The 71,103-nt window shown below is 39.7% G+C and overlaps 5 protein-coding genes across 10 annotated transcripts; 3 read left to right on the top strand and 2 right to left on the bottom strand.

Annotated features, from left to right (window-relative positions):
• Window positions 1–2,975: 2,975 nt before the first annotated feature.
• rpl27a (ribosomal protein L27a) lies at window positions 2,976–6,150 on the bottom strand. The gene is made up of 5 exons (XM_051104749.1): window positions 6,065–6,150; window positions 5,700–5,763; window positions 5,517–5,592; window positions 3,652–3,826; window positions 2,976–3,144 (listed from the first exon to the last, which is right to left on the bottom strand). Exons 1-5 carry the CDS (start codon window positions 6,065–6,067, stop codon window positions 3,016–3,018), a joined length of 447 nt encoding a protein of 148 aa, XP_050960706.1. The 5' UTR covers window positions 6,068–6,150; the 3' UTR covers window positions 2,976–3,015.
• Window positions 6,151–7,798: 1,648 nt separating this feature from the next.
• On the top strand, window positions 7,799–10,351 carry ric3b (RIC3 acetylcholine receptor chaperone b). Its single transcript, XM_051104748.1, has 6 exons — window positions 7,799–8,209; window positions 8,599–8,822; window positions 8,905–8,986; window positions 9,062–9,155; window positions 9,239–9,378; window positions 9,462–10,351. Exons 1-6 carry the CDS (start codon window positions 8,092–8,094, stop codon window positions 9,761–9,763), a joined length of 960 nt encoding a protein of 319 aa, XP_050960705.1. The 5' UTR covers window positions 7,799–8,091; the 3' UTR covers window positions 9,764–10,351.
• A 2,173-nt stretch (window positions 10,352–12,524) lies between these two features.
• psma1 (proteasome 20S subunit alpha 1) lies at window positions 12,525–16,748 on the bottom strand. The gene is made up of 10 exons (XM_051104766.1): window positions 16,630–16,748; window positions 15,367–15,411; window positions 15,177–15,278; window positions 14,903–15,006; window positions 14,640–14,728; window positions 14,442–14,512; window positions 14,229–14,358; window positions 13,009–13,088; window positions 12,826–12,930; window positions 12,525–12,750 (listed from the first exon to the last, which is right to left on the bottom strand). Exons 1-10 carry the CDS (start codon window positions 16,630–16,632, stop codon window positions 12,691–12,693), a joined length of 789 nt encoding a protein of 262 aa, XP_050960723.1. The 5' UTR covers window positions 16,633–16,748; the 3' UTR covers window positions 12,525–12,690.
• Window positions 16,749–21,824: 5,076 nt separating this feature from the next.
• Window positions 21,825–23,848, top strand: LOC127161966 (calcitonin gene-related peptide). 3 transcript variants are annotated; one of them, XM_051104745.1, is made up of 4 exons: window positions 21,825–21,960; window positions 22,153–22,243; window positions 22,347–22,478; window positions 23,689–23,848. In XM_051104745.1, the coding sequence occupies exons 2-4, from the start codon at window positions 22,158–22,160 to the stop codon at window positions 23,846–23,848; spliced, it is 378 nt and encodes a 125-aa protein (XP_050960702.1). In that variant the 5' UTR covers window positions 21,825–21,960; window positions 22,153–22,157. The 3 variants fall into 3 exon arrangements, with proteins under 3 accessions (XP_050960702.1, XP_050960701.1, XP_050960700.1); XM_051104744.1 differs by having other exon boundaries at window positions 23,686–23,848; XM_051104743.1 differs by lacking the exon at window positions 23,689–23,848 and adding an exon at window positions 22,921–23,674.
• A 2,644-nt stretch (window positions 23,849–26,492) lies between these two features.
• Window positions 26,493–69,231, top strand: LOC127161972 (protein inscuteable homolog). Of its 4 annotated transcripts, XM_051104752.1 has the most exons (14): window positions 26,494–26,827; window positions 30,726–30,787; window positions 41,253–41,341; window positions 52,964–53,324; window positions 53,579–53,631; window positions 53,741–53,864; window positions 54,598–54,711; window positions 59,941–60,066; window positions 61,668–61,839; window positions 62,994–63,172; window positions 64,271–64,337; window positions 64,479–64,634; window positions 65,064–65,140; window positions 67,873–69,230. In XM_051104752.1, the coding sequence occupies exons 3-14, from the start codon at window positions 41,286–41,288 to the stop codon at window positions 67,999–68,001; spliced, it is 1,614 nt and encodes a 537-aa protein (XP_050960709.1). In that variant the 5' UTR covers window positions 26,494–26,827; window positions 30,726–30,787; window positions 41,253–41,285; the 3' UTR covers window positions 68,002–69,230. The 4 variants fall into 4 exon arrangements, with proteins under 4 accessions (XP_050960711.1, XP_050960709.1, XP_050960708.1 ...); XM_051104754.1 differs by lacking the exon at window positions 30,726–30,787 and having other exon boundaries at window positions 26,493–26,827; window positions 52,967–53,324; window positions 67,873–69,231; XM_051104751.1 differs by lacking the exon at window positions 30,726–30,787 and having other exon boundaries at window positions 26,496–26,827; window positions 67,873–69,229.
• Window positions 69,232–71,103: the final 1,872 nt, after the last annotated feature.

The following is a 71,103-nucleotide window of genomic DNA, read 5'->3' as shown; positions in this document are numbered from 1 at the left end:
AAGTTTCCATCCTTAAGATTATTTCTGTTTGCTTCAGGCTTTAGAACCACGTGTCTGTGTCAAGAGTTGTGGATTCATTGGAGGGGTTAAGAGGAGACAAGTTTCCGTCCAGGGATGTCGTATTTCATGCCTATTGCCACTTTGCGGCTTTGACTGACACGGAGCACACTCACTGCTGTATCAGTCGTGGATTTTACACACCTGTGCTATAGTCATGGATTAACACAGGAAAGAGTGTTTCGAGGTGACAGGTGAGTGACATTGTGATTTTGTTGTTGTTTGTTTTGTATACAGTCCAGAGGTTTTACTTTCCCCTTATGGTGTGGTTCATTAGAGTCAGTGCGCTCAGAGCAGCCCCTGATGACTTCAACGGTGAACATAACATTTAGAGTTTTTGGAATTCTGTTCATCTTGCAGTAAGTCATGTTTTTTTCCACATTGTAAACACAATTTGGATTACAAATAATGCATCATTTTCATTCACTGTCAGTCCAAGCTATGAACGCTGGGCACCCTGGATTGGGAGTGAAACGTGTCGAAGCGGCACTGTTCTTAACACAGAGTTCAAAAAAAGTGAGAACGTGTGAGAAAGTGAGAGCTCTTCGACACAGCTGAGCAGCGTTACTGAGGACCATCTGATTGATGAGCTGGCAAAACAAAAGGTGATGTTGCCTGGTGATGAAGGGGTAAGAAAGTGTCCAGGAAATGGTCTGTTTACTGATTGTCATAAATATTATCAGGTTGAAATTTGTGCAGAGCCTGCAACATCGACACCAAGAGCTCTTGCCTTGATCTCATGACAAGAACATGAAGAGCAGACAAACATATGACAAGGTCTTCCAAAGCATATGGGGTGCACCTGGTAAGTCACAGTGTCGCTCTGCAAACCATGGTGTCCAGTTGTTGTAAGCTAGACATTTAACAGTATATTGAATCTTTAATCTCGGGTCTGTAATATTTCGCCCACGTGGCATTGTATACGCCATCAAATTTAATCTACGTGCTGAAAGTCCCAGGGACTTTGCAGACCTTCTGCTCTCCTGGAAGTACTTCCCAAATGTCTGTGTTTATGATTTTGCAAGAGGTTTGGCAACACACATCAATTTCACCGCTTTTCCAGCCTTATGAGGGCAGACTCATGAATGTGAAGGCAGCCGGGGATGTAAAATTGTAGGTGTCACTGCTATGGCTACATGAAAGTGTGCACTGTGGGAAAGAAAATGCTCATCCGGTCACTGGATCTTCAGAACATTATGTCTTATATGACTGCTTCCACGAGAAGAACGCCACAAAACCAAAGGACGTACTGCACAGGATCCAACTTGTCCCTGAGCCGAACAGGTGGTTAAATAGTCGAGCGGCCAAACAGTTCTTTGCCAAAATGCATAAAAGTAAGTGCTTCTTCAACAACACGGCTCCATCAACTCATGTATTTCTTATGAGGTGTTATCCATCATCATAACACCTCCACAAATAGAGCACTTCTGGAGAGGAAGTTAAACTCGCTGGAACTTCGTCTGTATCGAGACAAGCTGTCACAGGTAAAAATGATGCAGCACTTTTCTGTCTTGAATTTACATAACATCAGTACACAGACATAGTTTTTCTTTTGTCAGTTTTGCTGTTCACGTCTTTGTGTTGCTTAGTTGGGGACACTTAACTTCCAGTCATATCGCCAACTTGAACTGAACTGAGCTGGATGATGACTTAATTAAATCAATGTTGAACTGACTTTAACTGAAAATTGAGTGTTTCATTTTGCATTATTGGTGCACGATTTTTCTATTTAATACTGTAAAGCTGCTTTGACACAGTCTGCATCGTTAAAAGCGCCGTATAAATAAACTTTACAATGGACTCTTTACTGTAACAATAATGGTTACTTGCAGTTAATGTCTGTCAGTATAGTTTTTTTAACTCAAAAACAATTAAAAATGTTTAATTGTGGAAATTATTCTTAATTATTTTACTGTGGTTGACTTGTATATTTTGTTATTTTGCTTTAAATACAAAATTCTGATTAAGTCCTGAATTATATTTATGCTTATATTATAATATAAACTAATTTATCCAATGTTTCATTTAATGTTCATTGCTAAATATCACAAACAGATTTGCTTTCTAAAATGCATGGAATGTTACGCTGGTAGTTGAACTGTATGGTCCAAAAACAAACGTTCAGCTCCAACCCTGAAAACAAAAAATATGACAGTAAACGGGGTTCACCTACATTAACCATAAATGTTTTTGCCCCGATATCATCATCTGAGAACTCGAAACCATTAAAAAAAATACTTAGAAACTGTCAATTCCCTTATAAGCCAGTATCAGTGATGTTAATTCTGCATTTGTTGAATCTAAGTGGTTTAAAAATACACTTTTTGGAGGAAAATTTCATTTTACTCATCCATGTGCTTATGGAATATTGTGTAAGGGTCTGCTTTATTTAAACCGGCTGAGGATGATGTAAGAGAAGGGTATCTGGTCTCTAAATATAAAGATTTGATTTTTGGGAGTATGACTGACTGTGTGGAAAGTTACCAGTTAGGAGATGGTAACTGAGGAAGGAGGCTGGGGAAGAGATTTACGTTGGAGTGAGCCCTTCCTTCTTGGTCACACTCTGCAGTAACCCGCGTTTCTGTACGACCGTCTGAGCTTCTTTGCGAAGAATAAATTTATAAAAGACATTTGAATGAGTTTGTCTCTCACTTTAGTGAGTCGGTTTGATTTTGCCACAACAACTTCAATGTTCAATTTAAAGATACACAAAACTGTTACTGTGTTGAGCGTCAAATCAACATCCAAGTAAAACATGGAAGCAAAACCAGCCAAAAACCAATTATAAGAAACAAAGCTCAAGACACCTTCAGACGACCTCAAAGTCAGGTTTATAAGACAGAACACAGATTATCACGTGCCAGGTTTCGATCAGGACAAAATAACTTGAATGCGTGGAAAAAAAAACCCCAAGACAACAAAAACTTTTTTTAATCTATTTTATTTAGCAAAAGGAGTTTAGGCGGTCAGCACACACGCTCCTCCAACATCCTTGATCTTCTCCTCAGCCCGTCTGCTGAAGTACTTGGCCTTCACGATGACCGGCTGCTTGGGCAGTTTGCCTTTACCCAACACTTTGAAGTAGCCCTGAAAAACAACACGACATCAGCACATTCATCTAGGACAAGAAACACACATGCAGCTGTGATGAACACTTCACACTAGTTACTCAAAACACACTGCACATGCTTACCAAATAGTTATTAAAAAATATATTCCAATTACAAAAAAAAAGCATGCCTTTCCTGATGTGAAACTGGGTACGACCATCTTTAAGTTCAAAGCAATAAACTGAGTCTCAAAAGCACATAATTGGACTGAATGCACTGAAATGCAATTAAATTGTGTAAGGATGTGTGACAAATCATACACATGAATTCTGTGTGCAGCAGTGGTTTTCAGTCCTGCTCCTGGTGACCCACTGCACACGTGTCTCTCATCTGACACGCAAACAAGCTGCAGTGGGTCCTCATGAGCAGGAAGCAGCACCGCTGTATGAAGATGCATTTCAAAACACGTGTGATTCCAGAGCGAACGCTGTGGATCTCATTTAAAGCAGAAGCAGCAGCTAAAGCACAGAGTTACGGCACTCACAGCGCGCACGACATCGATGATGGGGGCCGGGCCGTCGGGTTTCTTGCCGTAGTTGACTCTCGTCTGCTCGCTGACCAGCGTCCACAGCTTATCCAGGTTAATGGTGGGGCAGAAGAGAGTGTTCCTCTTCAAGTGGTAATGTCTCATGCCCACCTTACCGAAATAACCAGGATGACTGCAGGAAACAAACACCAATCAACACTCACGAACAAGACCAAAAAAAAATAAATTTCACAAAGCTAACAGGGTTTCTGTTAATTTTATGAAGGTAGATTCAAGACTTTAAAACCAATGTGGTGTTAACGTAAACGCAAAAGTAAAGTTGCATTTGCAAACAAAGTTTAAAAATACACTGCCCTCCAAAAGTTTGGAAACACCCTAGAAAAGTGGGGTTTTGGACAATATTGGCATGAATGCTTTTTAATTTGTGATCGTTTTGCACGGATAAGGGACAACACAAACTACGAAAACATTACATAAACAGTTTATACATACAAGAAACTTAAATTTTCGATCAAAATATCCAGCATTAGCAGCGATTACAGCTCTGTATAATCTGGGCCTAAATTCATTGTATTCTAAACTTAATTGTCAATCAGTTGTTGAAGCTATTAAGGTGTGCTGACCCAAACATCTTTTAAAAACCTGGGGCAAGTTTAAACCAGTAACCAGACATCACAGCTGACAAAGGGGCATGTCTGACTCTGACATGTATATATTACCATCATTATGTAATCAAAATGAAAATTATTATTGCTGATCTTCAATGATAATGTCAAGTTGCTTTAATGTATTTGCACCAAAAAATGATTTATGGCGATATTATGAAAAGATAATATAAAAGGATTTATGCTGATATCATCCAAAACCACACTTTGCCAGGGGTGTTTCCAAACTTTGAGAGCAGTATACATCTTTTGTTTAAAAAAAAAAAAAAAAAAAAAAAAAAAAAAAAAAAAAAAAAAAGAGCTTCAATGCTGGTCCTGGAGACCCACCAATCTGTGTATTTTGCACGTCTCCCTTATTTAACACACCTGATTCAGATCAGTTCATTAGGAGAGAGACACATACAAAATGTGCAGAGCAGTGGATCCCCACGACCAGCATTGAAAACCACCGGCTTTAACCACTTGTACCAACAAACAGCATATGGAAATAAATAACCTTATCTTTCACTATACTTTCATCACAGTGCAAAAACATGATGTTCCTCCTAAATTGCCGTCTTGTTTTCCATTCTGGATTTCTAAAGAGTTTTGACTCAAGATACATTTACTTCAGAAGCAAAGTGACAAAACACATCTTGTTTTCTGTGGAATTGTTCAAAATGAGTGAGTTTAATCAGAACATCATAGAAAACACTTTGTATAACAGCACTAAATTGTAGTTTTTCAGAAAACAAGACTCCACGTCTTAATTTTCTAATTCTTTTTTAATTCATTCTAAGTAAGCATCTTTATTTAAGGATGTTTACTGGTACTGGAATACACCACATTCATTTGTTTGCAGTAATGTCATGACTTCAAATATTGTTTTTTATACGTAGAAAGCCGAATTAAGACTTAAGGAGCACCAGGGACCTTTCTTAAAACCAGCAGAAACCCTGATAATTAAGAAAGCTAAATTCAAAAGGCCTAGAAATCACATGTCCTGGTATTTCCAAGTTTCCTAAGGAAACCACTTCAGTTTCAGCACAGAGTCATAATCTTTGTGGCACAGGTCTCAACGCTGAAGGATGAGCAGCATTTGAAGCTGCAGTGCAAACACACAGATCAACTCCACCGCTCAATCAAAACCAGTGTTTTTCTGGCCACTTCGTGACTGGATAAAAAGTGAATCGCCCCGAGGGACAGGTTTGTACTCACTATTTATCAAAGTTGATTCTGTGATGATGCATGCCACCGGCATTACCGCGACCTCCAGGATGCTTCCTGTGTTTGCCTACAGAAACCCGTCAAACACCACAAATTAATGTCATCAAGGGCACAAAACACTCCGGACCCACACGCTCTCGTGTGTGTTAACATCGATCACACGCGTGTACTCACCGATACGCCCGTGCCCGTGGCTGACGTGTCCGCGCAGCTTCCTAGTCTTGGTCTTTTTGGTCGGCTGTGAACAAAACACATTTACAGTTATAGTTTATTAGTTCACATGCTGCGATATTTCGGTTGATTTGTCAGACACACCACAGCGCTGTCGGAGACTGCAGCAGCCACAGCTACAGCTCCACTATTCCGCCAAAATAACTCTACATCTGGAAAAACGTCTGCACAATACTGACTGATATTCGTACTTCAACTAGTAAAGAATCACATCAACACATTACAGCGCTGTTCTGACTCTATTTAATAAAGGATTGAAAAGGATTCATGTTTTAATCACAGGCAGAGAGCTCTTCATGAGCACCTACCATGGCGGCAGAGAACGCAAAGAGGAAGTTGTCTTGTGATCTCGCGAGATAATGCGTGTCGGTCGCGTCGAGCGGGATCACAACGAGAGAGCGCCGCCTGCAGATTGGAGTCCAAAAAAAAAAAAAACCCACTATTAAAACTTCTGCACTGCAACATAATAATAAACTTTACCTCATTAACCTAACACGCCCAACTATATACAAACAGAAAAAAAACTGTAGTACTAAATCAGAACGATAGTACTGTACATAGTACTTTTTTAATTGCACTTTTTAAGAACAAAGAACATACAAGGACAATATAAATGACATCAAATACAATAATAAACAAAAACAATAAAAATTATAAAAATAATAAAAGAGGCAAAGCAATAAGAAAATCACATGTGTGTAAACAAGTACAAATAATTACAAATTATTCAAAGAATAGAATTTAAGGCATTAAATCATATTTTTTCACTTTGTTATTTCTTGTTTCTTTTAACATATAGAGGTAGTGACCTTTCTCTAAAATAGAAATAAAGAAATAGATTATAAATAAAAATAAATAAATAAATAATATTAAATAAAGTTTTTTTCACTGCCCATTTACATTTATGAATAAAGAATTTTCCATATACAATGAGTAAATTCACAATATACCAAAATGTGAAGTCAACAGTATACTCATAAAATATACATGTTCTTTTCTTTGAGATGCAATTCAATATTAGTACTTTGATTTAAAATAATAATAATAATAATAATAATAATAAAAAATCACACCAAAATAATTTTTGGTAATTATAAACATAAAATAAATGAACGAATACTTTCATTTTCCCCTTTACAGAAGACACTTCAAGTCAGTGTCTTTGTAAAACTTTGCAATTCTTAATACAATGAACAATCTTGAATGAAACCTCTCTAACTTTATTTGTAATTTTTATTTACAAAAGCGTTTGGAGATCTTAAAAGTCTCTTCCAGTTGACATCTTGAAATTGCCAGTGGCTAAAGGAACACTGGAAATTTGGCAAATTGTAATTATACAATTATAAAAAAAGATAATTATTATTACTTTTTTTTTTTCTTTTTATATTTATACCCTTCAGTTTAAAACTGAAATTTAAATTTGGTTTTTCATCTATATCATTTCCTAATTTCTTCCTAAATTCTGAGGGAATGGCATTAATTATCATCATATACTCCTCATATTTTTTCTTAAAACCTCTGCATAGGTAAGCACATGACCGTTACTATTAAAAAGTTGTCAAACCAACAAAAACATGTTTTTTTCTAAACTAATTAACTATTGTTTGTTAAAAGAGAGATTTATTTTTGGTACTGTGTATGTAATCAATCACGATATCAATGCCAGATTGTGAAGATGGGAAGTTTTTATGGGAAGCTTGCTAATATTAAAATTACAATTAAGGAGAAATTCAGTACCACCTGCTTTTTTATTTATTTATTTATTTTTTTTCAAGTCAAATAATGATGTTTATTAGTACTGTAAATAGTACTATACATACACCTTCGGGCATGCGTGGCTTTTATTTCATTTTCTAAGTTTCACACATTTGTTGTCTAATGTTACTGTTTTGCTGAGACGCTTAAATGAGACTCAGTTTGGGGAAAATTGTATACAAATATATGAATGATTCACCCAAACACTCTGTGATTGGTCTATCTTGATCGGCGCTGAGAAAAGTAACAATTGTCACGTGACCAGCGTACTTTCAGCCGCGGACCGCGCTGTACTTTACACATCAGCAGAGACGCCGCTGACGAACCGTTTTCTGACTGAACTAAAAACACGGTGTACAGTTCAGAAAGAGAGAATTAAAACGGAGCATTAGCTCGTCGTACCTGTCCCGCTAAACCGCGCCCACTTCGTCATTCGATCAGATTGCCTAATATATCCCGTTTCTATGGCAGCACTCCGGAAATGAGGAGGCTGTTTTTGTGTGGATGCGGGAGGCAGGTGCGGGTCACAGATGCAGCTACAGAGGCGCCGCGGTCGCTCTGAAGCAAGACATCAATAAAAATGACCATTTCGACATTCCAGAAGCTCACTATAGTGTCCTGCGTGGTGTTGTGCGTCGCGCTTCTGCTGCCTAAAATGCTTTTATCGCGAGGAAAGAGAGACACGCCGCACACCGAAGGTACTTCTGTTATTTTTACACACGTGATTCGTTTTATTTCCTTAGTACGCGATCTCTTTCGATCTAGATTCAGTGAAAATAAATGTGTTTTGTGCATTTGGTTATTAAAGGGCATGCGGTGATATAGTGATGCAGCCAAATGCACCCACAGCCCAAATGAAAATAAACAAGCTACATTTTGTAAATACATATAAATTCATTTTGTAAAAAAATAACAGTTGCGCATGCATACTTACTGATACACAATTTTACATGTATCTGAAATGGTTTTTAAATAGACAAAAACCTTAAATCAGCTCTATATCTGTGTGGAAAAGTATTTATATGATGCGGTGAAAGTGAGATCTAATGATGTCAGCACTGATGTCTGTATGTAAATGTCTCACAAGGGCCCGCAGGTCATTTTCCTCCCATGCCACACAGACCGCCTGCGTCCGAGGAGCAGCGGCGCTCCGGCCGGCACTTCTCCAGAGCTCACAACACCGAAGCCATCGCCCGGGCCAAAGGAGCCGGCGCTGGCGCCAGCGCCGGAGGAAAGTCCAACCTGGCGGGACAGATCATTCCCATCTACGGCTTCGGGATCTTGCTGTACATCCTCTACATCCTGTTTAAGGTGAGACGGCGCTCCTGCGTGTCAGACGTTTGAGTCAGGCTCGGCTGACGTGACGTGTTTGTTGTGTTTGTGTCTGTTAAAGATCACGTCCAAAGGCAAAACAGCGAAACCTCCGGAGAGCCGGTTCACTGCTGTCAGATCAGAGAACATGAAGAGGAAAATAAGTATGAACATGTCACACCTTTACGTTGACCTGTGTCTGTGTGCGTTGAGTAACGCGTGTCCCGTCTCTCTCTCAGCTGATTTTGAGTTGGCTCAGCTGCAGGACAGACTGAATGAGACGAAGGACGTGATCGAGAGAATCATTTCTGCGGCCAGCGCCGACTCAGACAGGTGTGGACTCGTCTGTCTGTCTGTCTGTCTGTCTGTGTTTGTGTGTGACGTGAGCGTGTGATGTGTGTGTTTGTGTGCCGCAGTGATGGAGGAGCGGTGGCTGTGGACGAGGAGCAGAAGTTACTGTACCAGCTGCAGGAGATCACACGCGTCATGCAGGAGGGACGATACGTGGACGCGGTCCCAGCAAACACAGACGACTCCTGCGGCCGCGAGTGGGACGGTGAGACGCGCAGATTACGGCAGCGAATCATTTACGCATCCTCGCGGTCTTTAATCACAAGTGCTGCATCTTATTTTTCGCAGATCTTCCTGAGAAAGAGCCGAACGAGCATTTCTGCTGTGTTCATTCGCCTCACATGAGCTCAGACGCGCAGATGAGAGAGAGAGACGCTCACGAGACGAGTCCAGACATCAGCCGTCCTGATGAAGAGTCCGTCAGCGACCACGATGAGAAGACAGATGCCAACCGAAACACAAAGATGGAGGACATTGCATGTGACTCCACCAGCCAGTCACAGCCAGAGACAGAAACTCAGACAGGAAGTGACATCACACCCAGCCCGGTGTCAGAACACAGCATCATCAGGCGGAGAAACAAACAATAACGCGTCGCGTTGCTGCGTGGATGTCTTTCACCTTATGTCGAGCTCTTCAAATGTCTGTCGGTGGACGGTGTTTGTCAGACACACAGGAAAGAGCAGCTGTGTCAACATATCACACACGATCACTTCCAAACAATGGAGGCCCTTTACAGCTCTGAACGAATGAGTATGAACGATCAATATCCTCTCTATTGTACAGGAACCTCGGCCTGTGTTCACAATGTAAACAATATGCAAACACGGAGGCATTTCAGCTGCATTTAGCACAAAACTTCTGATCATCCTGTAAACGGCATCTGACAAACTTGTATTTGAATGAGAGAAATATTCATTTGTGTTCAAATGTCTTATTATTAGATAGTCTGTATTTTCATATAATGTGCCACTTAAAGAAAACAACCCTTAATGCACCACAAACTCATTTATAAGGTCTGCAATAAAAGTTTTCCCCCACTTTTACACTCGTTTTCACATGATCACAGAAAGCTCTCTGACTGTAATTCCATGTTTTAGTTTTGTTTCTGCGCTTCTGATTTCAGTAAACATTGTGATTGATGCTTTTATTGTTTATGATTTGTCCATATGCTCTTTTCATGCTTGCATGTTTGCATGAATGTTTGTCATTGACTGCTGCATACTGTCTTAATAAAGCACCGCTAACACACATCTGATGTTTATTTCTTTGCTTCTCCATCCAGTGAATTGCGTCTTCTTTAGTTCTTCAGATGAAGAGTTCATCAGTGAGCTGATGATGAATACAGTGATGAGACCCAGGATATAAAAATACAAGAGCTGATATGAAGATCGCTGGTCTGGTCTGAACTACATCTATGAAAAACTTTTTTAAAACAAACACATTCTGAACATCTGAACTGAAGAGTGGCTTGAGGTTTTTAAAACATTCATTTCCATGAAGACCTCAGGGGTTTTTGCTGGTTTACAGGGGCTCTATTATTAAACAAAATGATCTTAATACCAGGTGCAAACATGTCCATAATGAAATAAAACTGTTTATGGTATGGAAGGGTAGATCGTGATCTAATAAAACATGTTTGACCGTCTGTCAGCTCTGGCATGATATGTGTGGATGTTCCTGTGCCAGTGACTTGATCATAAAAGGGTTACTGCAGTAGAATTGACTTCCTGTCGTTTATTAGTCACTAACCTCATTCTGTATACCACTGGCTTTTAACCTACAGTTTTGGCATCTGATGGAGACTTCAGATCTGTGGAAGTTATTATACTCAGCAACAGCATCCATGTTTTTCCGGTCTGAAGGAAGGAGCAGTGTTGGGAGTACGGCATTACGAGTTTCATAGGGGAGGTTTACATTAAGGAGTAGGCTTAATCTAGAACAGATCATCAAGGTAAAAAAAAAAAAGATCAAAAGGATTAACAGTGCAGATTTATTTTCACAAGCTTCTCTGTTCATATCTACCAAGGGTACCAATACTTTTGATATACAAAATCTGGAAACACAACATTAATCTGAAGTTAAACCTTCCTTCTGGTAGGTTTCATTTTAGTCTCCATTTAGTCTTGAAGTAGCTCTAGTCTTCCTCCAGGAAATCAGCCTATTAAAATCTGGACACTACACGACAGAGAAAGCAGATTTCTGTTAGTCTGGTTTACAGGACCATTGTAGTCTAAGACTAGGATTAATCTCTGTCTGGGAAACCGCCCCATAATCAGATTACTTTTTCAAGTAAGTAGTAAAGTAAAACATTAGTTTATTACTTTTTCAAGTAAGTAATGCCAGTTACTTTGTTTTCCCATGTCGTGACTGACAGCTCCTCTGTCCCCATGTTGAGAGAAATCAGAGGTGTCGTGTGTGCCGTGTGAACATGATGGTACCATAGATCAGACTAAATGTCAGTATGCATTTACACATCTCACTTGCACAAAAACACATTCAGCGTTCCTCAAAATGATTCAAACCTGCAATAATTAAATATCCTTTGTGTATCCTACATGAATTTACATTTACATTTATTTTGCGTTTGGTGTGAAAGGGCTTTCCCCAAAAATTGTACTTTTTTCAAAAATTAAAAACAAACAATTGAGCAAAAGTCATGCAAAAATAACATAACGCATCACTTTCCATAAGAGTGACTAACGCAATTAGTTACTTTTTTAGGGAGTAACGAGTAACATGCATTACTTTTAAAAGTAACCCCATAGACTGTAAAAAAGATGGGCGACACGTCTCCTCTTCCTTTCACTATAGGAAAGTGAAGGCAAAACATCTCCGTATGACCGCTGTCATTTTGTGTCTACTGGAGCCAGAGTGTGTGCACTACAGGTTTATTTGTCAGCCAGTCTACGCAGCAGTGTCGCTGTATCAAATAACAAGCATTAAATAACTAACTAAAAATAAACTTATTAGAAAAACGAGCACATGAACATACATCAGCATAAGAACTACATAAAATGACAGAAACCATCTTCGGAAGAAAAATGATTTGAAGTGTAATTTAATTGTTTAGGTTACATGGACAGGGTGGACCTATACTGGGACCAGCCACCTGGGGGCGATCAAAACCTCTTATTTTTGAACAGTTTATTTCTCTGATAATTTGCACTATGGCCAAAGAAGGGCTTACGTGATGAACGTGGAACATGTTGAATGAAGCATCTTCTGTCAGAATAGACTTTACCTTCGAATACAGTCAGTCTGTCTGACCACTGAATAGGTACCAGGACTTTGCCAGGGTAATAATCTCAGATTTATAATATCCACAGAGAAGGCACAAAAACACTCAGAAAGAAACAAACAGTTTTATTACTCTTAAACTCACAGACAGAAAATGAAGGTTTCACTGCGTAACGTATAACGTGTGAGGAGTTTAAATGTTACATGTTTTATTTCAGCGAGCCGGAGAAGCTCCAGTCACCTTGAAGTGACACGGACAGAACTAGAGAAGTGCAGGTCAGTGCTCCATGGGCTCATCGGGTACAGCCGGAGCCGCTTCATCTGCCGGCTGGGCCACCTGCGGTCGACAAACACCATCAATACATCACGCACGTCCTCAAACATCCGCAGAAACATCTGTAATAATGCTCACCCGTCTTTGAGGTCTCTCCTCCAGACCCTCCAGGAACGTCGCCACATCGTCGTCGTCGTAGATGGTGAACTCCATGTCCTTTCCCACAATCCCAATGGACACATTCTAGAGGAAACGAGCAGTCGGTCACATGACGTCAAAGTCGTAAAAGCGCGAGTACAGCGACAGGATGAAATATCAAACCTTAGTGGTCAGATCCTGCTCGGCAGGAAGAGTCTCCCTCAGCGCGCGCAGACCGTGCTGCACCAGGTCGTTCAGGTTACCTGAAAACGAGAGCGCGTTAATCTGCACCATCGTCCGAACTCACAGACGACGTCTTTACACGTGAGATTACACGAGATTATCTAAGTAACAAAAGTATGCTTAAGTACACGGAGTGTACTGAACTAGTGCTGAACAGAGATTGTACTGACCTGTAGCGTACTTCAAATCTTAAAAGTATACTTATACAATTATAATAAAATAAAAGATCATTTTGATTTAGAGACAGACAGACAGAAAGATGTAACTAATATTGTTTTAAATCGTTTAAATAATAAAACTTTGCTGTGCTTTGAAGTACTTATTTTGATGTGTTGACTAACATCATAAAACTCACATAAAATACTTTGTAATGTGGTATGCACTTTAGATAAGTAAAAATGTGTAATTATTATTATATTTAAAAACATGACATTCAAGTTTTGATAGAAAACATTAAACTATATTGTAGTGTACAATAAATACTTTAAAATGTAACCATATTTCAAAGAAAATGAATTACACAAAGATGAACAGAAGTCCTACTCTAGTTCAGCTCACTGCATTTAACACAAATGTCAACTATAATACATTTTCATTTATCTGTAGTTAACATGCAATTGAGTTAGGTCTAAAAAAAGATTACATTCCGTTTATACACACACTACAATTATAATATGCATTTAAAATAATATTTGCAAAAACAGATAACTCCATTTATTAAAATGTTCAAAAATCATGTTTTTATTATGTTTGTTAGTTAGCGGTATTTTTTTAGTTATTTTTACATAATCAGAATAACCCAACTGCAGTTTGACTGAGATTAACTGGAATCCACAAAGAAAAGATGTGACTTTAAAAACGAGTTCTGTTTTAGTTCTGATTAGAGTTCTGTTTTCGCAAATGAACTCTTCATATTAATCCATACTCTCTTTTAAAGTATGTTCTTCACAAGGATATGTATTTTAAACAGCCCTGCAGTGTGATAAATGTCTTTTTAAAAATACAAATACGCAGTATCGAAATTAACAAGGTCCTAAAACCTGCCTACATGACAAAGTACAAAAATAAGAAAAACACTATTTCGAGTCGTTTTAGATGGAGTTTAACATCTCTCGTCATCTACTCATTTATGTAACGTGCAGTGTTTTTTGATAACATACAGTCCAAGAAGGCCTCCATGTGTCTCTCCAGGTACGTGCGGGCCGACTGCGAGCGAGCGCCGATCGACATGGCTTTACAGTCGAAGTAATTGGCCGAGGGGCACGTCTGGAAGATGTGCGGCCCCATGTCCTAAAATTCACAAAGACAGCAAGAATTCATCATTGAACACCGCGCCGCTGACATTCAGCGTGCACGTCGATCTCTGTACTCACATCGAATCCTGCGATCAGCAGCCCCACTCCATACGGCCGTCTGCCGTACCGCTGCGTGGGAATCTGAGTTTCTGCGGGATTACGCGTTTAAGAAATACAGCAGCCAGTCTTAAGATACTTTAAATGAACAGTAAACACAGTGATGAGACACAAAAAGTGACGTTTGCAGCGCTCCAGAGCGACAAGCTAAAAGGATACTGCTTCCAATGAGCGAGACCAGTCTAGACACGGGAAGAGGTCTATCGAAGACAAACCTGGAGTCCAGACACTCCTGCCGCATGAAGTTGCTTTAAGAAAGAGAGAGAGGGGCAGTAAGATACCGATGAAAGAGCACAAGTCGCATTCAAGACACATCCAAGATCTGAATTTAACGTGGCTGAAAACGAGGCTGTGAGGGACATCAAACCCCGACTGATCGTTACAAATCTCCACAGGTGTTGAAATGCTGTCGCCTGATTTACCAGAGGAGTCTGGCGTCTGCCGTCAGTCCTGCGATGGAAATGCCCACGTGGTTGTCAACGTGCAGGATCTTCTTCTGATGGGCGGCCAGTTCAGACTGAGCTCTCTACAAACAAACACATCAACAGGGTTTTCTGAAGTTAACGAGAGCAGAGCCTGTCAACGCAAAGGCGTTTTGGGTGTTTGAGCTTTGCTAATCTGTTCAAATTAGCGCTTGCTTTATTGCTAAAGCTTTCCTCAACCACACGCACGATCTGAGAGGTCGCTGAAAAGTACCTTGAGGGCCACGAGAACGGCGTGAGTGCGTGATTTGAGTCCCACGGTGGCTGAACCCTGTTTCACTGCCTCCATCGCATACTCGATCTGATGAATGCGGCCCTGAACACAAACCCACAGATCATCATCACAACACTCACTGACCTCACAAGCATGTGCCAGACGCTTAAAGAACGAAACGTGCAATTACCTGAGGACTCCACACGGTCACATCATTGTCATACTGGTTCCGAAACTGAAAAAAAAAATAAAATAAAACAATAAATAAATAAATCATCATAATTGAAAGCATCTACACAAAATAAATAACTAACCATTCATTCATTTAGAGGAGTGAATGTCATGAGTAAATGCTCTCAACGCTTCTTGAGAAAATGAAGTGTGCTTCAGTGTACTGAACATGCATTTGTAATGTACACCAAATCTTTAAATATTTATTTAAAACAAACAAGCAAACAGTACTTAGAGAAAATTTGTTCTTGAAATAAAAGGCCATTTAAGTGTCGACTGTCATGACTACGACTAGCTTATCTACACCTGTAAAAAGTGCACATTCTGTCAGATAATGTCAAATTAAAAAAAATTACTGTAAAGGAGATTTTAAATCATCTTTTGTCATGCTTTGAAGAAATACAAATCATTTAGTTGAAATAATTTTTCATCTCAAAAATTACCTTTTTAAATGTGTTGCATATTCATGATTAAAAACATGTAATCAAAAATATTTTAAAACACATGAACTGCTCGCTGCAATAGAAATTGCATTAAAGTGAATTTTAGTTTATCATAAATACTTCTAAATACATTCAACAGTAACAGGTTTTAAAGTATACTACGGCGCACGTTTTTTTCCCCCACAAGGGCATATTTCACCTTAAAAATAAAGAGTAAAGCAATAACGTTTCATTCAAAAAGACTATTTTGGGGATAATATTTAATACTTTTTTTTTGCTAACATTTAATTTTTTTATTAACTTTTGGAATACGGACCGAACATTTCTCGCCAGTTTTCTGAGACTGATCTGAAGGCTTGTGTGAGTTTAGTATGACAGATGTGTGTGAATTAGTGTGTGTAGCTCCGCTGCTAATTTAACTTCACTTCACTTACATCAACGAAATCGAAAGTTGCGGCCTCATTCAGGAGCCACACACACAAACTATTTAATAGCCAAACAAAAAAGCGAACACTATTTTCTAGACAAAAACCAACTAAATTTACAAACACACCAGTGTGTAAAGCACAGAGACTGATGTTTATTGCTCATTGTGCGAGTTTCTGTATCATCCGGCAGCTTTCCGCTTACTCACGCTCACCATTCACTCACACACACTCACAATAACACACAGATCATCGTACTCGCACTTCATAAGCTCTGAATCTAGAAAACTGTAAGATACACTATCCACCGACGACTACGCGTAAGTTAGAACGTATTATAAGATCATTTCTCACCATGTTTGCTATAAACCAGGCGTCTGTGCACTGAGCCCGCGATGATTCAGCTCGATTTGTTTTCCTCAGTTCGGAAAGGCGGAACTAATCGAGCACAGAGCGCGTGTTCTGTCTGTTCTTTATGTCTGCAGCGCCACCCGCTGTCCAAAAAACTTACATCATGTTGGAAAAAATAAGCTTCTCAAACAAAAAAAACTGGGTTTTACCTTACCGAGCCCATTTTTTTAAGGAAGAACACAAAGATGTAAAAATGTAACATTCATGAACTTATTACAGCAGGATTCTCAACGCATCTGCTACACTTTGTGATGGACTTGAAATGAACAGTATGATCTCACAAGAAATTGTAACCACAGTTATAAAAGAGACAAATGGGGGGCCAAGATGGAACCAGAGGGTTGGGACTCTTAAAAGGCCACTCAAAAGTCCATGGAGGATCCAAGAGACCACGATCACGCCGGTGGAACCAGAGGCTGAGGATCAGGATCAGGAGGAAGACGGAGGATGAGGAAGAGTCAGAGGAGCTATTGAGGATCCCGGTGGAGTCGGTGGAGCAGGAACGGGACAGAACCAGAGAGTCACCTGTGCTGGAAGAGCTAGGACACTACAGAATCAAACCCGATCTGGCAGAATACAAAGAGCGTTTAGGCGTGGGCATAGAGATGGAGTTAATATCCAGGATGGACAGGTCAGTAAGCACTGGGTCCAGGACAGACAAAGCAGTGGGCGCTGGCTCTGGGATGGACACGTGCGCTGGCTTAGGGTCTGTGACGGCCGTGGTGAAGAGCTGGGAGGACTCAATCGACATGGCCCACGGATTCAGCTACAAAAAAAAAAAAAAGGACTGTTCTTCAGCGGAACAGCTGAAACTGCGGCCTTAGTGATTCTGAAATGTGCAAGTCAATGACTACTGTCATTTGAGGGTCAAGAGTTCTTCCGTCTGAACTGTTTCCTCAGTTCCACCATCACATACACCAGCATCACCATATACACCGCTTTTGAGTCAAAGTGGATGTCGCGTATGTCCAAAAGACAAGGCAAGTTTATTTACATAGCACATTTCACACACAGAGGTCATTTAAAGTGCTTTACAGAAAAAGGATTAATATATTTATATATATATAACAATAATAAAATAAAATAAAAAAACAAATCAGCTAAAATGAAATAAAGGTTATACAGTAAAAGGACATGAGAGGAAGAAAGACTAAAAAGTGCAGTGCAGTCAGCACACAAACATTACTTAGTCGGGAAATGCGTAGTTAAACAGATGTGTCTGGTTGTAAAGGAGGCCACTGACGGGCTGATTCCAGCTGTGGGAGGAATAACATCTAAACGCCATCTCACCATGTTATGAATGAACCCTGAGTGTTATTAGCAGCACCCTACTGGAAATGCTCAGATTCTTCGTCTTCTTCTTCTTCTTCTCCAAAATAAATCACATTTTTAAATGCCTAAACATCCTGAAATCTCATGCACACACGCCAAAAGAGGTGAAAATTTACATCTGATATTGGTTTCAGAAGTGGGCGTAACAAAACGGCTCGATAGCGCCATCTATAAAATTTCAACAAAGCGTTCTCGAGCTGGGATGTTTCACATACATGTACAAAATTCGGCAAACACATGTAACACACCAATACCTACAAAAAAGTTCACCAGTATGAAGTCCAAAACCCAACAGGAAGTCTGTTATTTTGAGTTGTAATCTAAAGCTCCTTGTGATGTTAAATTGTGAAGATCTTGAGTTTTGTCTTGAAGAGCTGTCTGTGGTGGTCTGACAAACTTCGATGTTTCGCCTTGAAAAAAAAAGGTTGTTATAATTAAGGCATACAATGTCTGATCTGCACCAAAATCCACATGTCTGATAAGAGTCCAGTCCTGAACACATGCCCATCACCATATTCAGTCATAGTCATAGCACCACCTGCTGGCAACAAGGAAGTGAGATGTTTTACACTCTACCAAACTCCTCACATCAACATTATATTTGGTCAGTCTAATCTAAAGGCCTTTGCAATGTTAAATTGTGAAGATCTTGAGTAGTTTTCGTTAAAGGACGTGTCTGTGGCGGCCTGACGAAGATCGATGTTTTTGTAACTCAGCCATACAATGTCTGATCCTGGCCTGAACACATGTAAAGGCCAATATCCTGTTATAATCATAGCGCCACCTGTTGGCAGCTGGATATGTCATGTTTTACACAAACTGAAACATACCATGTTCAATCTGCACCAGACTTCATATGTTTAGTCCTAGCTTGAAGACACCACATGTCAATATTCAGTTAAAGTCACAGCGCCACCAGCTGGCAGCAGGAAGTTTGGGACATGGGACATTCTACCAGAAACGTACATTTCCGCTTCTTGGGGGAAATCTTGGGGGGGGGAAAAAAGATCTTATTCTTAAATCTGAATGTTGAGTCATATGGAGGACATGTTAAACTATGAGAAACACATATTGTGCCATCTCAGCATGTTTTTATGATTGAATAAAACACTTTTTTACACACATTTCACCCCTAAAATGTCAGGCCCTGTCACAGACAAATTTGTATATGTTCCTAATGAATTCTTTGATACAAATAGCATTTTCTTGTTGGTCACATGTCCCTGATTGTATCTAATGTAGATTTGTTATTGCTGTAAGAAATATAAGCAACTTTTCGGTCAACTGCAGTACACAAAAATCACAGAATACTCGTACCGTTGTAAAAAAAAAAAAAAATAAAAAAATAAATATAAATGATTATTATAATTTTAATGTTAATGTAATATTAGACTATGTAATATTTCATTCAATAAACTAATTTCATTTTATTTCAATATAAAAACATGTTTATTTTAACAGACATTTAACGGACTAGCACAATGTAAAGTAACTGTGGTACCACATCATATTACAGCTCAGTAATAACAGGGTAATACAATGGTAATATCTACATTATCACTTATACATTACCTATTTCCTAGGTAATAATGTAGATATTACCACGATATCACCCTGTTGTAATATGTGATAGTAGCCTTTTCTAACCTTGAAGGCCCTGAGCTGTGGCCTTTCTCTTAAGTCTATGTTTTTCTGATGCTCTCTCCATAATTTGTGCCTATGTCTTTGTGACTGGTGAGTACTTGTCCTTCTTTCCTTTTTTCTGTTTCCATCTCTGCCTTTCTTTCTGAAGATGTTTCACCTTTCTCTCAGTGTCTGCATTGCATTTGTCTCTCAGCTGCACTAAATGGACTCGTCTAACTGCAGCCTGTCTGAATTGGAATAATCACAGTCGTCATCACTCAAAGTTAATATAAATGACAATTATATCTATATATGTCTTGAAATATCATTAATATACAAAGTGCAACCCCAAAGGCAGTGCTACATAGGGCTAGGTACAAGAGGGACACAATTAAAATGAAAATTGGTGAATGAGCATAAAAAGCTTCGAATTTACAGTTTAATGTCTATTTATTCAAATAATGTTTTAACGATGGCATAGGTTAAATACATATTATATGCAATAAAGGTAATAAAAAAAGGGGCCGTATCACACAGAGATGTGACGGGGTCTGACGGTCGGCCATTTTTAACTGCCGTTACCATTAACATGCAATCAAGGAATTTCTGTAACTCCTCAAAATAAACAAAAACAAGATTAAAATCATACAGTTCAATGACAGCACTCACCCTTGATCAATGTTAGCTTCACCTCGGTCAAATGATGTCACTTCCTCTGATTCACACCCTTAAAGGCGTATTGCACACATTTTATGTTGGGTTTTATGTAAACGTGACAGGACTGACCGAAAACATGGGGGCAGTTGTTAAATAGTATTTATTTGTAGAACTGATTTATAATTTTATGTTTTAAATCAGTTAATGTGAGTCATGACAACTTAAACTTGTTATTGATGGAGTTTGTTTTCTAAATAACAGTTTTTAGCATAACAAAACGATGAAATCTGTAGGTCCAGTTTGGCTGGGGACAAGGACAGGGACATGATTTGTAGTTTTCAAAAGTGTTTTTAATAAAGCAAAAAAAATATCTGAGAACCTAATGAATGACATATTCCTTTACAGAACAACTCGTTACCGTTTTAGACTTTTTTTGGATGAAATACTTTTTATTCCCTGTAACAAGTCAAGGACAGATCATGTATGTTTCTGGTGGAATGTCCCACACATAAATGACTTTGACAGATTTCTCCTATATTTACCACTCTAAATGCATATTGCTCACTGCTCACTGTTTTCCTGAAGCCACCGGGTGGCGGTGAGCCCGTGTGCGAGGGCCCTTTCGGAGCTGCTCGTAGCTTTAATTAACCTTGCAATTTTATCTTGCAATCTTATTTTGATCATGTTTATCAGGCATTTTGGTTCATGTCAGCAAGTTAACTAATCAAACGAGACCTTATTATTGTAAAGTGTTACCATTCAGTTTTTACAATGTTAAATATTTGCAGCTGTCCACAGAAACCCACACACATGCACAGGCTCACATTAATTAATGGATTAAATAGAGGTAACACTTTACAATAAATTAGTCATTAATATCTACAATTATAAATGCTTTGTTAATGACTAAGATTATTAGACACTTTAGTATTTTAATTATTTTTCATTGTAGGTTCATGTTAAATGATGTGTTTAACTAATGTTTAACTTATTGTAAAATGTAGCCTAAATTTATTTTGTGGTCCCTGTCACATAAGACATCTCCTGATACAGTACGTCAAAAATGACAGTTAGACATCACATGAAAAACATCTGGAAAACGGATTATTTTAACTCCTGTAAGATTCACACAAAACTCTGCAGTAAAAGCTAGAAAACGGTCGTAATTCATGATGAAATTGTGACCGGTGTTGCGCTGTGAAGTAGTAGTGTCCCTGTCTCACCAGCAGATGGCTGCATCTGGACACTGGATCACAGTGATGCAACAACTTTGGATGTCAGTAAAATTATTGATCTCACAGTATGTTTATTCAGAGCATTTATTCAATTTAGGCTAAACGAATGACCCGAATGTAGATGCGAGTGCAGATATGGAAGGCTTCAAATGAGCGTGACTTTACTGAATGGAGCACTTACTGACAGGAGAAAGACGTCACAGTCAATCTTTTTTGACATTATCGGTGCGCCAGAGCCACGATTGGCTGACTGGTGCCTGTCTGTCTGACGATTGGCCGACGGGAGATAATTAAACACCTACACAGATACTACACAAGTCCTCATAGTGAATATATATAGGGGCTCAGCCATTGAAGCTGCACTCGGTAGTATCCAGGTGGTCGTCAAGATCAGAGAATCGATATTTTTATCAAACAGCCAGACAAGGTGAGTTAAGACTTTTGTGAGTATGAAATCTTTGTGGTTTTGGACAGGGGCGTCTTTCATTCCAGCGAGCGAATGGAGAACGACGAGAGGACCCCGGTCGGCAGATATTCACAGAGTTTGCACGTGGTGCAGCCCAGCCTCACAGAATCTGAGAATTTCTAAAATGGATTTGGTTGTATTTTTTGTCTCAAGGTACCATGTTTATGTCGAAGATCTCTGCCTTCCTTGTCGCTTACGCCGCGGTCGTGTGCCAGATGTACAGCTCGAACGCTGCCCCGGCGAGGTAAAACATTTTGTCATTTTGAGCTGGTGGATTCTTCAGTTGTATCTGGTCTCAGATGGCAAACTGTTGCTCTTCCCCGTCAATGTTTGATGTTTGTCTTCAGACCTGCTTCGGAATCTCTGACAGACAGACTTGCGCTCATGGACTACGAGGCACGAAGATTGCTGAGCGCCATAGTCAAAAACGTGGTGCAGATGACAGCGGAGGACCTGGAGCCGACGAGCGATGACAGCAGGTACACCCTCGGCATTATCTTGCGGGTTCCGCTCGTAGGATTGTCTTAGCGGAGAGTTTTTAATGGAGAGAGTGTGTTTATTTTAATCGGCTGACATCGAGAGGCAGTCAAAGTAGATCCAAGTGCCTGCGAATTTAATAAAGTGTTAATAAAGTGGCCCGAATGAGGCGTATCTCCCGTGTAACCCTGTAAAAGCCCGTTTGCTTGCCGAGGGAATGTCCTAACAGCAGCAGCATGTCGATCTTCCCGTTGACCTGAACGGCTGCATGTTAACCCCGAGAGTTTGGTTCGTTAGTTCTCCCGTCTGAAGACGTGCAGCATGTTCTCTCTCTTAACCTGATGCATGCGGTGAAGGGCTCTGTATGAACACTAACGGTGGTCTGGGTGGGAGCCTGCATGTCTGTGATGATACGCCTGTCTGCATGTGTGTTTCTCCCGACAGCCAGGGCAGATTCCTGTCCAAGCGTTGCTCCAATCTCAGCACCTGCGTGCTGGGAAAACTCTCCCAGGAGCTGCACAAATTACAAACGTTCCCGCAGACGGACGTGGGCGCCGGTACGCCCGGCAAGAAACGCAGCCTGCTCGAGGGCAATCAGTTTACGAGCTACGAAGAAACGTTTAACGCCATCTAACCCTAACACTGTGTGTTCCACGGTCCCGTTGCATGTGGATTCTGCCTGCTTGACTGATCGCACACAAACGGCTGGTTGCATTGGTCTTTTTTTCTTTCTTTCCTTTTGGCAGAGAAAGGCATGTTAAAAATCTAGATTAAATTTCTTCCGTACATAGTCCAATTCAGGAATAGGTTGTTTGTTTTGTACACATGCCTCTTGAATAACTGAATACATGTATTATAAAGGTAAAGCTAATAATCAAATAAAAAGAAGTATGATTTCTTTCAAGTGTTTAAGCTCAATAAAGTTATTTTTATATCAGGAACTCTTCCTCTGTCAAATTATTAGTTACTTTCATTTGAATTCATTTTATATCATTGAGTGCCTCTACAAATAAACATCAAATGCATCAAGATTTCTGCAGGTAAGACGTCTGAGATGACATCTGTGAATGTGATCAAATAAATATGGCTGTTATATACATGTAACTGTGTTTATAGGCCATAAATCTAAGAATAATGCATGAAAGTAATACTGACTGCTGTGAACAGAAGTAGTGTGGTCTGAAGTCTGCTCTCGCTCTGTGTTTGAAGCAGCGTTACGGCACAGAAGCGCGCCTGTAACACAGCCACGTGCGTCACTCACCGTCTGGCGGACTTCCTGAGCCGTTCCGGTGGGATGGGCAACAGCAACTTCGTTCCGACTAACGTGGGCTCCCAGGCGTTCGGCCGTCGGAGGAGAAACTCTCGGATGTGAGCGGCTCCAGTCGTGCGGGTACGAAGACGTTTCTGAGAGTCTGTGCTGTGTGTCCGTGGGCGTGCGGTGCTGATTGTCTGCTGTGTTTTTTTCTGTTTCAGCTGTGAAGTCGGAGCCGATTGGTTTTCAGTTGGAGACAACAGAACAACTACAGCTACAGAAATCGTCTCACTTTCCCAGCGGTATTCTCGGCCATGATCTCTCTCAATAAGGCAGAATTTTAAAAAATGCACTTAAGCACTTGTGATATTATTCCTAATGTATTGACAGAGCGTCTAAAATACAGAGCAATCTATAGATTTTTATACCAAATAAATCAGATTCATAAAGACATTGAGTGTTTATTCTCCATCTCTGTGAGGACAGAATAAATCCAGCCTGATCAAGACTCGTGAGGACGGCTGTGTATATGTGCCTTCCTGTTTGTGTGGGTTGTGATAATAAATGGAAAATGTCGCATTGGTAACTTTGTGTGGTTATGAACTTCTGAGAAGATTAAATGCATTGTGCATACATCTGATCTGGGTGAAGGCATTAGTGCTTGCACTAATATAAGCTGCTATATAAACAAACCTGCTTTGGGAGAGCGAGCATCTGTTCCCTTCTCGTTCAGCGTTCTGAACAAACGGGTGAAACCTGCTGAGCTGCCCAGATATAAAGGAACAAAGCCCAGAATCCCACAGGATTCACAAACATGACTTCATTCAGCATCATCTCGCTAATTGAATCGCACGGTATCGTTTCACATCTGTGGGGTTTGTTGTAAAGGCAGGTGAAGATAAGGGCCATTAACTTCCATTAACATAAACTATTCAATGAACTCCAAAGTAGCTGGGACGTGAAAGAATCCTGTTATAATACGGCTTGTTGTAGCTTTGCTGACATTGTGGTTTTAAAATGCATTAGCCAGTCCATCAAATACCTTCAGGATCAGGAGCGGAGTGCCGATGTTCTGCAGAGTTTAGTTCCAACCGGAAAAAATAAACTTACCTGCCTGCAGCCCCAGTAATCCTGAACACCTTGATTAGCTCGTTCACGTGCGTTTGATTAGAGTTGGAACTGAACTCTGCAGGTCATCGGCACATCAGGACCGACGCTGCCTATCCCTGGTGTAGACCTTTCCAGATCTCTCTTCGTTCAAACGTGAGAAAATGTTGTACCATCATCGTCCAAGAGGTGGCAGAATGAGTCTCATTTTAAAAGTATACTTTTAAAAATAAATTCTACATTAAAACAAATGCTTTTGAATGCAGTTGAAACAAACTCTAATGAGAGAGGTCTTACTGAAGGTGTTCTTATAGCTTCAGGGGTTTGTTGCTGCAGTACGGTACCACTTGAAGTTGTCTGTGGGATTTTTCCCCCGTTTTATGGTCCGACAGATGAAAACACAGGATTGGAGGAATCATTTATGTCTGCAGCACAAACGCCTATTTTAACATATTCATATCCTTTTTAGAAACAACTGTTTTTCAAAAGCAGAAGTAAAATACTTTTGTCATTTGTCCGTGTTTCTCCAGTGTCTCTTAGGTTTACTGATGATAATCGTTTGAGATAATCAGCGACACATTCAATTCATCTTCAAACACTTTGCTAGAGAGTAATGTATAATTCTTAAACTTATGCATTAAGGTACTTTAAGGAACTCGGAATAGTTTTCTGCACAGAAGAAAACAAAGAGAAAAGAAATGTTCTTCTGGTGTAACTTTTGTTCTTGTGGTTAATGGCAGTTTGCTGGAAGTCAGTGTATTTTGAGCACATTATATAACCCGAGATTATAGCCGTTATTTCAAAGAAATTCATTTTTCACTAGTTGTTTTTACGGTCTTTCCACGGTCTCCGTGCAATCCATTTGGATGAACTCAGCTGTGGAGGCTCTTGCGGTATCCGCATGGAAAGTTCGCTTGGAAGATCGTGGCAGGCTCGAAATCAGGGAACGTTTTTTCCTTCTTCGCTGGGTTTTGTAACGTTCTCACTGATGTTCTTAGCGAGCCGTTGAGGAGAGCTCTCTTAATAGTGAACAGCTGTTTGTCATTTAGTCATCGCAGTTGAAAATAAATTGTAACAGCGTGAGCAAGGATCTCCTTCCTTATAAACACCCAGAGAGTCGCTAGTCTAGTAGTTTTTTTCTTCAGTAAGCCATTAAAGTGCAAAAGGTCATGTTCCCTCCCCTGTTGCATTTTTTAAATTTAGCATCAAAGTCTGAATGAACTTCTAAATGTGCTTTTGAACTGATGAGATCCAGTCAAATGGACTATGCGTTCCTCAGCATGTGCTGTCTTTTGTTTTCATAGGCTTTTTTTCTTCTTCTCCGTGGCTGATTTTTCCACAGGGTAGCTGAGGCGAAATCAGATACCCTGAACGTTTAATGGTGAAAGTCTAGGAATAACTGAACCCAGACAGCTCCTCCCGAAATCTCTCGTCTTCTGAGATTTTTCAAAAAACAGTCGTCTTGTCACATAAAAAAAGAAAAAAAAAGAAAAAGAGTTTTCTTTCCCATCGCAGCAGCAGCTCTGCCTCCTGGCTCTCCTAACTGTTTTCCCCGGCGTCTGTTACCTCTCTCGTTCCTCCCCTATTCCACATCTGGATTCCAGGCCCACATTTATTTATGTGACTTGAGTTGTTTTTAAGGGAGTTTAAAGTTCTTAACCATGTACCGTTGGCAGCTGGGCTGGATCCGATGAAGTCTACAATTACATTTCACCATAGCCGGTCACTCTGCAATTACATGTTTGACCACAGAATGTCTTGAAAAGCACAACCCTGCCGCTCATATGGCAGACAGAAATAGACTGGTTTCGCGTCTGGTTGGACTTTTGCCCGGCAGAAACTATGCTGCTTGACTGACGAAGAGATGTGGGCTCAGCTCATTTCAGGCTCGAGCCGCGTCTAGCGAGTTCCAGATCCGCAGTGAACGTCGCGCGCCGGAGACTCCTCTCAAGACCGAATGCTGAATGGAACGCACTTTGAGAAACGGATAAAGTAAGTGTTGTTTTTGCATGCACTTGGTTTACGGAGGTTTTTCTTCTCGAGTGCGTGAGGGGTGCCGTGACCCCGTGAACTGAGCGTGTGTGGGACAGTTGATTGGCCAGCATCATCCGCTGAGTAAATCATCCGGTCTGATATCTGACCAGTGCGCCACTTACTTCATTTTTACATGGCTTTCCTGTGTAGTGTTTAAATGGTAGGAGCTTCAACCTAGATTCATTAACACACCGAACCGTGTCCACTTGTCTTGAATTAATTAGTCACACTCTACAGGCGCACTTAAAAATGTTGACCTCTTAAATTCTGACTGCTGCTGTCGAGCTGATGGGTGTTTCTGGGAGCGTCGCACATGTGGAGATTCTACCACTAATAACAGAGCTGGAGGAGCAGAACCGTTTAATGAGCATCTCGAGATGAGCGAGGAGACTCCAGCGTCTCCACTGACTCAAACGAATGCATCCGTGGATTTAAATGGCTCAGGGATACTGTTACTCCCCTCGATCCGCACAGAAAGCCTCTTTGTTTCGTGAGAGTCAGGCCGCAAGACTAACCCACCCATGCAGGCTCGTAGTCAGCACTTTTCTCCAAACCCAAAGTGGAGGGTTATGCTGAATTCTTTTCTTGCAGCTTGCAAAACATCTTCATAAGCAGTTTTAAAGTAGCCGGTCCGTAAATCGCCTGCTTCATTGTGGGTGGCGGAAGAGAGCCAAGAGCTCACCATCGGTTTCATGCAGGACAGCCTGGTGTACATTTATATGTTATGTTAGTGACAACAACAGCAGCTCAGCAGGAGGATGTGGAGGAATTCGATGCATATGTGCTCTATTGATGAGACTCCAGTAGACTTGACACCACAGATTATGCACGATATTGTAAAGTTAAAACATTACACAGTTCAAAAGCTCTGAGCAGGACATTTTCTGCATAATATATTCTCCAGGTGTCAGACTGCAGACGAGGTTTCTCTGAGAACTGACCTAAATGCTAAATGCTAGCATCACAGCTGCAGAGTATCGCTAGCCCGAAAGTCAAGTCATCTTTATTTATGTAGCAATTACAGATTGCTTCAAAGCATTAAATGCTAAAAAGTTCGCATCAAACCTAAAGATATGTTATGAAACAAAAACCAAATCACATCGCTTGTTAGATTCATTTATAATATTACCTACAAAACTGATGAGTTTGCTTTTCTCTCTGATCACCTTGTGTGGTTTGAAATCGGTCCTTCCTATATTTATTTACGTGGCCAGACAGTCTAGTCATTACAGCAGCTGCTGAACTAACCGCAGAAAACAGCTGAACCAGTCGAGTGTAGGTGTGTCCAACTCCATAACTTAACCCTCTTTACAATCACAGTTCAGACGGATTTGTTCATATTGCAAAATACCTGAATGAAAATAAGCATGCTTTTTAAAAGAGAGCTTATTACGGAAACTTTAAAGCTATTATATATGACTTTTACAAATATATATATATATATTGTGTGTGTGTGTGCGAGCATTTCTGTTGAGTTTTTGGGGGCCCGCACTTGTTTTTGTCTGAGACGCGGTGCTCCTGTGCAACACCTAGTGGCTGAAAAATTGCATTTTGCATACTTAGGTGCATTATTGAATATAATGTTTTGGACACTGAACTGCATTTTATTTACAATTAAATTGAAATTCATTATAATTTAAATTACGTTAAACAATTGGTTGAACTCCTATACGTAATTCTGTAATTACTTCTACTGTCTTTTAAATATCAGTAAAGTGTAGGCTTCTTTCGAATGTACTGACAAGCATTTATGGTAACTAAAATGTACTTTAATGTCACTTCTATTGAAAATGTTTATTACAATGTAATAAATGTTTAAATATACTTATAATTACTTTACATGTGCTTCAGTATGTTACTTAACACATTTATTTTGATAGTCCACTTTAGACATTCTACTCACAGTAAGTAACTTTGCAACTGCATGCCAACTAGTCATTAGAGTATTAGTAGACTGTCTGCTTAATATCTTCTCACACTCTTCTGAACTTGCAAATATATGTCTACTTATTCTACTAACCCTAAACCTAACCTAACAGTCTGCTTTGAGAGTCAGTAGACATGTAGTTGCAAAGTTACTTATAGTTAGTAGAATGTCTAAAGTGGACTATCAAAATAAAGTGTAACCAACAAGTCTATTTCTTTACAAAAGATTATTAAAAGAATAGTTCAGCCAAAAATGAAAATTAGTTGATGAGGTACTCACATCCCAGATGTAGATGAGTTAGTCTGTGGGTACATGTGTGTTGTGAATTAGGCGAAAGTACAAATACGAAATAATATAGTTTGATGATAAATGAGACCCTAATGATTTTAAATGCAATTTAAAGTAAAACGTCTAATTTGACATGCAAAATGCACTTTTTAGAAGTGTAAGTATAATAATGAAACTAATATTTAAGTACACTTAAATGGCCTTTATTAACATGATCTGAAAATACAGTTTTTTTGAATATACGTGTAAGATTTGAAAGTGCACATTCAATACAATCAAGTACATTTCTATGTCACAAGGGGATGTTAATGTTATTAACACAGAAGAACACATACAGTATGGCCTCTATACTCTTAAAAACAAAGGTGTTTCACGATGTCATAGAAGAACCTTTTCTGTCTAAATTGTTCCATAAAGAACCTTTAACGTCTGAAGAACTTTTCTGTTTCACAAAAGGTTCTTTGTGGCGAAAGAAGGTCCTTCAGACTATAAAAAGGTAAGAAATAGATGGTTCTTTAAAGAACCTTTGACTGAATGGTTCTCAAAAATGGTTCTTCCATGGCATCGCTGTGAAGAACCTTTTAAACACCTTTATTTTTAGGAGTGTATGTGGCATTTGTGTAGCAGGAATAACAAGCACAGGCCAGTTGAGAAACACTGCTCTAGCAAACACTGACATTTTCCCATGTTGGCTCCTTTCTTTTTCTATGGATTGAGTGGAAAACCCAAATCAACACTCAATAGTGTGTCTAAAACAGGAAAGTACAGCTGTTGGGGCTATTTCTGCTTTATACTTCGTGCGTCGCTTGTTTGCTATTCCCTTTGTCTAGGGGAGCTTGTGACAACACAAGAAAGGCAGCTGCTTTTATCGCAGGTTGCTTGCGTGTGTTTGCGTTCATCCTCGTTGCAGGACTGACAGAACGTTTCAGTTTCTTTCCCTGTTCCCTCACGCTTTTCACCGCTTTTTCATCCTTACACTCATAACTACAGCCTGTGAAAGCGCTGTGTTTTGTTTGCATTGCCTTGTGTGTGATCGTAAAAAGGCAGAGCCCGGCGGCCTGGTTGAATGGATTCTGCGTCGTATACGGTGCTTCTGCAAAAAAATGATCTTAAATCATTCAAATTTGGTTTTCCGGTCAAAATTCTGACTCCATTCGCATTTTCCCACGAAATCCTGCCAGCCTGGCTTCTGGTCTTCTGAGGTCCACATCCGCAAGATCCACGACTCTAAACTGACCACGTTATTGGTGTCCTGTTGGCATGAGCGTGCGTTCACTGGCACTGTACTTTAAGTGACTGACTGGTTAATGTATGAGTAGAAACAAACACCGAATGTTGAACTTAATTGAAATATATGCGATGCATTTGTGTACTTTTGGCACAGAAGATTTTGCTCTTTCTTTCCCAGACACACTCATGAATAGAAAGTGCCAGCAGTGATGATTACACAGAGCACATGGACAGCATGTGCGTTTGAGAGTCTAGTTGCATTTCATTCATTATTAAGAGGCTCAAGGTGTTTAGCCGCGTGCATCCCATCTGTTGGATATCTCACCGTTTCATAAGACATGAATGTCTCCGTAACTCTGCGGAGATGTTGACTGAGTGTGTGAAGACATTAGCTCTGACCCTCTATTACAGAAATCATCTGCCATCATCTGTGACTTTGGATGACAGCAGCTCTTCAATTGCTTTCTAAAAAGGTAAGGCACACTTTTTTCCCCATCTATATCTGTTCTTTTATTCGTTCCTCTATCCATCGATTAAAAGATAAAGAAACACGTCTGAGGACGTCAACGGCAAAGGATTGTTGTACAGACAGCAGTGTGGTTTATTAGACAGTCGTCATGTGTTGCCATGTGGATGTCATGTAAACTAGTATTATTTCACTTTTGTACTCTAAAACATAGAAGGAGGGTCTCTTTAAACAGTAACCCAACCTCACTGAGTAATCTAACCCGTCTCAGAACTCTCAGGCTCTTCATGATGACAGTCTTCAGCGTAAACTGACATGCTATGGAAGCAGTTGTTAAATACTTTGATGGAAGCTGCTCTTTACCTTGTCTAAACCTGCTATTGTCATATAGAGTGCTGTGGCGTGGCCAGTCACGAGGGAGAGTCTGCTGTCGTAATGAATATTCTGCCTTTTGACAATGTTTTGCTCATTGCATTACTGATATTTTCTAAACTGTACCAGTCATGCCAATATGATTGAACAACTCTGATGCTACGATGTCCACTTCTCACGTCTGACATCCTGATGGTAGTAGTGTGAGAGAGTTATTCACCCTGACAATGTGAGAAACCCACAGTACCGCGACATCTGCATGGACCTTTTTATGCATAAAAGCATTTTTAGCAGTGACAAATATGTTCTGTAATGCGCACTCTCTGAAAAAAGGTCCACAGCTGACACTGGGGCAATACCCCTTCAACAAGTACTACTTTTAAAGTACTAATATGTACCATTTAGGGGTAAAAAAGCTCCACAGATGTACCTTAGGGTGCCACCTCTTGTTTAATTTATGAATGTTTAATTCATGGAATTATATGAATATTTCATTAATATATTCTATTGTGTTTTTGATCACTGAATTATTAATGCATTTGGCTAATTTTACATTTTTACGTTTCAATTTTACAAAGCAGCTCTACGAAGACAGTAGTGTTATTATTCAGCTCAGTTGGGTTTAGTGTTGGTTCCATTCGGTCCATCATTTTAAAAATGAGTTGTGTACTTCACATTTTATTCTGTATCTCACAAAACAAAACCATCATACTGCCAGACAGCCTCTCAAATGCAACATGTCGTCATTTAAACTGCTTTGGCACTGCATTTTTTGGAGTAAGTTACACTTGTCTGCTTTTTTGTCTGCCACTTTTCTTTAAACTATATAATTTTAGAGAAATGGTTAGGGTTAGGTTAAGAGATGAACAGTGGTGGACTGGGGCTAAAAAGTGGCCCTGGACTTTCTGGCACCACAGCTGGTCTGCAGCACACCACCACACACCATAAACCCACCAGCTCATACGCACAGAGCAATTTGTAATGTTTCTAATACAGAAATAAAAATGCTATTTTTTTAATTGAAATTCTTATCAATAACATTAACGAATGTCTGGCATTTGTCTTTCCTGGTGTGTACTGTATGACAAATAGCAAATAATTTAGAAGGTTTTTTTACACATCTCTGTTAGAGGGACAGTTTAATATCACTAAAGTTAAATACCTACCATGATATCAGTCAATATGGCACAATGCTCTGCTCTGCAACTTGGAATTTGATGCAGAATGTGGACTATTTTTATGGGGCCTTTCTATTGGTCCTTCAGAAACTATTATAATATGCTGATTTGCTGCTTAAGAAACATTTCTGATTATTATCAGTGTTGAAAACTGCTGTGCCACTTCATTTTTTTTTTTTTCATGTAAAATGTGATACTTTACCATTCAGTAGTAATGCTTTTTTTCAACAAGGTTGCATTAAATTGATTTAAGTGACAGTAAACAAATGTATACTGGTTACAAATTATTTATATTTCTAATAAATGCTGTTCTTTACATTTGTATTCATCAAATAATCCTGAAAAACTTAATGTATCACAGTTTTCACAAAAATATTAAGCAAAAAACACTATTTTAAGTGTAGGCCTAATATTTTATTCTATTATTATTTGTACTCTATTTTGTATCAAATAAATTCAACCTTCTTTAAAAAAAATAAAAAAAGTCTTAATTAATTAAAAAATTTGGTCACCAGTGTGTATATAAAATAGTGCATATATAATAATGTGAACTAGCAAATTAGATTTTTATTATATCTTGATACATATCACTTTCCTAATCAAAGCACTTGTAAGCTAAGGACTTCAGATGTACCATGTTCTAGAGTAGGCCTGATAATTATTATTTAACTGATATTTTACGGGTTTTTAACAACATTTTCTCAGGCATGTGAAATTACAGAAGAAAGCCTGGATAGAGATTTAAAGAGCATGCTAAATAATTAAAACATTCGACTCAGTGGTGACGTTTGGGCCATTCATCTTGTAACTTGTTTGGTTTTCGTATTTGCATGTACAGTAGTTGTGTGTAGGTTTGAGGATAAGGTAAAGTGATCTAAAATATCTTTAAAATTGAAACTGTATACATATATTTTTCATATAACAGACTTGTTCATATTTCTTTGAGTTTAAGGTGCTGTCAGCATGTCCATATTATGTGTCTATCCATATGTTTTTGTACCTGTAAATGTTGACTGTATAAATACCTTCATATGAACAATGAGAGCAGGCCGGTCCAGTCAGTCACGTGTCAGCGGCTGAATATGTCGGGTCAGTGAGGTCTGCTGAAGCACGTCCTCTCACTGAGAGCTGATTAACCGTCCTGTCCTCCACACGCCTCGGCTTCATCGCAAGCAGCTCCGCATCTGTTCTGCTTCAACTGCCTTCCGTTTGACAGCCATCTTTGTTGAGTTTTTGTTATTTGCTTTTTTGTCCCGTTGTTGACAGCTGAGCACATGCGCTCATGAGCAAATAATACTGCGGTAGTGTTGAGTTGAGCGGTGTTGAGGCCAGTGATTCGTAACGATGGACACAGAGATTACGTAGCGGAGTGAGCCGTCATCTGCCTAAAAAAAAAAATATATTATTGGGACTGTCAGTTTTTGAAAGAAATGACTCCTTCCATTTGGCCATTTAAGTCCTGGGTGATTTGAACGCGCATGTTTATATGTGTCTGAAACTTATTTTGAATCTTCCTTATGCCGCTGTTTAGCCATCCCGATTAGAACTTCTCGAGAGCTACGGACAATTCGTTAACACTCTTATAACATCTGCCAGCCAATCAGAGTAGAGAATTCAGCCTAACAATATCTGATTGTTTACCAAAGCCCTGTTCATCTCTGTTGTCTTTTGTTTAGCCGATTCAGTTTCTTTAGTTCTGTAGAAATCTCCAGTCAGTCACTCCAGAAGACCGATCATACTGTGTGTGTCAGAGGGAATCCTCAGGCCTTTGATGTAATGATGACAGAGGTGGTAATGAGGAGATTCGTCACAGTTTCAACACAGTTTTGTTTTGTTTTTGATCTTGAATCATGAAGGTCTGTTGCTAACAGAGAAGGTCATTCAGTCACAACATGGTCAGATATGTCAGGAATGAGCTACATTTAGCCCACTCAGCCATTAGGACCCGTCATGTTAAGATCTTTCTGCTCTCACGGTTTAAAGCGAGAGAAAAAAGGCACTGATTACATCCATACGAGCTCCTCATTCTCTACACAGACAGTGCTTGCGCTGTGTTTTCTGCTAATGCCTGATGTTGTTGTTTTTTTGTGATAATGTATCTGGGACTTGAGTGCAACTGTGGACTTTCAGTCAACCCACTTACTAGTGCTGGAATGCAAGAGCAATGACAATGAACAATGAAGAATGAGTTCATAGCTGGAAAAGCATACCTTCCAGCAGCGCCCTGCGATAGATCATGAGCACTCGGCCTGCTCCTTCATCAGGTTCTTCCTTCTGGGTTCACATCTCCGTGCAGCAGTAGCAGATCTGATTTTAGAACAGACTGAATAGACAACAGACCGCGTTTAGAAACACTCTTTCAGCTCTGGGCATCACTTTTAGACAGGTAAGTGAGATTTAAAGCACATAGTAGGGAAATATCTCCACTAAGTAACCAAGTATCATGTTGATCTTTAAAGTGCTTTGTAATTTAATCCTAATAGGCTTTTTTTTCATATGTACTATATTGTTATATCAGAGGTTTGTGGTGGTGTTCTGAAATGTGGAGGCCTCGATTTTTATTATTATTTTTTGGGGTATTATTTAAAAAAAAACAAAAACAAAGAAAAACAAACATTTTTTATTACCAATGTAATCAATATTCTATTTATTAAAGCCAAGTATAGATCTCATCAAGTGTTTTTAACCATTTTACATTTATGCCAAAGTAACTCAAGGCAGTAAAAATGTAAACAATGTATTTTATTTGTGAACTAATGTTCAGCTATTCTTTTTAATAGTTAACCTTTAACTATTAACGATTTTTCGGATCATCAAGCTTGGTAAATATTGGCCACAGACACGGAGATTTACTTTAAATTTCAGCAAGCTGATCACTCACTAGATGTACTCCCACAGATCGTGTTTTCATGCCATTGTAAGTCTTGTTTTGATGTATCAAAGTTGTTATATAAGTGTGTGAGTTGTTTACTTTCTTTTTGAAATTAGTCTTCCCATTAATGCCATTATTTTGTTCATTCAGACTGATTCACAAACACGAACACCAGAGGCGGGGTTTGGCACATGAACCCATCACAGCCAATCATGACCAGTCATATCCAATCGTATCGCGATGGTTGCATTTTTTTTCTTTTTCAAAAAGTTTAGGGGGGGTTAAAGGTAATAACAGAAAAAAACTTCTAGTACCTGTCCCTAATGACAGAAGTCGTCTATAATCTACATGCATATCTGCAGTATGTTAGTCTGTCAGTCTGTAGAAGAAACAACACTTCATTTCTCTTCATAGCCACCTGACATCTGTGCAGCGTTTCTATTGGCTCTGGATATTTTTGGATATTGTTTTAAACAAACCATTTAATTGCCTTTTTGGGAAGGCCTGTTAAGAGGTAACCCTGCTTGAAATAATACATGATTTGTTCCTGCTTGTTTGAAACATCTAATTCTTGCTGTGTTTCTGAGATGAGAATCAGCTGATATCATCACTGATTTTGTATGGCTACTATAAAATAGTCTAAAATGATTCTGGGGCGCTTAACCAGTCTGCTGTAGTTATTTATAGAAATGCACAGGTTCATCACGAGTACAGATTGTCTTTGAGACTCAAGAATGAAAAATCTGTTTCTGCAACACACAAAATCCAAAAACCAAGTTACTTACTTTCTCTGGTTTATTCCGTAACATGTACAGCTACATTAAAAATGATGCCTACGTCCCACTATTAGTCATCACTATATCAAATCACTCGATTTTCAGTGAAATTGGCTCTTGTAGTGAAAAGATGAGATCATTTTTAATGGCACCTGACATGTCACTTAGGTGAGCGCTAATGGTCATTGACATGCTTGACTTGTCTACGTCAATTTGTATGTTCATGTTGTAGGTGGTTTTAATGACAGCTCTTGAGAAAGAAAAAGACAGAGGGAGCTGTTTAATGGAAACATTAAAACTGACAACGCCATTTGAAGTAGAACTTCTTTGTTCTTGTCCTGTATCCAAAACGAGTTTTATTTGCCAAGTGTGTGCAAACACCCAAGGAACATCTTGTGGTTTCCAGTGTCATCTGTGTCAGATCCAGGCTGTATTGATTGCACATGAGAGTTAGCTGTTCAGTCTCTCCTCTGTAAGCACATTCATCACCATCTTGGATAAGGCCAATGATCATGGTGTCATCTGCACACTTCAGGAGCGTGACGGAGGGGCCTGTAGAGGTGCAGTCTCGAGAGAAAAAGTAGTGGAGAGAGAGAGAGAGAGAGAGAGCGAGCACACAGCCCTGTGGAGCATCGGTGCTGATGGTGCTGGTGCTAGATGTGAATTTCCCCAACCTCACTGGCTGCTGCCTGTCTGTCAAGAAGTTGTTGATCCACTGACAGGTGCAGTTGGGCACCGGTGGTGGGTCAGGAGTCTAGGAGGTTGTTCCCAGTAAAACTGATTAATGAGAAAAATTACTTAAGACAGGACAAACATGCACAAACAGTAAAAGCACAGAACCGAGGCAGCCATATGCACGTCCTGTGAAGGATGCTACCCCTGGTTGGCGCTGGTCATTCACTCCCCCCACCTACATTTCCTACTGGTACTGAGGCTCAAACCCACAATTGCCCTTTGTGAGTTTATTTTGTCACTGATCTGTGTCTTTGTGTTTGTTCATGTGTTCATGTTTGGGGTGTGGCGTCTGGATTCAAACACAGTCCCGTGGATCTGGTTGCAGTGTCAGGATCCAGACACTCACACTACATGTTGTGTGTCTTCATCTGGAGCACATGGCTTCAGTTTCAATTTCCATGCCATGTGCTGTTTTGTCCCGTCTTGACTGTTCTCATGTGAGCACATGGTTTTGTTTTGCTTTGCTTTGTTTGGCCATATGCTCGTAACATCTTGGCCCCGCTGTGCTTGTTACCTTGTTGTTAGCTCATTAATTTCTCTTTAGTCCTACGTTATTTCAACTAGGGTCATGATAGACCAGCAGTTTGAGGGGAATCTTGCTAGTCAAGCGAGTTTATGTTGACGTGTTTATATCGAGCAGCTTTACCTGAATTAACACAACAGGTTTCATTTGAAGGATAGCTCTATTAATGCCTTCTTGACTGCTGAGTTTTGTTTCCACCCCAGTAGTAGTAGATTTTGCTGACAGGGCGTTTTCAAAACTGCTATGGTGATATTATAATACTGGATACTGCTCATATCATAATTCATATCATAAATTGACAGAAACATGTATTTTTACTGATTTGTCCTGAGACAGTATTCGTACTCCAAAATCATAAATACCTGCATAGATGCGTAAACGTCAAACCATCCTGCTGCAGGATGTCATTAAATGAATCAGAAGAGAGTACCTGCTTCCATGGTTAGCAGGTTGTGTAAATTGAATAATGTAAATGGGGTACATCAATAAATAACATGGAATGAGCACTAAAGCTTACTGAGTCACTGGATGGCATTCAGCCAGTAAATCAGAAGATAAGACATATTCTTTTGACACAATAATAAAATTACTATGGAGAAAAGGACAGGACAAGAATAGGACCTCTTCAGTGTAGATCAATGGTGGGAGATGAACCTGGACAGAGTCTTTCAATCACACCAACATCACTGGGACCGGGACACTGGGAAATATATGGGGTATGGGTGTGAAACATGTCACTCATGGCGAAATCTGTATTACCAACAAGACACAACAAATGGAAACACGACAGTGTTAATAACGCAACATTAACCAGACTTGGGAAGAGCATTACAATTAGATAACTTACCCACACATGAAGTAACGCAAGACTAGAAACTCTGCGTCTGACAAAACACCATAGACTGGGTTGGTCCAACGTCCTGCCGCATGGACTGATGGTCACTCCCTCAGCTGATGAGAACAGATGCTCTGACGCCTCTCAGTAGCCACCTGGCTGCCATCAGTCCCAGTACAGAAGAGCCTCAAGTGTCCTGGCCTCCATCATTGTCTGTGGGGGTTCAACTGATTGGGAAATGGGGGTTGGAATTGGTTCAAAAATACTTTTTTTTTTTTTTTTTTTTACAAAAATTAAATGAATTTACAGGCAAACAGAAACAAATATATGTTAGGACTTTTACAAAAATAAGGTTTCAAATAAATAAAATTCTAAAAAAAAGTTTTTCATGTCACAAACACATTGCGTTTGACTGCATCCTGTGCATTTGTGGATCACAGCACATCATTTCTGACATCTCTAGCTGCTAAACATGCCTGCAAATCCACAAATAGCTGGACTCTGCCTACCGTCTACTCAAGCCAGTCAGATTGCACTGACCATTAGCAGCACAGTTTGCTTTACAGTCAGGATGTGAACAGAGTCATAATACGACAAACTGGCGTGTTATCAAGGCTCTATATATGTTTGCTGCTGTTTCCTGTGGTGTTGAATATGGCACTGAGTGTAATGGTATGGTAACTCAGAAACAGCTGATCACAACGTTGCATATAAGTGATTGCAGGACGCATAAACATTTCCCTGTTTGTAGCTATTGGTACTGATTTTTGGATCACACATCACTTAAGGTGTGGAACCAGTCAAGGACTTTTACCATGGCAGTATGAGATCAGTCCCGACATGGGCTGTTTAATCCTTTAGAACTAATGTAAACTGGAGGGAGCTGGTCAACTGATTTATCTGAAAGATTAGTGAGATCACATTAACTTGCAGAGCCTCTTACTGTAATATCAAAACAATGAGGACACAAGTGTAATTACATTTTATTAACAAACGAGTAATGAACAACTACAAATAAATGGAAGATTATTTGTTGTTAACTGACATCAGCTATATCTAATCTTATTTAGAAAATAATATATAGATAATATACAACAATGCCATAAGTGATCTTTAAAGGAATACTCCACTTTTTTTTGAAAATATGCTCATTTTCCAACTCCCCTGGAGTTAAACAGTTGAGTTTTACCGTTTTCTAATCCATTCAGCCGATCTCCGGGTCTGGCGGTAGCACTTTTAGCATAGCTTATCATAGATCATGGAATCTGATTAGACCGTTAGCATCTCGCTCAAAAATGACCAAAGAGTTTTGATATTTTTCCTATTTAAAACTTGACTCTTCTGTAGTTACATTGTGTAGTTACAACTATAGATGGGATTAAAGAATATAAAACATTCACTCGCGTAAGCCTCGCTCACTCCTGACAGAAAAATGGATACATTTGCATGATTTTCTACTGATGAAGAATATGACTGTAAAAAATTCTGCTATGCGCTGGCAAAAACAAAATGTCTCAAATGCATTAAAGGTAGGCATCCATTACGCTCTTTTTCACAGTCTTGATTTTGTTTTGGGGGTGTACTACTGTAGAACATGCTTTCATGCTTGGTGGATCAAAAAACACAATATTTTTCACATAATTTACATTATTACAATACATTTCTCTATTACATCAATACATTCCAGCCTGGCACAAATGGCTTGATTAGTTCGGGGTTTAATGAAGGCCCGCCTTCCAAAAAACGATTGCTTAGCTGTCCCACTGCATTGTGATTGGCGAAGAGCTTAGACAGTGTTTCAGTACGGCCACGGCCCTTTACCAAAGCAGTTAGCGCAAGCTAGATTAAAGTGATTCTTAGGTTTTAAATATAGATATTTTTCTTACAAAAACACATCGATTCACTACAGGAGGCCTTTATTGATCCCCCGGAGCTTCGTGAGGCACTTTTTATTATAGATGGATGCACTTTTTTGACTTGTTTTGGACTGATGAAGAAGAACACGCGTCTATGCCGTTCTAAAGTTTGGGAGTGCCAGGATAAATTTTAATATAACCCCAATTGCATTCGTCTGAAAGACGGAAGTCATATACACCTAAGATGCATGCGGGGTGAGTAAATAATGTAGTGCTGGGTCCTGTTCTCAGCCTCAGATATTATTGTCCTAATTTATTTAATTATTTTACTAATAATACTAAACCAGCTCCAGCATAAGGCTAAAAGCAGCCTAACCTTATCAAGAAACATCATCACTGATCAGCCTAGCCTATTCTAGTGCATTTTAAAAAAACACTTGCGTTATAAGTGAAGCTAATGTTATCTACACTGAATGATGAATAAATCTCTTACCACACACTGCACACGTCTGCGGCGCGTTACGGCTCCGATGCGGTAACCGGAGTAGATCGTGACTTTGGCATGTGTTTCGACCCCCTGTACTGCACATGACTGCGACATGTTACAGCTCTGAAGCGGCCATTCTAGTCAGTGCTTGTGTTTATACCCGCCACGCTGTGGCTCGTTGAAGCCGCTTTTCGTGCTGCATTGCTAAAGTTAGGCTAATCCCCCACCTTGTCCCTACACCCCCCCCAACCATTTGAATTTCCATAGGCGGGATTTATTTTAATGATATTCTAACGGACCACGTTGTGACATCATTGCATGCGGAAAACAGTCCACAGGAGCCATTCGTTGTAGCGCTTGAAAAGAGATTTTTTTTAAAACAAAATATCTTTGAGATTTGTAACTTTGTAGATCTTTTTTATGCCCAAACATACACACCACACACTGACTAAAATTCAAAAAGTGAAAAAGCATAATAGCACCCCTTTAAACAGTACTAATATATTTGCTGCTTGCCATGGTGGATTGGTCTGATCCATAATCGACATTAAGGGCTGCTTAAAAATAAGCGTGCACATTAAATGGTCTTCACTCATTGAACCTGGATTGAATAAGTGAGATTAGTCCTGATTCATTTGTAAGGTTATTTCAAGTCAGGATTTGGACTTTATTTGTCACATTCATTTCTTTTTAGACAGACAGACTCATATAAATGCTATATAATAGTAGTGGTCAGTGTAACTGCTTGTTGCAAAACATGGTGAGATTTGTCATTTTTAGTGTTTTGTGAGCTCTTCATGATGGCCTGCACTCAATCTGTGTATACTGTGTTTCGTAGGTGCTATGTTGAAGTAAGGAGGACGCAGTCAGAATGGCGACGCCGCAGAGTTCCAGACAAAGCAGCTATTCCTCGATCTCTGGAAAGATGTAAGTGGACTTTCATGCCGTATTATCTCTTTCAAAATAAGTCATTAAAAAAAATTAACATTATTAACACAAAAGCAGGTGCAGCTATTTGTACATGCAATGTGTTTTACCGTTTACAGCACTTTGTTATTCTTCCAGTTATTTACCTACAGCGGCTAATGAATCAGATGTCCTGTGCATTCACAGAAAATGACTTTCTTACAAAAACAAGGTGTAGAAACACAAACAAACAGTATTCCCGTTGTAATGTGCAGTAATAGGTGCTGATGTGTGTTGTTGAGAGCGAGACGGGCTCAGATTGCAGGTCGGAGTCATTGATTACCTGTGTGCGTTGTCTCTGACAGTAATCACACCAAAGTTTCTCATAACTACATGCCCAGAACATAACACATTTGTGACCTTTTTCTTTGTTGTTTGTTTTTTTTTGTTGTTGTTGCCTTCTCAAACACACATTTCAATAATATATTGCTACACTGTGAAAAACGGCCAGGAATTTACAGGATTAAAGAGTATTATTTTACACTAAATGACTGCAGTCAGAAATTTACTGTGAAATCAATGCATGCTGGGTCATTTTCTTACAAATGACTAAATGAACAGCAGAATGATGCGAACATCTCAGTAATTTACTGCTCTTGTTTTACTGTGAACTGACACTGTAAAGTTTTTACAATGTTTTTACAGTCTTTAACTGAGCCACTATGAGAAATCTAGTTGTTTACTACTGTAATTGCTTTGAAGTCCATATAATGGTGGTTAGTGATTAGAATTTGTTTGGGATCGTAGACCTTGTATATTCATATTCCCATTTCTGATCTAGCCATGTCAATGTTATGATGAATAAAAACACTTGTCAAAATGACAAGCCAGAATATGAAATAAGAGAGTTCTTAGCATTAGAAAGAAAAGCATTAGAAAGCATTAGCTAAGAAAACGCTAAGAAAAAGATTCTTAGCATGAATATGATGACTTTATTTAACATTATTTAAGCATGAGGATCAATCAAAAGCTTATTTCATATTCATAAATGTTTGTGGATGGATCTTTCACAATAATGAAACAACTGCTGACATACATCTTTGAAAGATACGCAAACAACAGTGATAACGTTCAAAACACGCACTCGATACGCGCTTCTGCCGAGCGCCGCAGCGGACTTCTACCTGACGGTCAAAACGACATTACGTCACGAAAGTGCGGACTCAGAGGAAGACCGCAAGAGTTTAGGGTGCCATTTGAGACAGGGCCTAGGTCAATCCAACTAAACAAGGCAGGAGAACAGAAACAGGGAAAAACATAAATAAAAGTCCATAACCATTACAAATAAAGCAATGTTACAAAATAAACAAACACGAAAGCAAACACAATGTAACGTGAGGACGCTGAGGCGGTGTAGAATCCAATTGCAGAAGTTTATTATAAACAACAGCAAACATACACGATGAAACAGGCAAAGGGTCAATAACCGGAGAAGCAGTCCAAAACGTAAACGTAATCCAAACAGCAGAGAGTTTAAACAGGCAGTGGGTCAAATACCAAGCAGACAGTCCATGAAAGCAACCGTAACAATAGGGAAATCCAGGGAGCGATAGTCAAAGGGCAGAAAAGGGTCAAACCTTGAAAACAGTCCAAACGTGCAAACAATCCAACAGGGGTAATCCGTGAAATCAAGAGTCCATAAACAAAGCAAGGTCGCAACAGGTAATCCAACAGAGTAATAATAAACGCTTGGTAAGGCAGGTGAAACTGGCAATACTTCGCGACGTGTGAGCACATGGTGAGTCCTTATATACTGCCAAACAGGAAGTGACAGTAGAAGCAGCAGAGGGAGCATGCAGGCAGTACTGGGGTGAAGGCTCCCTCTGCTGGCTTGGCGTTACAGAATCCCCCCCCCTAGGAGCGACTCCTGGCGCTCAAACAACAGTCCAGGTGGGTGGGGGAACAGAGGCAAAACAGGGGGTGGGATGGAGGGCCAGGTCCATGTAGAGCAGGTGGGCCTAGATCGTGGAGCAGGGACAGACAGTGAAGCACTGGAGGACCTGGACCATGGAGTAGTGGCAGACAGTGAAGCACAGGAGGACCTGGGCCATGGAGCAGTGGCAGACAGTGAAGCACTGGAGGACCTGGACCATGGAGCAGTGGCAGACAGTGAAGCACTGGAGGACCTGGGCCGTGGGGCTGTGGCAGACAGTAGAACCCTGGAGGTCCTGGGCCGTGGTGCCGTGGCAGACAGTGAAGCACTGGAGGACCTGGGCCGTGGGGCTGTGGCAGACAGTAGAACCCTGGAGGTCCTGGGCCGCGGTGCTGTGGCAGACAGTAGAAACCTGGAGGACCTGGGCCGTGGAGCGACAGCAGACCGTGAAATACTGACGTGCCTGGGCCGCAGAGCAATGACAGACAGTGGAACACTGGAGGTCCTGGGCCGTGAAGCAGTAGCAGACCATGAAGTACTGGAAGGCCAGGGCCGTGGCACAATGGCAGAGTAGGGAACCATGGTGGGGCAGGCAGAGCAGACAGAACAGGAGGCCATAGCGAGGCAGGCAGAGCAGGCAGAGCAGGGAGCCGTGGCGAGGCAGGCAGAGCAGACAGAACAGGGGGCCATAGCGAGGCAGGTAGAGCAGGCAGAGCAGGAAGCCATGGCGAGGCAGGCAGAGCAGGCGTAGCAGGGAGCCATTGCAGGGCAGGCAGAGCGGTGTGCAAATGAATGATTTCTTTGGCCTTCTTGATAGCGACATGGCGGGCAGAGAGTTCATGATAGGACGCCGCCCCCATAGGAGGATCTACAGCTTGCGCTGACACCTCTGGGGGCATGGGCGCAGATGCTTGGGCAGGTGTGGCAGGGCAATTATAAATGGCCTTCATGGCCGTGACTGGACAGGCAGAGAGTCCGTGGGGAAACGCCGCCCCTTGAGGAGATTCTGCAGCCGGAGCTGCCACTTCTGGGGGCATAGGCGCAGAGTCCTTAACAGAGGAGGCCTCTGACGTAGACTCGTGGACAGACGAGGCCTCTGGCGCAGACTTGTGGACAGGTGAGGCCTCTAGAGCAGACTCGTGGATAGACGAAGCTTCTGAAGTGGTCTCGTAGACAGACGAAGCTTCTGGAGCGGTTTCGTAGACAGGCGAGGCCTCCGGGGCAGACTCGTGGACCGGTGAGGCCTCGGGAGCAGACTTTTGGACAGAAGAGGCCTCTGGAGCACAGTATGCTGCCCACATACTGAGGATGGCTACGGCCATTACAGGCAGCACAGCAGCTAGTGGGGTGTCTGTTGACCTTGTGGGTGCTGATGTTATGGGCTTGTGGCTTGTGAATGTGGGCTCTGCGTGGCTTGGGAGCGTGGGTTCGCGTGGCTTGGGAGCGTGGGCTCTGCGTGGCTTGGGAGCGTGGGCTCTGCGTGGCTTGGGAGCGTGGGCTCTGCGTGGCTTGGGTTAGAAATGTTATAGGGGACCAGATGAGGATTTGGTAGGATAATAGCTTTTTGCCTTGAGTTAGGGAGGCCTGCCGTGGCCGGACTTGACTCAGGGAGGCCTGCCGTGGCCGGACTTGACTCAGGGAGGCCTGCCGTGGCCGGACTTGACTTGGGAAGAACAGCGGTGACTTGACCTGGCTCGTGCAGTCCAGCTGTGACTTGACTTGGCTTGTGAAGGTCAACTGTGACTTGACTTAGCTCAGGGACGATAGCAGCAACTTGACTTGGCTCATGAAGAACAACCGTGGCGTGGCTTAGCTCAGGGAAGACAGCAGCAATTTGACTTGGCTTGTGAAGATCTGCTGTAACCTGGCTTGACTCAGGAACAACATGGCTTGACTCAGGAACAACATGGCTTGACTCAGGAACAACATGGCTTGACTCGACTGTGGGGAACAGCTGTGACTTGGGAAACAGCTGTGACTTGGCTTGACTCGTGGGGAACAGCTGTGACTTGGCTTGACTCGTGGGGAACAGCTGTGACTTGGCACAGGAACAGTAGCTGCCATTTTAGCTGCCCATACAGCCAATAGGGGTGAGTCCAGTACATGGGCCATCATGAGGCATGGCTTGGAAACAGCGATTATTTTGTGGAGTGGCTCTGGAATGGTGGCCATCTTGTGAACAGGTTTGGGGATGGCGGCCTTTTTGTGGACTGGCTCTGGGATGGCGGCCATTTTGTGGACTGGCTCTGGAATGGCAGCCATCTTGTGAACAGGTTTGGGGATGGCGGCCATCTTGCGTGCAGACTCTGGTGTGGCGGCGGCCATCTTGCGTGCAGACTCTGGCGTGGCGGCGGCCATCTTGCGTGCAGACTCTGGCGTGGCGGCGGCCATCTTGCGTGCAGACTCTGGCGTGGCGTGAGCAGGCCCTGGAGCGGCATGGCGTGAGCAGGCCCTGGAGCGGCAGGCATGGCGTGAGCAGGCCCTGGAGCGGCAGGCATGGCGTGAGCAGGCCCTGGAGCGGCAGGCATGGCGTGAGCAGGCCCTGGAGCGGCAGGCATGGCGTGAGCAGGCTTTGGCTTGGTGGATGTGGCTTGAACAGGCTTTGGCTTGGCAGGCATGACGTGCACAGGCTGTGGTGTGGTGGTTACTGCGGGATTGCCGGGTCCCTCGTCCACAATCCCAACAGTGTATGGTGATCCGCTTAGGAGCAGAGCATGATCGATATATTCCTCCAGTGACCAACAAATTTTTCCCCCTGGCAGACGTGAACTAATGGGCTCGTTCAAACCAAAACGAAAAAAGTCCTTAAGTGCCACATCATTAAAATCTACTTGATAACACAGTCCACAAAAATCCTCGACATACTCCTCTATGGACCGGTCGCCTTGACGAAGGCAGATGAGACGGGATACTGCTGGGTTCATGATTCTGGTTGTGTGTGCGCTGTAACTTCTGCTGGCTTCAGGGGAGGCGAAGTATTCTGTAACGTGAGGACGCTGAGGCGGTGTAGAATCCAATTGCAGAAGTTTATTATAAACAACAGCAAACATACACGATGAAACAGGCAAAGGGTCAATAACCGGAGAAGCAGTCCAAAACGTAAACGTAATCCAAACAGCAGAGAGTTTAAACAGGCAGTGGGTCAAATACCAAGCAGACAGTCCATGAAAGCAACCGTAACAATAGGGAAATCCAGGGAGCGATAGTCAAAGGGCAGAAAAGGGTCAAACCTTGAAAACAGTCCAAACGTGCAAACAATCCAACAGGGGTAATCCGTGAAATCAAGAGTCCATAAACAAAGCAAGGTCGCAACAGGTAATCCAACAGAGTAATAATAAACGCTTGGTAAGGCTGGTAAGGCAGGTGAAACTGGCAATACTTCGCGACGTGTGAGCACATGGTGAGTCCTTATATACTGCCAAACAGGAAGTGACAGTAGAAGCAGCAGAGGGAGCATGCAGGCAGTACTGGGGTGAAGGCTCCCTCTGCTGGCTTGGCGTTACACACAAACTGCTAACAGTGAACAAAAACAAGTTAAATAAAACAAATAAAACAAATTTAAGAATTAAATAACTCTACAGCATGATCTAGTCATGCTGCATTGCATGCTGGGTGTCTTCATAGTACATCTGCATTGTAGAAACCAGGGGTGAGGCCAGAAATGTTTAAGTGGGTAGGCCTACATAAAACCAGGTGGGCAAGGTGTAGCGTATGAAAACTGCATATCAAATTGCCAATAGAAAATACAGCACAAATATTCAATGCACAACACTTCTAAAGCATTAATTAACATTCATTTTAATTTCAAAATTTAACAATACATTATTAAAATTAAGTGTGTACCTAAGCTATCAAAAAGTTGTATTTTTATTAACTAACCTTAACAAAGATTAATTAATACTGTAGCCATTGTATTTCTCATTGTTAATGTTAATGCATTACTTACCATTAATTAAAGGGGTCATCAGATGCCTATTTTCCACAAGTTGATATGTGTCATGAATCCTGTCCGGTCTGCTCGCCACCAGAGGTCGCCTGTACATTTCACTAACATTTCACATCACACAGACTGTTGCATCACAGCCCGGACTACGTTTCCCATGACCCACTGCGCTGATTGCTCTAACACCTGCATCCAATCAGACGCTCTATATAAGCCTCGGACTTCCCCTTGTTTCTCGCCGAGTATTGTGGTGTTTTGGATTGTTGTTTCGCGTGTTTCCCTAGTTTCCAATGTTTAGCTTTCTCGCCTGGTCATCTCGTTTCGTCTGTCTCGCCGCCTGCCTTTTGGACTCCTCGCTCGTTTGTTTGGATTAACCCTCGCCTGCTTCACGGACTATTCTTGTGTCTCGCCCGAATATACCTGTTTGCTATTGTTTCGACCCTGCCTGTTTGCGACCATGTCTCTGTCCAAAACCAATAAAAGCTTGCATGGATCCGCTCGTCTCTCGTCTCTCTCTCCACGATACAATATGATTCTTTAGGGTCTTAAAGGGGTCATCGGATGCAAAGTTCACTTTTTCATGTTGTTTGAACATTAATGTGTGTTGGCAGTGTATGTACAAATCTACCCTAGAATGATCAAAATCCATGCAGTGGTTTTTAATTAATCTGTAAAAATAATATCCCCTTTTTCAAATCGAGCCGTTCTCAGATGCCTGTCGTTGTGGCGTCACATGACAGAGGCCACTCCCACCATAGTTGATTGACATGAGCGTCTTACCTCAGATCAGCTGTCACAGTCCAGTAACCTTTCTTGTTTCGATGCTGGAGCAGGGATGTAAGTTAGACAAGAATATCTCAGATTGAGTGATTGAGGTGTTGTGTTGCTGGATGTAATAATGAACATAGTGGTCGTCATTTACTCCCGACATCTGAGCCGCTGAAGATGCAGTGGATTACATTTGTTTGTGAAGGGAATGCGCCTCCCGATCTACATATATCCGTCTATGTTCGCGCGAATCCTTCATGATCCAGCTTCACTTACAGCAGAAGTGAGTATAAGGGTTTTTTATGAATCTTTGCGATCCCCTTTCCTAATAATGTGCTAGTTAGGAAGTTTAGCGGCTAAACGCGGCTAAATGCAGCTAAAGTAAGCAAGCGCGTCATTCCACAGAGAGAAGAGAGGGGCGGGGTGAGCAGAGCTCATTTACATTTAAAGGAACAAGCCCTTAGAATGAGATGATTTTTGCAGAGCTGATTTTGACAAGGTAAAAAGGGTGTTGTTTTACAAAACCATTGAGAATTTTTAATCAAAGTATATTAGAGACTTTTCATTAAGACCCTAAAGAATCATATCAACTTGTGGAAAATGGGCATCCGATAACCCCTTTAATGAAAAGTCTGTAAAATACTTTGGTTAAAAATTCTTAATGGTTTTGTAAAACAACACCCTTTTTATCTTGCCAAAATCAGCTCTGCAAAAATCATCTCATTCTGATGGATTGTTCCTTTAAATGCAAATTAGCTCTGCTCGCCCCGCCCCTCTCTTCTCTCTGTGGAGTGACGAGCCTGTTTACTTGAGTGGCATTAAGCCGCGTTTAGCTGCTAAATTTGCTAACTAGCACATTATTTGGAAAGGCGATCGCAAAGATTCATTAAAAAAACCTTTATACTCACTTCTGCTGTAAGTGAAGCTGGATCACGAATGATTTGTGCGAACATAGACAGATATATGTAGATCAGGTGGGATAAAAAAAACGAAGCACAAATGTTAGTTTATCTAAAGTAATTTTTGCTTATTAGTATGGTTGAATTGCATCATCGAAGGTCAGCAGCAAAGACACTGGTTAATAAAATGGGATTAAATACATAAAGGATATTTGTTTTATTTAACATATTTAATTATTGCAGGGTTGCGTCATATTCTGAGTTTGCATTTCGTTTTTATTCATTTTGAGGAACACTGAATCTGTTTTTTTGTGAGTGAGATGAATTAATGCATGTTCACATTTAGTCTAGAATACAGTAACATCATATTTACTCCTAATTTCCCGACAGGGGACTTGTCAATCAATAAATGGGGAAAAAAGTAACTGGCGTTACTTATTTGAAAAAATAACTCAGATATTTTTTTTAGAAATTCAAAAGTAATGGGTTATCTTACTAGTTACTTAGAAAAAAAAAGTAATATTATTACATAACTTGCGTTACTTGTAATGCATTACCCCCAACACTGATCATGAGTTCCCCATATATAAATCCATCACCCGGTGGTCTGGTTTCATTTCCCTGTCAAGTCCCATTATAACCAGTAAAACCATTATAAATATACAATATTTTTAAAGACTGGTTGAGGTTTGTTTCACTATTTTCAAATTGATCACTCTTTTCAAACGCGTGCAATTTATGCCATTACATTGTAAACATAAATGTGGGTGGGAGTAAATGAAACTGACGAATCATCATTTTGACAAGCACATGCTATGCACCTATAGAAAATGAACAATCTGCCTGTAATTGACCGTGAAAACTCATGTTAAATACATTTTAAAGTAAATATGTTATAGTTATAGTGAAACTATATGTTTATTATTTAATAATAAAATGTAATAAATAGCATTCATTTGGAAAATGCTAACTTCTCATTGGGTGGGCCACGGCTGAAAGTGGGCGAGCCATTGCCCACCCAGCTTTGCCACTGGTAGAAACACAGTTTGATGCAGTTTGTTTGTTGACATTTCTGAAAGTGCAGTAAGATACAAGAGAAGTCCCACTGTGAAATGAATGCAATTATAAACCTGGAATATACTGTAATTTCACTATGTAATTTGACTTGTTTGAATGTACACTCTGAATAATGGCAATGCTTTTGCTTGGTTTTTTTATTGTTCTTACCATATCCCCCAGTTTAAAATAAATAAATAAATAAACTGAGCTAAAGAATATAAGTTCTTGCGTTATGGGGGATATGGTAAGAAGAATAAGAAACCAAGCAAAAGCATTGCCTTTATTCAGAACATGTACATTCAAACATGTAAATATTAATATTCATGTGCTTATGTGAATGAAGACAGCAGCCTGAACCGAAGCCCGTGTGATTCGCGGCTCGTCACTCCGACACACAAGCAGGTGGAGGTTTAGCAGGAAGTGAGCGTGATGTGTTCTGCTGCTCATTCATGGTCACGGTGACGCTGAATCATTGTGAGTTGAGTTTGCCTTCCACCCCTGATGAACAATTAGCATCGCACACGCCAGCAGTTTGGACAGGTGCTTTTCTGTGCTCCACTGGACTTTCCATCTGTTTACACACACACACAAACAAGATTTACCTGTGATATAACAGCACGCCTGCACAGAGCGTCAGATATGATGTCATCACAGCGCTTCAGCTCCTTTCATCTGTGATGTCACTCAAAAAAAAAAAACAGGCCAAAAAACTCCGAATAGGATCGTGTCAATATGTTAATGACAAACAGGAAACGCTGTGAGTCAGAATAACTTCAGGAAGCACATGAATAATACAGGAGCTTCTACTGACAGCTAATCCGAAAGCATCTTCCGTTTGACCAACAAGTGAAGAAACTGACATGAAGATTCAGACTTTTCTCCATATTCATCATCTCTGAGAAGAAAATTCCATTTTTATTCTGAAAGATGGTACATTTCAAATGGTAAACATAGACACCATGTCTGACAAGAGCAGATGAATAATTGATGTCTGTTGGGAAGAAACGCACGCTTTAATCGGCCAGGATGTGGAGGTTGTAGGTGTATTGTGACATAATGCTCTTTTTTTCTATCCAAACGTAAGACATTCAAATTCAATATGTTAGCTGTGTATTTTTTGCAAAATGCACATCTTCACAGAGAGTATGGTGTCTTACGGCCGAGGGAGGATGTTAAAGGTGAGGGTGTATGAAGACGCAGTGCTTTAAAAATCACCTACTTTAAACTATAAAATATCGAAGCCAGCTTGCAGATTCACAGTCATCTTCTATAATTTCTTGGGCGAATGCTTCGTAAAATGTCGCAAACATTTTGAGAGGAAGTGTGGCGTGTCCTCTGAACATCAGCAGAATGGTTTTTGGGTGGTTGTTGATTATCCAGAGGCATCACTGTAAATGTATGTTCCTCTCTCTCAGGTGTGTTTACTCTGTAAATGACTCTTATCAGAGCGTAGAGAATGATTCTGACCTCACTGTACGCAGGAATAAAAGCGCAGCGCTTTCTGACCCATCAATGGGTGGAAATGTAAATATTTGCGCTGGAGAGCAGCTTTTCCTCCACATTCATTCAAATAAACCCATTATCATGATGATCCATTCACAAGAGGCCTTTCTTGCAGAAATAGTTTGTGCTGGTTGATACTTAAATACTCAAAATGACCAGCTGTAAGACACTGTCATTTTTTTAAAACATGTCAGCCCTGAAACAATCATAATTTTGTGTATATAATTAGGCATTTTAGAGGCATTCCAAAACATTTAACATCACATGTAAACATCTGACTTCGCATTATAAAAAACATGTATGTGGTTTAAATGCATATGGATTTTGTTTTCAGTTTTGGATTCAGCACACAATGCCAGTAAAATCTGTGGGTCGTCGCATTGACGTTTGTTTCCTGTTCCACTCGTTCACTATGTGACACTCATTAGATCACACCGCCATAGTGTAGGTGGAGAAGGACCGCTCTGGGAGAATAATATAACCTGGTGTGAAACACACTGACCGCTGTTTGTGTTAGTTTATACAGAGGGACATTTACACTGAATGTGCAACAGAACCGAACACTGGCGTTCATTAGACCTCAGCTGCGAGAAAGAAAATAATAAAGAATTCGCTTGTTTATAATGGTAGTATCTGTTCTGCCATTATCTGGAATATATTTTTTCTTACTATGCTGTTTAAACACTATTATTTGTTTTATTTGTTTTATATGTTTCCCTTTAATATTACTTTTAATGACTTATTTAGAAATGTATTAAACTCTTGCCTGCAGTCAAATCATGACCGACCTCTGCACTGACCTCAGGTCAGATACAGTGTTTCTAATGAAGCAGAATCAGGGGCGTTGGGGGATTTCTGTGTGTCCCCACATTTTACCGTGTCCTCTCGGCTTACTTTAATGGGTTCTTCTGCCCACATGTGAGTACAGTTATATGAAGATAAATGTCAGTTGACTCTGGGCTGTGGAATATCCGCGTTTCTCACAATAATAATGCCTCTTATCAGTTTATTACTAAAGTTAACATTAGTTAACTTCACAACTAACAAAGTTCAACATTAGCTCATTGGAAAAACATGCCTCCACCTATATTTTTGCAAAACTCCATACCATAATCAATAAAAAGACTTATTTCTTGCAGTCGGTTCCTTTCACAATACTATATAATGACGTTTCACATTTTTCATGCATGCGTCACATAACCAGCTCAATATGTTTGGATTTTCTGACATAGTAAACTTGCTCTGTAACTCACCTGCAGTACGCATTACATTGGTGATGTAGAGCGCTTGGGTATGAATCCTGTGAAACACAAGTCAAGACTCAAGAACTATAAAATTATTTACACATATTCTGCATATATCCTCGTAGGGTCCCATCTGTAACGTTTGACAGAAGACTATGGTGTCTCAGGAAATCTGAGCTCAGTTCGAGACCTCAGTTTTGAGACTTGAATCATTTACGAGTCCTGCGGTCAAAGGCTCATGTATGTACAGAAGTGTTTGTTGATGTCCTGACATTGTCGTGCATGTCTGTGCAGCAGGATGCACGCCATACAGGTGGACTCGGTGCAGCGCTGGATGGAAGACTTACGGCACATGACGGAGGTGGAGTGCATGTGCGTTCTGCAGTCTAAACCCATCGGCGTGGACGAAGACGCTCCAGGTGAGCTCATCGTATCCGGGACGGGTGCCGTCGGCGAGCACGTCACTCGTGATAACCTGCAGACGCTGCTGAAGAGGGCGCTGGTGGTCAGCACGGAGCTGGGGAAGATGTTCCAACGTCTGGAGAAGGGCCGCTGGCAGCGGGTTCACGGCACGGCCGTCAGGGTCAACTGTCACGTGCGCTCGCTCATCCAAGAGTACAGCACGGCCAGAAACGCCCCACCGGAAATGCAGAAGGTACAAAAGGACGCGTTCAGAAATAAACGACAGATGTGTCTTCAGCGTGTGCAATAACATTAAAAAAAATAGCACATTTAATCACATTTTGCAAGCATATTTTATTGATGATATAACTGGTTACACTTTATTTCCATAGAGAGCCATAATTTGCACAAGTGAAGCAGAAAAAAACTTTCAGTTGTGTAGTTAATGTTCACTCCCTGCAAAACCTTGCATTGTAAAGTACCGAATGTGCTCATCTCTCTTGGTAGTATGAGAAATCACTGCTGGAGAAGTGCATGGAGCTGAACATCATTACTGAGAGGTGAAGAACTCAACACATCGTCTCACCACGTCTTGCACCTATTTTCATCATCTCAAAGTTTTCATATTGAACATCAGATCACATAGAACTGACGGTGTTTACTCCACAGATGTCTTCATACTGAGGATGAATATTTCCTCAAATCCATGAAGGAGGCCATTCACGAGATCCTTACTGACGTCAGTGACTCCTTTAGCCATATGATTGACATGGCACTGGCCAATGAGATACAGGTAAGAGTAGGCTAATATTACAAGAAGCCGTTGCTTAAGAGATCATTAGATTTACTGAATTTATTTTAGTTTGTTATTTTGGCTACAGTTTTCATGAATTATATTTACATAATACAATATATTAAAATGAATTTAACATTCGTCTTAGAGCTGCAGTTCTAATGCTATGAAGTTTAACAAATGGCCCGATTTTACTCACTGCCACAGTGTGAAATTTCTTGCTTTAATAAACTGACCGGTTTACAACAAAACATACAACAGCAACAAAAAAAGTCTCTGTGCAGCTTTGTTTCATGAAGAATAATAAAAGCAAAATGGCCTTCTCATTGTAAACTAGACTCAAAGGCATTTGATAAAATAATTATTTTATTGTTTGCCACCATATCCATTTCAGTAATCTCAGTGATGTATTTTGTATTTTATTCACACAAACATCTTGAAATATAAAAATCTTGATGTCATTAGTATTAGTAGTAGTAATACTAGATAAGCCATTTTATTGGTTTGAAGTCAACTGTGTTGTCAATTTTTTAATGTAAATAGATGATGATGTTTTGCTGACAGCAGTTACAACAGAACATATAGATTTGTATTACAGTTATATTGAAACATGAAGTGAAATCTACTCCGGTCTACAGAATAAAACTAGAAACCTGTGTGACTGGGGTGATCCATTAGTGACATTTAATTCTCTCTCTCTCTCTTTTTTTTTTTTTTTTTTTTTTTTTTACAGATTTTGATTCATCAGATTGAGGATTCTGATAATGTTTTTGCCATCAGCACTGCCATCAGTAACCTGCTGTCTTTAACTCAGGATGGGCCACAGCTCTGCAGCATCATCGCTAAAGTACGAGAACACACACACGTTCTCTCTCTTACACACACAGTAGGATTTATGTCAGTAGGATAACTTTCCTTAGGCATAATAATTTTATACTCAGCTAATTATATATTCTATCCCCTAACCCTAATCCTGCATTTTTGCATTTTAATAACTAAAACTAATTATGTATGGAGTGCCGCCGTCCTGCAGAGTTTAACTCCAGCCCTAATCAAACACACCTGAACAAGCTAATCAAGGTCTTCAGAATTACTGGGGCTACAGGTGGGTGAGGTTTTTTCAGGGCTGGAGCTAAACTCTGAACCCCAGAACCGACGTTGCCTATTCCTGTGGCCCCACACTGTCAAATTTGTCATGATTTACTTCCTTTGTGGGGACAATTGGCCCACAGAATGTACAGTAGGTTAAACAAGTACACACACACTTTTACACTGTCCTGCTGTGGTCACGTGATCAGCTCTTTTGGAATCTGTGTCATCTTATATAATGTTTTCACTCCATTGCATTTGTTCACATTTTGTTTCTGTTTCACCAAATTTGAAATAAAATGCAAATTTGTTCCAGCTCAGCCGGATCAGATGGAGATCATATGTGGCTCATACCACACATTTGTTTCAGATGGATTCATGTCTGGGTTATTTCAGGGTACTAACTCTGTTTTCCAAGTCATTTCTTAGGGATTATTTGACTTGGTTTACTGAATCTGAGTCTGTTCTCAGTGGTCACTTCCCCTATATATTTATTATAGTTCAAACTGTAGATCTCCGTACATCGGCGTGGCTCTTACGACTCCGCACTGCTTGCTGCAACTGATGAGCAGCTTACCAGACCCTCTCGCTTTCCGGGAACCAATGATTCACCACTGGGACATTTGACGGTTCCCCATCCCAGAGGTGGCTGGTAACCAAGTGTGCATTGGAATGGTATCAATCTAGTCTCTTGTTTACAAAGAAAATTTTGTGCATAACTTAGCCCATGCTAGAAACCTTCTTCAACCTCATTGCACCAGGATTTTAGAACTCTAGTTGCTGCATTTTGGACCAGCTGGAGTTTGTTTATTAAGCGTGAAGAGCAACCACTCAATAAAACATTACAATAATCTAACTATGAGGGTCATGAATGCATATATTAACATTTCTGCATTTGACATTGAGAGCATAGGTCGTCATTATATAGATATTTTTGAGATAGAAAAATTGAGTTTTACAAATACTAGAAATGTGGTTTTCAAAGGAAAGATTGCTATCAAATAGCACACCCAACTAATGACGAAGACCTGACAGAGCAGCCATTAAGTGTTAGACAGTGTTCTGGGTTATTACATGCAGGTTCTTTGGTCCGATAATTAAAACCTTTTTTTTTTAAAGTTTAGCAGTAGGAAATTACAAGTCATCCAGTTCTTTATATCAGCTATGCATTCCATTCGTTTGGCAAATTGGTGTGCTTTGTCAGGCCACGAAGAAATACAGAGCTAGAGTACCATGAAGATAACATTGAAAGCTACCACCAGGTTTCCTGATGATATCTCCCGAAGGTAATATGTAAAGCGCGAAAAGCAATTGTCCTAGTACTGAACCTTGAGGTACTCCATACTGCACTTGTGAGCAATATGAATCTGGTGGTCAGATACGTATGATTTGAACCATGCCAATGCACTTTCACTAATGCCAACATAATTTTTTTAAGTCTGTTCAAGAGAATGTTGTGGTCAACAGTGTCAAACGCAGCACTAAGAGCCGGTAGCACTAACAGAGAGATACAACCACGATCAGACGATAAGAGTAGATCATTTGTAACTCTAATGAGAGCAGTCTCAGTACTATGGTACGGTCTAAAACCTCACAGATACCATTTTTCTCCAAGAAGGAACATAATTGTGATGATACTACCTTTTCTGGTATCTTAAAGGGAGATTCAAGATCAGTCTGTAATTAACTAATTCTTTAGGGCCAAGTTGTTTGTTTTTTAATGAGAGACTTCATAGCAGCCAGTTTGAAGGTTTTGGGGACATATCCTAATGATGATGACGAATTAATAATATTCAGAAGAGGATCTATGAGATCTGGAAGCAAGTCTTTTAATAGCCTAGATGGAATAAGGTCTAGCATACAAGTTGTTGGTTTAGATGCTTTAACAATGTTATACAGTTCTTCCTCTCCTATAGTAGAGAATGAGTGGAATTGTTCCCCAGGAGATCTATAGCGCACTATCTGATGTGATACTGTAGCTGACGGCTGCATGTTTACAATTTTATCTCTAACAGTATCGATTTTGGAAGTAAAAGGGTTTAAAAAGTCAAAGTTACTTTATTATTCCTCCATAGCTTGCTGTTCAGGAATAGAAATTGATGAGAATTTTCCTCTGTCCAGCAGGCACACAATGTCATAAGACAGTGACATTTGGTTAAATTTCAGTTGTGATGTCGGGTGACCAAAATTCTGTGTCAATTTAATGTCTGTTGTCAGCATTAATTCAATATCTAATACCGACGTCAGCTGACTTTTGATTGTTGTTTTAGTTTGTGTAACCAAAATCCAACGTAAAGTAAACGTCAAATTGACGTCAAATACTGAAGTCAACCTGATTTTCATTCTCAACCAAAATGTGACGTCTGTCCGATGTTGGGGTGCAGCGTTAGCCTGAGGTTATATTGACGTCCAGTGCCTACTAGGTGGGCACTGGTTCACCAGTAATTAGGTTGATGGCACAGTTCCATTTTCTATGAGGTGGTAGTTGTGAGACTCGTTTGTAGAAGAAGACACCATGAAAGTGGGGCATATCAGGCCCACAGATTGTTTGTTCAATGGGCTTTCAATGGATGTGGAACACAGCGTTAAGACTACTGGACTTGGTCTTTTCGACAGAATGGTTTGCCAGTTGGATGAAATATTCAGAAGTCCAGGGATTCTGTTCTTAAGCTTAAGCTTCTGACAGAGCGTCCCTGAAATTAAGTTGCTGACTGACCGGGAGTCGAGTAAAGTGGTGACTCTGAAAGAGACGTCAGAACAGTGAGCACAAAAGTGGTAGTCAAGGGTTTACTAATTACTGAAGGCAAGGAAACAGTAGTCACTACTGGTAGTGGTGGTCATATGGGACACTCAGGTTGGTTCCTAGAGCAGGCTGGTGGAGAGACAGAGATGACTGAAGCTTGCTATTCCTGACAGCTCGTCATGCGACAGGAGAGACGGATTGAGAGCTGGATGAATTGTTCAAGCCTCATGATATTGTTGTAAGCCACTAGTTGCAGCTGCAGTGCAGAGTTCAGAGTTCAGCCCGTGACGATACGCAGTATGCAGTGCTGCTTCGTTTCGTCCACTTGCAGGGTCCTGAAGTTCATGTTAGTACTCTGGTGATTTTGACAGCTGAATGAGTGAGGGAGAGCCGGCGTGATCGTGACAGTACTATAACAGGCATATCTGAGCTTGTGATTCCAGTAAGACATTGGCGAAGGTTTCATCTGACAGTGCGGTTCTGACACTAGTGTGCTCTGGAGGGGGTTCTTTATTTAACTCTGATGACAGTGATGGCGCAGCCTCATGTCCATTAGTTGTCCGATAAGGTTTTACTGGTGTGTGCGTGTTCGTGTTTCTAATCAGATCGATACTGTCCCGTCCCATTAGCGTGCCGCATTGATCACAGTGGCTTGTTTTCTGGCTCTCTGCCTTAGCTACATTACGCTCCTGTTAGAGAAATGACTACCGGCTGTTTACCGCTGGCATCTGAATTCATCTTTCACTTCCGTCTGCTGCAGTGCAGTAATGCAATAGATACAGCATGTTAAAGATCTGTCAGCGCTTTTGCTTCTCACTTTCTGTTTAATCTCCACTCATTCTTCTAGTTTTAGATCATGCTTTTGGTTTCACGATTCACATATTAATCATCACAGTTCGAAAGCTGAGAAAAACATAATTTTTAAAATTAATTAATAAACAATTCATCAATATAACGTCAGGTTGACGTTGGACCCCAGCGTCGGACAGACATTGCATTTTGGTTGAGAATAAAAATCGGATAGACGTCAGTATTTGGCATCAATTTGACATTGACTTAATGCTGGATTTTTGTTACACAATATAATTAACGCCATTATATTGTTCATTCAGATAGATTTGAACGAGAGCACAAGAGGTGGGATTTATCGCATGAACCGACCCGCATGACAACAGCCCTGATCTCTCTCTAAATGACAATATTGTAAAGTGACATAACGTCTTAGTGAACAACATCTTTAAAAAAATGTTTGCCGTTGGTGTCAAAGCTGAATTGTTAGCAGCCAGAAATATTTCTTATTATCATCACTGATGAAAATAGTTGCATTGTAACATTAAGTTAGCATTTATTTTAAATAGATTTTTTTGTAACATTATAAAGGATATTAGTGTCACTTTTGTTCAATTTTATGTCTTTTTAACTAGTGTATACAAATAAACAGTCCTAAAAACATACCTAAAACCAACTAGCTAATAATAATGATAACATTATAAACATAAGAACATCAAACCATTTGATGTCATGATTATTGTTAAAGAAAATGAGCTAATAATAAAAAATGATTAGCATATAATAGCTAATAAAAAAAATATAATTTCTAACATGAATGTACTTACTACTGTAGCACACAAAAAACAGTCAATAGCTCATTTGTATTAACTATGGCATTGTATTGTTTGAAAGACGAAAAAAGTTGCAATTTCAAAATTCTGACGGTGACGCACAGATAAAGTTTTTGTCCAAAATGAGTTTTTGAGTGCTAATATCCACTAAACCCAGAGACAGAGCAGACTGATGGGCATGAGAAAGCTGGAGCTAATGTGTTCACGTGAATATCCTGCAGATTGAGGCTCTCTAGCGCGGCATCGCATGGCCTCAGGATGACGTGCTGTGTTGCCCACATAATTAAGCTTATTCACATAATGACAGTGGTTAGCTCGTCTCGCAGTCATTTTCTCTGTAGTGGTGACGGATTTCTATCATCCACAGTTCTTGGTTAAACATTTCTGAGAACAGAACAATAACATACTCACACACACACACACACACCTGATTTACCCGATGTACCCACTCACATATGGAAACACAAGAACATAGTGAGTTATATTGCTTTGTATTGAGTTTTTAAGTCATGAAAACAACACATATCTACTCAATTGTTACTGAAGGTCGTTTTTTCCTCACCAGATTATGAATTGATGTTTGAATGCGTTCATTAAAGCGGACAGTTTGTGTGCTCCACAGGAGGGAGCTGTAGTGGCCCTTCTGAAGATCTGCCGGCAGGACTGCTTCAGTACTCTGTATGCGCACGCGTTGAGGACCGTGGCTTCTATCTGTTGTGTCGAAGAGGGCATCAGCCAGCTGGAAAAGGTATCAGTTTCTCAGCACGCACATTAAAAGGACCCAGATGTGTGCAGCTGAATCTGAGTGAGCTAAGAAAGCAAAATCTCTTGTTTGTTATATGTAAGTGTATTCAAGCCTTTAGATTCATTTTTGCAGATGCTAAGTAAACTGAACATTTCACATTACAACATTACAGTCTGTAAATGTGGAAAGTCTAGAACCACATCAAAACGATATCTAAACAGATTCAGAGACGTTTCTGGCCAAGAATATTATGTTTCTGAGGTATGGCATATATGCTTATAGGTCTAAACACGGAAAAAGAAAGATAATAAACTACTGCAGTAAACAGGAGAGGTTGTTTTCCCGTTGTGACAGCAGGTGTAAGTAATGCAGTGATGCTGGTTGTTACATATAGATAGATTTATATATATAGGTTGAGCTGCTTTTTATGTTTTAGTAGAAAGCAGGGATGACTGTGAAAATTATAACATTTTCCCTCAAACCATGATTATTGGAGTCAACTAGTAAACATTAATCTAAATAAGAAAATAAAACATATGGAAATAAATAAATAAATAAATGCTTAAATGTATTAAACATTATTCAGATAGTAGGCAACATTTCACATTTTACTTTAGTTTTCTTTTAGTTCACTAAAATAAATAAAGCTAAAACTGGAACAAAAAAAATAAATAAAAATAAATAAAATAATGACAACAACTAAACTAAACTAAACAGTGGTTTAAAATCTGTCCCAGATCCACATTTTCTTCCTGTTTTTGACACGCATTTCCTCCGGCTTTTCATTAAGACATGAGCAGCGCAACATTTTCTGTAATATTGCTGCCAAGAGCCAAAAATAATACAAAACATATGTAACTAGAATGCATAACTGTTTAAAGTGAATTTCACAGAAAGACTTTTTTTTTTTTTTAGTAAATTGTAATTATGTGTTTGTGTCTCTTTTAAAAAAATACAAATATATTTTGCAAGTAGGTAGAGGACTGCACTGTGCTTACAGATAAGGTGATATGGCGATACATTAGTGATACTGTGGTTGTGATAGGCTACATAGTATTATCTTCTGGTGAGTAAAGTGCATTTCATAGTTTGTACAACAGCGCCACTGTGTGGTAATGTATTATATAACCAAACAGCATTGTGACACTGCACAGATTACTGTAAACCCTATTACTGTCAGTTCAGAAACACCAGGAGTCTGATTCAGTTTGATCTCTGGAGGGCCTGAGGGGAAACAAACAAACAAACAAACAAAAAACAAAACAATGTGCTCCCATATACTGCATACAGTTTATTCATATACTGAGACATTATATATTGCTCTCATATACTCTGTGAGGATGAGCAGTCATATACTGCTGTAGACTTCACAATATGCCATTGTACAAGTTTCATACTACTTTATGCATAAAATAACTAAAATATACTGCATATACTATAATGTATCGATTTATTGAAAGTCTTATAAAGTACCATGTAATAAGCTCTCAAAGGCTATAATATTTAAGCTCTAATATATATAGTGATCCCTAGCTTTATTATAGCTTAGCAAGTCACATGACCAATCCACAGAGTGTGATGTGTTGATGTGGTGTGTAACTCAGGTGGATGGCATCCTGTGTCTGGCAGACATCTTAACAGATGGCACGTGTGCAGAGGCGACCCGAGCGGAGGCCGCGGCGGTGATGGCTCAGATCACCTCGCCCCATCACACCTCCACGCAGCACCTCGCCAGCTTCCTGGAGAGCATGCAAGACATCGTCACAGCCCTCATCAGTGAGTTCACGCAGCGTAGCACACGTGCACGAGTTGAGAAAATACAATGCCTTATAAACCAGGGGTAGACCACTCCGCTCCTGGCGGGCCACGTTCCTGCAGACTTCAGTTGTTGTTTTCAAGTAATCCTGAACACCTTGAGTGAGTGTGATCAGAGCTCAGCTGTGCAGGATGGCTGCCCTCCAGGAGCAGGATCAGCTACCACTGACATACACAAATGTTCTTCTGAAAAACACACCAAACAGAGACAGACATGTATCTGCAGAAGTGCTTGAGGTGTGTCATTGTTGCAGGCACTTCACTGACTTCGTGAAAAATTTTGAATGGAGATTTTCAACCTGCAGTGAACAACTGTGGCCATCTTGTGGTCAAAACGATGAATAACACCTATCAATCTGCTGCAGTTCTGCAACTGAGTTAAAGGCATGAAAGTCACTGTCAAAATGATGAAGTGATTAAATGATTCAAAGCTCAGTACTATAGACGTCGAGGGATATTTGTCAAAATATAAACTTATTGGCATCGGTCGACAGTAGAGCCCTTTGCCTAAACCTTTCTTACTTGCAGTCGTCGATTCCAAAAACAGAAAAAAAAAAAAAAAAAGCCAGAGGTAAGTTCGCCAACTCACAGTATGTTCAAAGACGGCAGCGACGTCCCTTCCTGAATCATCTGCCGTGTCCTGTCACGGTCAACGAGGTCGTCCCTGAACGCTCTGAGCTCCTTGTCACACCATTAAGGCCATCGATCTCTCAGTGCTTTCTTTTAATCTCATCCTTGTGGTTCAGATAATATTAATATTATATTTATATAACATATGGATTCAGCTTTCTTTCGTTTTTGAGTTTCACCATGACTTCAGGCTTCAGGTTCATTTTTACATTTTTGATTTGGCAGGTTAACATGAGGTTTAACATATTCACATTCATGTTTTTTGTTTGTTTGTTTTTTGCGCCTTTTAAAGAATTTCTGCTCTAGAGAAATACCCGCCACAAATTGCGTTGGGAATTCTGATTCTTTTCAGTGAGCCAGCTCTAAGTCAGATGAATACTTTAAAGCTGCCGCTTGTCAAATCACAAGCAAGCTTCTCATTTTAAAGGAGTTTACCAATCAGTGTGCAATTTTTTCACCCATTCATTGTGCGTGTGTGTCTGCAGATCTGTGTGAGAGCGCTTCCTGTGGTGAAGTGTTTCTGTTGGCCTCAGCAGCACTGGCAAACATCACATTCTTTGATAGCATGGCATGTGAAATCCTGCTGCAGCTCAACGCTGTTCACATCCTGCTACAGGCCTGCAAAGACCGTCAACGAGTCGACACGCCGTACTCCAAAGACCAGGTACTGATCTAGGGGTTGTACGGACACATAAATAGACCCCATATGTGACCCTGGACCGCAAAACCGGTCTTAATTAAAAAAAGTGGGCCTTTATGGTTATGGTTTTGTGGTCCAGGGTCACATATTTGAAATTACAGTGTGCACTACTTTAATTTTGCATGTTTGTAGTTACTGTTTACAGATCCATTCCTCTTGCATTTGTTCTTATTTATGTACTTAAATTTACATTTTCCCATACATATGTGCAACATTTAGTGCAAAAAGAGTTTAGTTATGTAATTTAGATTTACCATTTCCTACACTAGACTTAATGTCAGTTAAAAACATATTTTTTACACTTTGTAATTAATATAAAAATGTGTTACCAAAATTGCAGTCCCAAGTATCCTACCCACAGGTCTAAATGCATTCAGGAAAAACAGCATTTAAATGCTTGGACATGTTAAACTTATCTGCTCATTTGTTGTAATACATTTTAATCTTAACTTTGCAACTGATAAGTGTGGTTTTATTTTACACATTAGATCTAGTATAGAAAATGGCAAATGTAAATGATATAATTGAATTTGCATTTTGCGCTAAATGTTGCACATATGGTATGGAAAAATGTACGTTTAAATACAGAAATACATTTCCATTTTACATATGACCTGAAGAAATGGCCTGAAATGGGGGGTACTAACTAGAAACCAACTAATAAGCAAAGGAAATACAGGCAAACAGACACAGAGAACACAAGACACAGTGACAAAACAACAACAACAACAACAAAACAGTACTCTACAAAAAAACTCTAACTTCTTGTTATTATGTTGATATTTTAAAATGTGTTTCTGTTTGGGTCCATATCATCATCACACCAAGTTTTGGGTTTGTTTTGGATCTTTTTTCTGTTTTTTTGCATTGCAAGGGCAAAAACTTCTTTTCTGTTCATCAGAAGAGGCAAGTCTTACAGGTTTGGAATGACACGTATTGACAAGTATTTTGTCCCTCTTTAACTCTAAACTCTCTAAATTGTAGTGTTGCAGTCTTCTTATCTGCATGCAGGATTTGTTTCCCCAGAATCACAGTAATGACACAGTGCTTCATTCCCTGTAGGTTGTGACAATCCTTGCAAATCTGTCTGTTCTGGAGCAGTGCACTGCAGATGTTCTAGAGGAGAAGGGTATGCAAGCATAACGTCCCCAGTTGAACTATTCAAAGCCAAATATTTAGTGCCTTCTTACTATTCCTGTTCATTACAGTGCAAATGCATCATTTCAGAGTCACATATAATGTCTCGGGGCGTTGTGAATGTTTAATGTAGGTATCGAGCAGCTGCTGGTGCTGCTGAACGAGAAGCCGTCGTCCTCCAGCGCGTCTGAGAGTGCTGCGTGCGAGCGGGTTCAACAGAAAGCTGCCGTCACACTGGCCCGTCTCAGCCGTGACCCGCTTGTTGCTCAGACGGCCATACAGCTCAAGGGTACAAGAGAATATGTAACTGGCTTTACAGTGCAGCTCAAAACAACTTTATCTGACTTCATCATCCGAACACAACTCGTATTTAGCCTCAAAAGGGATTTTGGCACCTTAAGATGTGTTTAAGATGTGTTTACATTAGATCTCAAAATTTAAATAAGCAGGTGTCAAAATGCAAATTACCTCACCTTTTTGTTTTCTTAACTAGACTGGATGTCTAAAGTTCACACAGACGTCCTAACTGAGGAACCACAGGTGTAAATAAAATAGTGCACATACTAGACAAGAGAAATAACTTCTTCTTTTTTTTTTTTTTTTTTACTTTTAATATCTTTAAAATGAACATAATATTTAAAGCTGTGACATGATATTTAAGTTTGAGTTAGACCGTCTCCAGTAAAAACAGTGACCCTTTTGTTTTTCTTTTCCTCAGCTGTTCCTCGCCTCATCGAGTTGTGTCGGTCACCAGCGGAAAGGAACAACAGCGATTCAGTACTTGTGGCCTGCCTGGTAACTAAAGTTAAAAAATAATGCATTTGTTTAAAACTGTGTAATGAGCAGAAATATCTCTTCTCTTTTGCTTTTTAAATATACAAATATATTTGAATATACCTGCATTTACAGTCTTGGTAGTTAGCTGTGGTCAAAATCTAGCAGGCCACAGAGTTCAGGAGACATTTAAGCCTAGTATCTTAGTGATCTTAGTATCGTTGTTGGCCCCTAAATATTAACATAACCATATGCTATAAAATCAAATTTGTAGAATATGTGTTGTAGGTCACACTTTATAATACGTATACACTAACAAAGTTCTTACAATGTTCATTACCAAAGTTAATTCACAGTTTATAAACTATCGTTAATACACAAACAGACTCTACACTAATAGTGAGTTCTTCAGTCGTTATCACTGTAATTACCGCAGTTATTGTTGTTGTTAAGCTCATAGTAAAGGAATTATTAATTGGTGATAAGCAGTGACTAGTAGTTCTTCATAGGTGAAATGGTTTTTATACTGCACAAACTGTATATTCTATCCCCCAAACCTACACTGTAAAAAAATCCTGTTATTAACACAAAACCAAAACCAGGCTCAGGTTCACTTTATTTATACCCATAGGTAGATTAGGTTTGCAGTGTTATGAGTTCTCACATCTTTCACATTTCAGAGACCCACAGACATTAAACATCATATGATACCAACATACTGATGCTTGGTCAGGACCCCTTTGGCGTCACTTCTTGATGCTTCTTGAGGAACTCACTATTTGTATAGAGATTATTAATGCAATTTATAAACTATGGATTAACTACGGATTTCTTTGTTAGCGTATAATTACACTCTTAAAAATAAAGGAACTTTAAAAGGTTCTTCGCAACGATGTCATAGAGGAACCATTTTTGGTTCCACAAAGAACCATTCAGTCAAAGTACCATCCATTTCTTACCTTTTTATAGTCTGAAGAACCTTGCTTTGCCACAAAGAACCTTTAGTGAAACAGAAAGGTTCTTCAGATGTGAAAGGTTCATTATTGAACCATTTAGACAAAAAAAAAAAAAGGTTCTTCTATGGCATTGGGAAGCACCTTTATTTTTGAGAGTGTATGAAGTGTTTCCATCTTCACAGTAAAATCCCCAGAGTAAAATCAACTCTATTCAGAGAACATTTGGTCCCTCTCTAAATAGAGTTAAATTAACACTGAAGCAGAGTTAAAGTTAATGAGATAATGAAGTGATCAATTAAAAGGTGATTGAGCATTAGTGATGAACACCTGCTGTTAACAAGCAGAATCAATAAAGAAAAAAGAAACACAAGAACTACAACTGATTTCAGACACAGATTAAATCAACTGAAATAAAATAAGTGATTAAATCCCTCAAGATCTCAGCAGATGATGATTAAACAACTCCACAAACAGCAGCAGCACCTTCACTCATTACTAACCAGACTGACTTTATTACTGTCACACGTCTACAGAAGATCTTATTGAGATTTACAGAGGAGCAAAAGTTGGTTTTAGTGGTTAAAATGATGCCACCATCATGGAGATCAGCATTTGTTTTAGTTTAGCTCTTGACCCTTCAGTTTTTGGGTTAGATCTCTGTTAAACTGTACATGTGATGTTGTAAAGTAGAGTGGTCAGTGTTTTACATTAAACACGTTTTAATTGATTTTATATGTTGAGATGTTTATTGTGAGATGATTTGACTACGTCCAAGATACGTTTTTCTCAATTTATGCATTTGAATAACCATAATCAGCCCCATGAAACTTGAGCAGTCAAAACAAAGAAAACAAAAAACTAGAATGTAGTAATGAAAAATTATTTTAGATTCATGTAAAGCATAAGTAAACACTGCTATTATTCAGAGACACACAGACATCGAGTACCAGTATATGAATCTCAACAATGGTGACAATCAACAAAATGCTTCATGCTGCAATGCATGCTGGGTAACAACATAGTAAAAACTCCCATCATGCGCTGCAGTATGAATAATTATTGTCACCACTGTTGAGGATCATGTGATAAGTGTTCATGTCTAAACTCCTGAGCCAATGCACCTCTTTTTTTCAAAATTGAAGCTTTATGGTGGTGATTGTTTAATAGGACCTTTTTTCAGCAATATGCCCATCAATGAACCAAAGAGAAAGATCGCTTTCACACAAATGAGCTATAAGCCGAAAACATAAAACAATCTGTTGCTTCAAACATTTGATTCTGCAATACACAAATGTTTGCTGTGAAACAATATTATAATTGCTTAGAAGCTAAATTATTGTAAGTTATTAAAAGGGTCAAGAGACAAACTAAAGCAAACCTTGACCACAATTATGGTGGCATCATGTTTTTTTTTTTTTTTCATTATTATTATTACAATTAAGCCAGTCTGCTTAGTAATGAGTGAAGCTGGTGATGCTGTTTGTGGAGTTGTTTAATCAGATCTTGAGAGATTTAATATCTTTTATTTCAGTTGATTTAAAATGTGGCTGAAATCAGTTGTAGTTCTTGTGTTTCTCTTTTCTTCAGTGATTCTGTTTGTTAACAGCAGGTGTTCATCACTAATGCACAATCACCTTTTAATTGATCACTTAATTATCTCATTAACTTTAACGCTGCTTCAGTGTTAATTTAACTCTATTTAGAGAGGGACCAAATGTTCTCTGAATAGAGTTAATTTTACTCTGTGAATTTTACTGTGTTGTACCGTCATTATTATATCATTCGTGTCATTGACAGGCGGCTTTGAGGAGGCTTGCGGCTGAATGTCCGGACAGTATTGGGCCCACTGACCATCAACAGCTGATTAAGCCCAGACTGGTGGACTCGTTCCTCTTGTGCTCCAACATGGAGGAAAGCTTCGTCTGAGGGGCAGATTTTGTGCAATTTTCTCAATGTATTTATTTGTTACCAAAACAAATCACCTTGGCTGATCTGTATGTTTTTGTATACAACCTCCAGCCATCTGGTAGAAATGTAACATGAATCATGCATGACTGAAAGTATTATTGACATCAGTCAGGGATAAGAAAGAACATACGCAGTACAACGGTATCCACAAAATGAAAACTCATAATCATGCTGCAACTGTGCTTGAAGATCTAAACGTTTTAAATGTATCACTGTGTACATTTCCTATTCAAATGAATGTAATGGATGTTTGATAATACACGTCGGTTCAGCCTATTATATAATGCTGAAAAGTATTTCAGTAATTAGGCAAATAAGCATGTATCAAATAAAACAAAATTATATCGAAAGTGGGTCTATGCATAATGCCAATTAGAAATATTGCACAAAGGTCTGGAGAATAATGAACTAAAATAAAGGTGTGTCTACACTGTAAAAAAGAAAGAAAGAAATTTAAAAAAAAAAATGGTGAAATGCATGGCCAAACATTTACCATCAATGGAAATAATGGATCATTTTTAAGATTTAATTTTTAATTTTTATCAGAAGTGACTGCTAAACAAAAACTGTAAAAATAAGCTAAAATATCTTAATCTTTCTTTCACATTTCACAGAAAACTCTGTCATTTTATAGATATTCTCTGTAGAATGTAAATCTAATGGGAGAAATTAACCTTTCCGAAGCCTCGAATCAGCTGAACCAATTGCCCAGAAAAATGATTCACTGTTTCAAACAGCACAGGCTGCTGACGCAACAAAAACTCAGGCCAAAAGACGCATAAAAACAGCTTTAACGAACCCACTGCAAGTGTTTTCTTGAAAGCAGAACACATTAAATGCAATTAAAATGATTAAATATGAAGTGTCTGTATAACACGTGTGTGTGTTTTTTTGAATAATTGTTCATTTTCAGGGTTGCTTGCCAGAAAGAGACTATTAACTTCTACTCATCCTTTAAATTACCCAAACATCTCATTAAAAGAAAAAAAAAAAGGCTATTGGCTAAGAAGAAATAGTAACCATAGATTTAAAAGTTTGAGACAGTTATGACGTAAAAAAGCCTTGTTTACTGAAATTCCGTGACTTTGGCGGTTTGACGCAAGCTCCGAAAAAGGCCAAGGCCAAAAATGGCTAAACACTAAGCTTTTAGTGCTCTTAACCACTGTCCCACCACACTGCAAAGAAAACCAAGACATGGCTTGATAATAAGTAGATCACACTCCGGGCCACATTTATGCATACATATTTATGTTCATACAAATAATTTAATAAATGCTGAAAGTTAACACATGTAAATGAACCAAACAGGCGATGCACCCATAACTGTTAAAACATTAAAAAACAAACAAAATAAAGAAATAAAATAAAAAATAGGCAAACTGTTACAATTCTGTAAAATATTTAACATGCTTCATTGTTATATAATGTACAGCTTTGTGAACATTACATAACACTTTTCGAATTCTCTGAAATTCTGTGTAGGTTTCAATAGTGGTCAGAGAATACGAACAAACCATTCGACGAACGTCTTTGCACAATATTGGCTTGATATTGGTGAATGTAAGTGATTAGAGTTTCTGGAAGCCTAACCAAGGCTTGTAAATGTTTTTGTATATGTAAAATGAGACGTTACAATAGATATTATGAAATGTTCTTCTTCTTTTTTTTTTTTAGACGGCTAAAGAAACTGAAACAATTTCATGACATCCCAACATAATTTAACATCAGTCCCTCCAAAGAACACATCAGAAATCTCAGAAGAGAAATGGCTATAATAATAATAATAATAATAATAATAGTTTCATCAGGTTAATTGTTAAAAATGTATTAATACCTAGTTTTCCACTACAAAATAATTTAGCTGAATTATTTTAGAAAATAATATATAACAATTCATACAATGCCATGACGGTTTTCCTTATAGAATCAATACCTGTGGGATGGCAGAACTCCCAAACAGTGTTGGGGGTAACGCATTACAAGAAAAACAAGTTACGTAATCAGATTACTTTTTCAAGTAACTAAAGTAACACAATACTTTTAATTTACAAGAAAATATCTGAGTTACTTTTTCAAAAAAGTAATGCCAGTTACCCGTTTTCCCATCGATTGACTGACAGCTCTGCTCTGCCCATGTTGAGAGAAATCTGGAGTAAATGCTGAGGCGTCCCGTGCGCTGTGTAAACATGATGTTATTATAGTTAATATAGCTCTAGACTAAATGTCAACATGTGTTTACTCATCTCATCTCACACAAAAACAGATTAAGTATTTCTCAAAATTAATAAAAACGGTGAAATGCAAACTTAGAATATGACACAAACCTGCAATAAATGTTAAATAACACAAATATCTTTTGTGTATTTAATCCCATTTTATTAACCAATGCCTTTGATGCTGACCTTTAATGTACAATTCAACCATACCAGCTAGCAAACTAAATAAATAAATAAATAAATAAATAAATAAATATTGCTAAATGGTGTTGAACTTTCTTCTCCTGCGTCCTGTCCTTCATATAATCCACAATGGCAGCACAACAAAAATGTTTGTCTGAGCTGCGCCCTCTACAGTATAGATGTGAATTTACATTTCCTTCACCCTGAGGTTAATTCATTTCACTTTCTGGTGTGAAAGGGCTTTTACATTTGCCATAATAAAAAACAAACAAAACAAAACAAACAAACAAGCAAGCCCAGCCCAGATGAGAAAAGGTAATGCAAAATTGTAATGCATTACTTTTAAAAGTAACTTTCCCCAACACTGCTCCCCAGAACTGAAGATGTCTTGATGACTTACTGGGTAAATATGCACAAGTGCAATTTTTTTATCTCAGTAGCCCTAGTAGGCTATTGTAGTACATTATAAAAAACTATGCAATAACAACCAACTGAATAAAAGTTATTATATTTATTAAAATTATTGAATGGACGCCGCATTACTAGGACAATAAAGCCCTCCCTACACCTCCTCCCTAACATGACAGGTTTAGTGTAGAACATTTAAATGCAAAAGGAATTGCGACTCCATTTGCGTTTTGGTAGGTTATATGCCAGATGT

The sequence above is a fragment of the Labeo rohita genome, unplaced genomic scaffold, assembly GCF_022985175.1.
Source record: "Labeo rohita strain BAU-BD-2019 unplaced genomic scaffold, IGBB_LRoh.1.0 scaffold_79, whole genome shotgun sequence".
Lineage (NCBI taxonomy): Eukaryota > Metazoa > Chordata > Actinopteri > Cypriniformes > Cyprinidae > Labeo > Labeo rohita.
This window is presented reverse-complemented; position numbering and strand designations above follow the sequence as displayed.

Excerpts from the sequence above, each read along its gene's own strand:
- rpl27a (XM_051104749.1), bottom strand. Across the intron at positions 3,827-5,516 it reads AGAATCAACTTTGATAAATA|TCATCCTGGTTATTTCGGTA; the intron begins GTGAGTACAAAC and ends TGTTTCCTGCAG. Across the intron at positions 3,145-3,651 it reads TCATCGATGTCGTGCGCGCT|GGCTACTTCAAAGTGTTGGG; the intron begins GTGAGTGCCGTA and ends GTTGTTTTTCAG.
- ric3b (XM_051104748.1), top strand. The coding sequence starts at position 8,092 with ATGACCATTTCGACATTCCAGAAGCTCACTATAGTGTCCTGCGTGGTG. Across the intron at positions 8,823-8,904 it reads TCCTCTACATCCTGTTTAAG|ATCACGTCCAAAGGCAAAAC; the intron begins GTGAGACGGCGC and ends TGTCTGTTAAAG. Across the intron at positions 9,156-9,238 it reads GCCAGCGCCGACTCAGACAG|TGATGGAGGAGCGGTGGCTG; the intron begins GTGTGGACTCGT and ends TGTGTGCCGCAG.
- psma1 (XM_051104766.1), bottom strand. Across the intron at positions 13,089-14,228 it reads CATGGAGGCCTTCTTGGACT|GTAACCTGAACGACCTGGTG; the intron begins GTATGTTATCAA and ends TCTCGTTTTCAG. Across the intron at positions 12,751-12,825 it reads AGGAGAGACCTCAAAGACGG|GTGGCCCAGCCGGCAGATGA; the intron begins GTGAGCATTATT and ends TGTCGACCGCAG.
- LOC127161966 (XM_051104743.1), top strand. The coding sequence starts at position 22,158 with ATGTTTATGTCGAAGATCTCTGCCTTCCTTGTCGCTTACGCCGCGGTC. Across the intron at positions 22,244-22,346 it reads TCGAACGCTGCCCCGGCGAG|ACCTGCTTCGGAATCTCTGA; the intron begins GTAAAACATTTT and ends GTTTGTCTTCAG. Across the intron at positions 22,479-22,920 it reads CCGACGAGCGATGACAGCAG|CCAGGGCAGATTCCTGTCCA; the intron begins GTACACCCTCGG and ends TTCTCCCGACAG.
- LOC127161972 (XM_051104752.1), top strand. The coding sequence starts at position 41,286 with ATGGCGACGCCGCAGAGTTCCAGACAAAGCAGCTATTCCTCGATCTCT. Across the intron at positions 60,067-61,667 it reads GCATCAGCCAGCTGGAAAAG|GTGGATGGCATCCTGTGTCT; the intron begins GTATCAGTTTCT and ends TGTGTAACTCAG. Across the intron at positions 65,141-67,872 it reads CAGTACTTGTGGCCTGCCTG|GCGGCTTTGAGGAGGCTTGC; the intron begins GTAACTAAAGTT and ends TGTCATTGACAG.